Source organism: Gekko japonicus, unplaced genomic scaffold, assembly GCF_001447785.1.
Source record: "Gekko japonicus isolate JY-2015 unplaced genomic scaffold, Gekko_japonicus_V1.1 scaffold1145, whole genome shotgun sequence".
Taxonomy (NCBI): Eukaryota; Metazoa; Chordata; class Lepidosauria; order Squamata; family Gekkonidae; genus Gekko; species Gekko japonicus.
Genome location: NW_015165859.1, coordinates 187258 through 254277, shown reverse-complemented (window position 1 = coordinate 254277; position 67020 = coordinate 187258). Strand labels below are relative to the sequence as shown.

General features: G+C 47.6%; 1 protein-coding gene and 1 non-coding gene across 2 annotated transcripts; both read left to right on the top strand.

The window, feature by feature from the left end:
* The first annotated feature begins 11752 nt into the window (after positions 1-11752).
* TRNAG-UCC lies at positions 11753-11824 on the top strand. Its single transcript has one exon. It is a non-coding gene; the product is annotated as a tRNA-Gly (tRNA).
* Positions 11825-13532: 1708 nt separating this feature from the next.
* On the top strand, positions 13533-62187 carry AIM1L (absent in melanoma 1-like). Its single transcript, XM_015411214.1, has 19 exons — positions 13533-16359; positions 23536-23580; positions 23722-23840; positions 24894-25050; positions 26613-26752; positions 29053-29179; positions 30289-30324; positions 34053-34189; positions 42358-42484; positions 43412-43554; positions 45709-45835; positions 48016-48048; positions 48975-49087; positions 49715-49844; positions 52741-52880; positions 59299-59422; positions 60383-60541; positions 61306-61465; positions 61824-62187. The coding sequence occupies exons 1-19, from the start codon at positions 13555-13557 to the stop codon at positions 61910-61912; spliced, it is 4911 nt and encodes a 1636-aa protein (XP_015266700.1). The 5' UTR covers positions 13533-13554; the 3' UTR covers positions 61913-62187.
* Positions 62188-67020: the final 4833 nt, after the last annotated feature.

Below are 67020 nucleotides of genomic sequence, written 5' to 3'. Positions count from 1 at the left end.
TATATCTGGTTTAAGTTTGTTTATTTGGTGAAGTGTTCTATTTCTTTTGGGGGGGCTATTAAGTCCATTCACGTTGACTGAGAGTATCTTGAGTTTATTCATTGTCTCCATCTTTATTTACATATCTTCTTGTCTTTTCTCTGTATTGGTATCTTGTGAGTATTTGTGAGGGGGTGAAATTTGTTCTTTTTTCCCCTTTAGCCTGTCCTTTCTTTCTTTAGCTTCTTCTGGTTCCCCAGGAGGTCACTTGTTTCTTCCTCATTTTCACTCTCCTCGCCATCCTAAGCTTTCTCCAAACATTTCCAGAAATTCTTTTACTTTAAATATAGAATCAATTTTATGCCTTCTGCCTTGGTAGTTGAATAATATCTCTTCTGGAAATAACCATCTATATGAAATTCCATTTGACTGTAACAGATTGGTTAATACAGAGTAACTTTGCCTTTCCCCCCTAACCCTCCATGGCACATCCTTAAATTTTTTTAATCTCTTTATTTTGTATAATCACTTTAGTGTCATTTGAGACTTTCAGTATTTTATTTCTCATGTATCTTCTGTTAAATTTAATGTTGACCTCCCTAGGTATTTTATTCCTCCTTGCATAAGAGGTATTTTTCCTATAGATAGCTTCTAATTCATGTTCCAGCTCTTCATAGTTTCCTATATTCAGTTGTTGTGATAAGTTCTGTATTAAGTCCTCTTTCAGACTTTTCTCTAGAGTTTCAGGGATATTTTGGCACTTTAAGACCAAGGAGGCTTTGTCCATTTCCAAAGTCATCAGTGTCTCTGCCATTCTGTCCACTTTTTGTTTTACTTCTTGTATCTCTTGATCTACATCTTGTAGTTTGTCTTCAGTATTATTACATGCTAAAGCAATTTTTAATATCTCTTGCTTATTTTCAGTTATTTTCCTTCCCTCCTTCTTCCCTTCTTTCTTTCTCTTTCTTTCTTTCTTTCTTTCTTTCTTTCTTTCTTTCTTTCTTTCTTTCTCTTTCCTTCCTTCCTTCCTTCCTTCCTTTTCTCCCTATTTCCCTTTTTCTTCCCTTCTCTTTCTTCCCTTCTCGTTCCTTCCTTCCTTCCTTCTGCACAGATCTGCACATCCCCCCCATAGCTAGCAATCCAAGAGTCCTGTGGCACCTTTAAGATCAAGGTTTATTCAGGTACAAGCTCTGTGAGGGCAGTTCTTCACTGTCAGGGTGTGGCCTAATATGCTAATATGTTTCTGCTGTTGGGTATGGCCTATTATGCTAATGAGTTCCTGCTAGGCTTTTTCTACAAAACGAGCCCTGGTCTTAAAAGGAAAATAAGCTCCTTGGGTTTAAACAAGAGATCCACATACCTCTCACAAGATCTATACCCTGCTGGAGTGGATGTAGTGTGTGTTCAGAAACCAAGGCACAGCAAAGGTATTTCTCTGTGGAGGTGGAGAGTACCTGAGAAATCCACACAGAGACTGACAGTCTAGAACAGCACAGGGGTGAGATTAGAGAGAGCATGTTTTGTACTGTGGCATCTGAAGTGAATGGTTATAAATGAACTGACCTAAAGCTGAACTACACCATTTGAAACAATGTCTCCACAAGCATAAGCTTTTCTCATGTATACATATTCCCTGCCTGCTCTTGTAAATAAAATATTCAGTTTGTTTTATTGTTCCCAGTCGTCTGTGCCTCAGTGTCTGACAAAGTGAAGCACCTGACAAAGTTAAACCACAAGATTCATCTCAGAAAAAGGGCGGTGTTCATGAAAAGCCACAGAGATTATTATTTATAAAAAGGTCTCATCAATAAGTAGCTGGGTGTGTGACAGAAGGACGAAATGGGTGGGTTCCTGGTCAAACAGTGACAGTGAAAAATAAGACCGTTCCAATTTGTAAAAGAGTGAAGGAACAAATCACTACATACCCAGAAATAAGGGGTTTCGTCACAGGCCTGTTGTGGAAATAAATACAATGAGCTCTAGAAAGAGGATTTGAGAGACTGCCCCGTCCTTGAGCACTCAGCGCCAATTTGCTGTGGTGACCTCAGCAGGGTATAATGACACAGAGTCCACCATTTTCTCCAGAGGAACTGAAGAGCAGTTGTAATTTTGAGTGCTCTCCACCCCTCACCTGGACATTGGCAACAATGGTTCACCCAGGAGGAAATGGCTGGTTTGGAGGGTGGATTTTATGGCATTGTACCTGTTTGAGGTCCAACCCCTTCTCAAACCCCAGCCTCTCCAGGCTCCACACCTCAAATTTCCAGGCATTTCCCAACGTGGAGGTGGCAACCCTATCTCCTTCCCAGCCAACCACCAACCTACCTTTATCTGCCCCTCTGACTTCAGCTTTCCATCTCCTCCCCCCTCACTCCTAGAGAGCATTTGTAATTCTGAGTGATCTCCAGCCCCCTCCTGGAGATTGGCAACAATGATTCACCAGGAGGGAATGGCTAGTTTGGAGGGTGGAGTCTATGGCATTGTACCTGTCTGAGGTCCCACTCCTCCTCAAACCCTACCCTCTCCAGGCTCCACCCCTCAAGTCTCCAGGAATTTCCGGACCTAGAGTTGGCAACCCTATCTCCTTCCCAGCCAAGCATCACCCTGCCGTTATCTGCCCCTGACTCTTCAGCTTTCTGTCTCCCCCCCACGTGCAGCCTCTACTGTACTCTGAAGCCCTGACTGCTATGTCACATTGGCTGTCATAAGGAGGCCATCTCAGCACGGTATAAGGATGCAGAGGCCACCATTTTCTGCAGGGGAACTGATCTCTGCCATCTGGAGAGCAGTTGTAATTCTGAGTTATCTCCAGCCCTCACCTGGAGATTGGCAACAATGGTTCCCCAGGAGGAAACATAGTCTTTCTCCGCAATGGGGACCAAAGCAGCTTACATCATTCTCGTCTCCCCCTTTTGACTTGCACAACAACCCTGTTTTACTGACAGAACCAAGCTTGGTTGCCTAGCAATGTTCACAGTTTATTCTGACAGAAAAGGCCAAGCTGGCAGTGGGTGGGGGAGGGGTTACGCTGAAAGTCTGTGACTGGTCCTAAATCACAGCTTCCACAGCAAGAACCTGGGTCTGGCAGACCCTGTTCTGAAGCGCTAACTGCTATGCCTAGAGTAGGCGACCTCCAGGTGGAGCCTGAAGATCGCTGGGTATCACAACTGAACTCAAGACAACAGATCTCTTCCCCCCCTGGAGAAAATAACTGCTTTGGACAGTGGTCTCTATGGCATTCTGTTCAGCCAAGGCCTCTCCTCTCCCCTCCTCAAACTCTGGCTTCCTTACACTGGCTTCCTTAGACACAGAATATCCAGGAATTTCCCAACCTGAAGCTGGCAACCCTAGACAGGACTGGCCCCAATGAGTTCCTCACAACAGCCACTGAGGGAAAATTTAGTCCCACAGAGGAGCCAAGCAGAAGAAGTGTCTTTGTTGGGAGACACAGCCGTTTGCCAGTGCTTCTGACAGGGGATAGTGGCTGAAGGGGGAGTGGGCGAGGAAGAGGAGCAGACCCAGCACCTAGCCAATGGCATGCGAGTACTCTCGAGTGGCGGCTGATGGGCCAATGGCTGAGGGAGCACATTGCACAGCCAATGGGAGAGCTGGAAAGTGCCACCCCAGTTCACAATTATATATAAGGAGAGATTCGTCCAAAACTCTATGGTCACTTTTGGGTTTCTGCTGAAGTGATGTTCTGACATTTCCATGATGGCTGTTGCCCACGTTCCCTCCCCCACGCTACTAAGCAGCAGTGGACACACAAACTTCAGGAAGGTAGCTCTCCTGCTATAGCCACCCCACTGTCTCAGCCTAGTCTATCTCACAGGGTTGTTGTGTAGATAAAAAGGAGGAAGGGAGAATGATGTTGCAAGGCCCCTTTGGGGAGAAAAGCAGGATATAAATTTCTAAATAAATAAATGCATATTATATGTATGCACACAACATGTATGTTTGCCCTACCATTCTCTGTTTATTTCATTCATCATTAAATGTATGAGAAATGCTGGGTAAGGGTGAATGACTGGATCAGTTTTTTAAATCTGATGAAGTACGTTGCTACCTAGAAAGATCACATGTCCCTTCTTGACTTTTTTTATTTAATCTGTGTCTCAGAAGATAAGAGGCATTTTTATTTCCGTGGAGGGAGTGGTATTTTCCTGGATCCTCTGGCTTGTTTGGAATGCTGTTGGCGGCTTGGCAGAGCAAAACTGTAGGGCTGACTCACCCTGGAGATTAATAGTCTTTCAGAGTAAGTAGGTCAGGACACAATGCACTTCACAACCTTCTGATACTCTGCTCTAGGAAAAAAAGAAGGCTGTTGACACTGGTCAGCTGATTTTTTAAAACAAGCTTCAGTCAGCAATTCAGGTTGAGAAGCCAGCACCTGCCTTCCTTTTTTCTGGCAGGTCTCCCTTACCTTTAACAGCTGAATGAGATAAGCAGTCTTCTGTAGTGGTTCGAATATCAGGGTAGGGGCTGGGAGACCTGGCTTTGAATCCACTTTGCCATGGAAGCTCAGTGGATGACCTTGGGCCAGTTACTTTCTCAACCTAACCTACTTTGCAGGATGGTTGTCAGAAGGATAAAATGGAGCAGGAAAGAATGAGGTTGTAAGTGGCAGCCGAGCATCCTCATGGTAATTCCCCCCCATGCTTTCCTTGCTCCAGGAAGTGTGTTTGGGGGGGATGACAAGACAATTGGGCTTTTCTATTTACATGGGTGCCAACCTGGTTTTGCTGCTCTCTTTCCCAAAATGCTGCAGCAAAGCAGGTTTGGGAAAGGTCACAGGGAAGATGGGAAAGCCAAGGAGTTTTCATATTAAGAGCTGGAATGAGATGTAAGGCCATTTTTAAAAAAACAGGGGAGGGGGAAATCTGTTGGTAGATTCTCTTGTTAAAACATTTAACTTCCAGTAGTCAAAGATTGGTTAGATCAAGTCTGTGTAGCTTGCAGTTTCCCAAGTCCAACGTAGTAGTGTTGACAGTAATGTACTCTGACTAGCCTTACCATGTGCCTGGCTATGGCAGGCAAACCCCTGCCCCAACCCTTGCTCAGAAGAGCAGCAGGATAAAAATGTGGAAGGGGACATCGTGCAATATGATGATATCACTTCTGGATGATTGTCATGAAGTGATGTCACCACATCAAGCAATGCTCCAAAATTTATGGTCTTTACCATAGAAATTGGGGGAACTCCCACAGCATCGCTCAGTACAATGACATCACTTCTGGGTCTTCACTTGGAAATTAGGTCACCACATTGTGTACCCCTTCCCAATGCCCCACGCCCCAAAAGCTCTCAGGATTGCCATGTTTGCTTTGGCAAGTGACAGTGGCTGATGAGCTGTGTTTGGCTTGGGGGCTCACAAGACATGCAGGCCTGGCAGGGGTAGAGTGAGTTCTATTTTTAATTATTGTTGCTACTTTTCTTATTGTTATGGCTTTATTATTGTTGTTGCCAGGGGTCGTTTCGTAGAAAAAGAGCTAGGGGAACTCATTAGCATAACTCATTAGCATATGCCACACCCCCTGACATCACCGGAAGTGTGTCATAAGGTCACACCCCCTGACATCACCGGAAGTGTGTCATAAGGCCACACCCCCCGCCCCCAACGGTCCCGGCCGCCGCCGACCTTGCAGCTCCACTGCCGAGCCCCATGAGGGGCCCGGCGGTGGACCTGCAAGGCCGGCGGGAGTGCAAGGAAGCCCCGCGAAGGCCCTCCCTGGCCCCAGGCAGGCAGGGGTGGGGAGAGGCAGGGAGGAAGCAACTTACCCTCCCTTCCCCCCCCCCCCGGAAATGACCTCTGGTTGTTGCTGCTGAGTTGTGGGACACTGTCCCCAAGTTCCCTGCAACATCATATAAGTATAATATTATTATACTTTTTATTGGCCTTAAGAAATCTGAAACTATCAAGTGCCTATAAAGATAGGCCATCCATTTCCCTTACCCATCCTGGCCAGCTTACTAGAGCAGAGGAGCATCGGAAAAGGCTATTGGAACAGTGGAGTCAGCGGCAAGGGTCAGCATAGGGGAATTTGCTGAGGCCCACAGTCTGACACAGAGAGGCTTGGTTCATCTGCTCTCAGTAAAACTGGAATATCACCCCCAGAGGCCTCAACAATGTTTCAGGGAACTTTGGGGAAATCTCCTATTTAGGGGCTGCCTACCTCCACATCGTTCTTCCAAAATTACAACTGATTTCCAGACTACAGAGATCAGTGCCCCTGGAGAACACGGCAGCTTTGTAGGGTGGACTCTGTGCAATGTTCCCTCTAAGCTGTGGAGTCTTGTGAGCAAAAATTCTACTTTATGAGCTACTAGCATTAAAGTTGTGAGCGAGCAATTCAGCTATTGCATAAATTAGTTTGCTCTGGAGCCGTCCTTCCTGAGCTAACACAAAAATGTGTGAGCCGGAGGCTGAAAAACTGTGAGCTAGCTCACACTAACTCAGCTTAGAGGAAACACTGACTCTGTGGCATCACATCCCCACTGAGTTCCTGCCCCTTCCCAAATTCTGCCTTCCTCATGCACCACCCCTAAATCTCCAGGAGTTTCCCAAACTGGAGTTGGCATGCTGGCCAAGGTGCTTGGATAGAATGGGGCATAATTGTTTTATGGTTCTTTTAGCATTGTCAGCACCAATGGAGTGTAAAGGACCATGAAAGAGTCATGTTCTGCTCTCTTCTACAGAAGGGTACGTGTATATGATGGCGTGTTCTGCTTAGTTGAGGTGGGAGGAGAGTTCCCAACAAGCTGGAGAAAAAAACGTCCTGACCTTTTAAGGTAAAGTTTTTCCTTGCTCAAAAGCCATTTGAATCTTACTCCAGGGGGTGGTGCTCATCTCCGTTTCCAAGCTGAAGAGCCAGCATTGTCAGAAGACGTTTCCGTGGTCATGTGGCCAGCATGACTAAATGTCAAGGCACACAGAACGCTGTTACCTTCCCACCAAAGCCATATCCATTTATCTACTTGTAGGCTTGCCAAGTCCCCCCAGGGGGCGGGAAAAACCCCGCCCCAGAGGCCCGTTATCCGCCGGCAGTGGATCGGGCTCCAGGGGGAACCCCACCCCCAAAGCACGCGACATGCACATCACCCAGAGGTGACGCGATCGCGTCAGGCGCGTTGGGGGTGGGTCCACAGTCATCCGAGGGAAAACTCTATGTTTTCCCCTTGGATGGTCGTGGCCCCGCCCCCAGCGTGCCCAGCGTGGTTGCGTCACTTCCAGGTGATGTGGTTGCGGCGCATATGCGCAAAGCGCGCGCACACTCCCAGAACGGCGCTGGAATGTTCAGATAAGATTATTTATGTCCCTTTTCTCCCCCCCCCCTTATGGTTCTTTAAAGAGTTTTATATCCAGTACTTTTGCTACCTGATTACGTGCAGGAGAGGGGGATAGGAATTTCTCCTCCCCCTTCCTCGTTGTCGTGTATGCAAAGGGGGTTTGATCAAAGGGTCTTTTGCTTCTTTGATGTTGCTTTATAGTACTCATTGTTTCTTCATCAGTGCTGGAGATGAGGTATGGTGCTCTCTTAGCCGGCATTCACCACTAATCAGTCATGGCGGACCGTGACTGTGCTGATTTGCGCTCTTGCTTCAAGACGATCTGGCTCCTACCCGCTCGCTGCTGCTTGCGGGGGGCTCAGATCAAGTCTCCTGCTCCAGACCTCTCTCTTACCTGTGTGCCATGTGTTCAGGGACGGCCTGAGGTTTTTTTGTGCCCTAGGTAGGGCTACCTTCTGGCACCCCCCCCCGCACGCCCACCAATTACGGGGTTGACAACCTCTGGGGGGAGGCTGGAGAGAAGGAACGCACGCCACACCTTGGCTGCTTCCCTTTGGGGTGCGTGGGCCCCTTCTTCTCTCCCCCTTGAGCTGCAGGAGGGCATGGAGGTACTTGCCGATGGCTCTGGTACCAGGAGGTCATGGTCCAGGCAAGGCTGAGGGGCCTCCCTCCAGTCCCTGGAGGGGGTGAGGGAGGAGCCCAACTCTCAGGCAACATGGGGGGGGGGGTTGGCTGCTTCCCTGGTGCCTCTCACAGGAATGAGGCAAGGAGCGCCGGAGGGAGGGGGAGAAGACTACGGTCACCCCCCCATCCGAACCCCCCCTGTCCTTGTGGAAGAGCAGCTGGGCAGTGGGAGGCTCCCCTCCCCTCACCACCGTGCCTCATCTTCCTCACAAGCCCACCCCCCAGAGAGCTGGGCCCACTCAGCGAGCCAAGCCGCGGAAGAGCAGTCAGCGGCATGGCGAGCAGAGAAGCCAGCTTTCGCGCATGGCGACCCAAGCTAGTTTAAAGAGCCACACTTCTTCGTGACCGGGGAAGATTTTGGTGCTGGGCGCGGGGCAGTCTGGAGGGGCGACGGAAACTCCCTGGTCTCCCTGCACCCGGGGCACTCCTCTCCACCCAGCTAGCTGGCTCCTGGTTGCATCTCCTGCTGCCTCTGCGCCTCTGCCTGGCTTGCCTCCTGCCACCACGACCAGCAGCAGGGCGAATCAAAAGCGAGCGGCGAGGCAGCGGTGGGGCTAGTCGGATGGTGGAGAGCGGCGGCAGCTGCTGGAGGCAAGCCAAGCAGCCGGGCGCCCCTGGGCAGGTAGCGGCGGAGGCAACTTTGGCACGCTGGTTCCCCGCCTCGGTGCTCCCTCCGCACTTGGCCCTTCACTCCGCCTCACCCTGCACCTCCTCAGCCGCCGTGCCCTCCACCAGCTTGCCCAGCAGTGCTGGCAGTGGCACCAGCAGCCAGAGGAGCAGAGCAGCAATGGCACATGGGCTTTTGGCGCCTCCCCTGCGCAGTTCGGCACCCCATCCAGGTCCCACCGCCCCATCCAGCGGTCTGGACCCAGCGGTCTAGGCGAATGCCTAGTTCGCCTAGTCGGTGAGCCAGCCCTGCATGTGTTGCCTATTTCTACATACGAAGCCTCTGTTAAGCACCCCCCCACACGGTTAGGACCCATAAGTGGGGGTTATCTGGTCCAGCAGCCCCCTAGGTTCTGGGTCCAGCCATTGCAAACACCCTGAAGGATATGAAAGAAGAAAAGGAAGAAGACATAGATGGAAAAGGCGATATTTTGTCTTATAAATTTGATGGAGTTGGAAAGCCCTCCCCATTACACAAAATGCTAGCATATCACTAACCTGGAGAAGCTCTGAAGGAAAACAATGGACTTCTGGTATTGTAAGATGATCCTTTCATCTGCTAAAGCAACCCTACAAATCATAAGCAGGGAAATGCCCTCGATTCACAGTGAGGTGTATCACTAGCCATACTCTGGAACCTCCATGCCCCTCCCCTTACTGATTGGTAAACTCAGGGCTTACCATGACTATTCTTTAATGAGAAAGAGACTCTACGGAACAGAGTCAATCTTAACCTTCTTCTCTTTGATCTTAAATGCTACCCATTCTGGAAACTGCCATTTGTATCCAATTGAATTTGTTTGGAGGAAGAGCACAAGTTCTTTGTATTTCTTTCTCCATTGCCTTACTTCAAATAGAATATCCTTTAGCGTTCTGACCGCATTCTCCCCTACCTTCAGGGGTGTCACAGCCACTGCTTTCAGGATAGCATCCCTGATGTGCCTCTTCAAGAATCTTACTACCATTTCCCCAGGCAGATTATTTTTCTTTATATATCCTGAATATGACCTGTAGGCCACATCCATGTCGTTGAGTAACAATTCCGCCTTTATATCTGTTGCTGGGGCGAGTAGCTCACGCATCAGTTCTTTAAGATTCTCTCCTCTATTCTCTGGCACCCCTTGGAAGCACAGGACCATGTTGGCCTTATCCATTTGCACTTGCAGCATCTGATCTTCCAAAGAAACAGTTTTCTTTTCCAATTTTTGCACTTTCTTCCTCACTTTCTGCGTTGTCTCAGCCATTTCCTTTACTTTCTCCGCATCCTGCTTCATTACTTGGATCAAGTCCGTTATTTGCGTTTGTTGAGCAGTGATGCTTGTTGTTACAACTGCAAGCTGCTTTTACTGCACTGTTATATTCGCTGTTACCACCGACATCTGCTCTTTAAAGACATTGAGCTGTTCCAGTAGAGGGCACATGACCTCAGCCATCGCCTTGGTCTCCTCACTGGTCGTTTCCGGTCTCGGGGACTCTGGTTTCATTTTTAAAAGTTTCTCTTTGTCTCTGTCCCTCTTCCCCGCCATCTTTTCCCTGTTTGTTTACTTTCACGAAAATTTTTTAAAGCCTCTGAATATGCGCTTAACTGTATAGCTCGATTGGGTGAGTACTTCTGGGCAATCACACGTTTATTCTTCTGCTCCCACCTCCCTTTCGCTCAGTGATTTACGCATGGGAGGCATCCCTCCCCCGCTCGCTTCTGCCGTTCCACCGCATCGGGTAGGGAGCGTCTTTTCTTTTAAAAATCTTATCTCAGTTGACTCACGTTCATAGTTGGTCTTCCGACCCCGCTACATTCATCATTTCTGACGCCCCATCTCCTACGCTTGACCCGGCTAGCTTCACTTGTACCGTTTGGTCTCTCGGCTGGACGAACCACTGGAGCAAGGGGGAGCCTCAATTCTCTGGCATTCAGCCATCGAAGAGGCTACCCCCTCAAAGCTCCTTGGCCAGGGACCCTTCGCCAGGCCCCTGGGGGGGTTAACGAGCCTGCTCACCCCCTCCCTCCGCCAGAGCACGGAGACACCCCCGGGAGGTCCAAGAGGTGAGTCCGTGAGCATGCCGCCATCAACCGGAAGTCTCCTGATCTTTAGACTCTTAATGAGCTCTGGCTCAGACATTTATTTATTAAGGCATTTCTATACTGCTTCACATGATAAGTACATGAAGCTGCTGTATACTGAATCAGACCATAGGTCCATCTGAGTTAGTCTAGTCTACTCAGACAGGCAACAGCTCTACGGACTTTCAAGCAAAATCTTTCACCTGTCACCTAATCCTTAACTGCTGATGTCAGGGACTGAACCCTGGGACCTTCTGCATGCCAAGTAGATGCTCTCCCACTGGCTTCTCTCCTGAAATAACTAAAGAGGCTTACAATACAATACAGCTACAATATAATTTCAATAATCAAAATAAAAACAAATAATCCTGAGTTGTTGCCTGGTTGTCGTGGGCAAATTCTACTTACTGTCCAAAGCCCTCATTAGGTGTGAAAGAAGCCATCTAGTTAAAATGTAGCTTCTTTTTTTAAAAAAAATATAAAAACTGATGTTAAAAAAACAAACAGCAGTCATGTTGTGAATATATCTGCCATACCCCCCAGCATTTCACAGATGGAAACAGGGACCCTCTTGTGTACTTTCCAGACCTCTCTTCTCACAGCAAGAATAACTACACGGGCACCCCTGTCAAAATCACACTGCTGGAGGCTCTTTTCCACCGGCTGGATGCCATTCCAGTATGCCCTGCAACAGAGTGTCCTGTACTGATCTGAAAGCACAGGCAGTTTTCTCCTGGTTAAAAAAACCCGGGGGGGGGGGGGGGGGGGGGGGAGGGGATACCAATGTTGCCCTATATCATGTCTCTCAGCAACTGAAAATGAACCCGGCCTGGGAATCGACAGGTTCTACTCATGTACACGAGAAATGAGAGCTAAATCTCCTTTTACTCAGATATTGATTTCCTAGAAACCCTCGGGGGATAGGAATGAAGTCTGAAGAAATGCAACACCAGTGCCCAATGCTAATGAGATTTTGTTTAAAACACGTACTCCAGATCTCCAGCAAATGGGCCAAATAGGAGCAGTGATTCTAACATGGGCGTTACCACAAAAGTGGAGCTACCACAAAACAGGAAGCTGTGGCTTAGTGGTATAGCATCTGCTTTCCATGCAGAAGGTCCCGGGTTCAATCCCTGGCATCTCCACCGAAAGGCATCTGGCAGTAGGTGATGTGAAAGCCCTCTGCCTGAGATCATGGAGAGCCACTGCCAGTCTAATACTGACTGTGATGGGCCAAATGATCTGATTCAGTATGAGGGAGCTTTGTGTATATGTATGTACGATTGATAAACAAGGATAGTTAGAGTATAGTATATGCCAAGCTGTTTTTTGTCAAATCAGTACACATGAAGCTGCCTTATACTTAATCAGACCACTGATCTATCAAACGTTTTGACTCAGATAGGCAGCAGCTCTCCACAGTTTCAGGCAGAGGACTTTCATATCACCTACCACCTAATCCTTAACTGGAGATGCCATGGATTGAAGCTGGGACCTTCTGCATGCCAAGCAGATGCTCTAGCACTGAGCCATGGTTACCTACTTTAAATCTTCCACCCAAAAAATAAACCCTGACTGGGGATCAGCCCAAACCACCAGCTATCTAGCAAGCTGTTAAGAAGAATTCCTTGGCCAATTTGCAATTGCTGGGCTAGAATGATCTTTTTGAGTTACATTTCCAGGCCTGGATTAATGCCTCGATTTTTTAAAAAGAGTGAACCTGTAGAGTCAGTGCGCCCCTTTTAAGGCACAGAAGTTTGTCTAACTGTTCATCGATAAAAATTGGAGAACATCACAACGGGGTGGGGGGGGAGGCAAATAATCATGAAAACACAAAGGGCTGTAAATGCAGACAGTACCAGTAATTTGCTGTTCTCCTAACCCCTCCAGTCCTAACAGTTTTTTTCTTGTCCCCCCCCCCTCTTTCCTCTTCTCCAGCTTCTCTGAACTGCATCAAGTCCCTCCAGCAGCATACAGCCAGGAGATCCGACCTAACAAACTGTGTAGCATCAGAAGAGATCGGTTTTCCAGACAACACAGCATGGAGAAAGTTACAGGTGGCTCACGCTGCCTGCAGGGCAGGGCAGGAGGGTCCACCACAAGCTCCTCATTTAGTTGGAAGAAAGCAGCCCCTGATCTGCCCAGAGAAGAAGTCAAATCTCCCCTAGGCAAGGTCTCTGCAATAACACAGATGATAGAGAAAGGAGCCCCCAGGGCCAGCAGTCCCTCCAGAGTGTCTGTTCTGCTTGAGGCCTGGGAGAAGGGGCTAGTTGGAATGGAACCTGCTCCACAACCTTCCTCTGCAGCTACCCGGCGCTCCCGTTCCCCAGTACACACCAGACATCACCTTTCGTCCAAAGAAACTTCCCGGTCTCTTTCACCTTCAAATACCAAAAGTTCCTTTTCTCTTGCAGATTCCAGGCGATCCCTTTCTCCAGCAGATATAAGACAGTCTCCTTCACAAGCGGATAGCAAACAATCCTTTTCTCCAGCAGATACGAAGCAGTGTCGTTCTCCAGCCGGTCCAAGGCAGTCTCCTTCACAAACCGATACCAAGCAACCCTTTTCTTCAGCAAATTCAAAGCCGTCCCATTCGCCAACAGGTACGAGGCAATCCCCTTCACCAGCAGACGCCAAGCGATTCTTTTCTCTTGGAGAGACCAAGCAATCCCTTTTGCCAGCAGATACAAGACAGTCTCCTTCGCCAGCAGATGCCAAGCGATTCTTTTCTCTTGCAGATGCCAAGCGATGCCTTTCTCCAACAGATGCGAAGCAATTGCCTTCACCTGTGAATACCAAGCGATCCTTTTCTCCAGCAGATACCAGGGAGTCCTATACTTCAGCTGACATGAGGCAATCTCCTTCACCAGTAGAAATGAGACAATCTCTTTCTCCATTAGATACCAGACGGTCCCATTCTCCATCTGGAAACAGGCAGTTACATCCTGCAGCAGATACCAGGGAGTCCTATACTTCAGCTGATATGAGGCAATCTCCTTCACCAGTAGAAATGAGACAATCTCTTTCTCCATTAGATACCAGACGGTCTCATTCTCCATCTGGAACCAGGCAGTCACATTCTGCAGCAGATACCAGGCGGTCCTGTTCCCCTACAGACTCCAGGCATTCTGTTTCTCCAGCAGAAACCAGGCAGTCATGTTTTGTGCCATATACCAGAAGCCCATCTCCCTCAGCAAGTGCCCAGCACTCCTCTTCTCCAGTAGATAAACAGTGTTCATCTTCCCCAGCAGATAAACAATTTTCTTCTTTACCAGATATCAGGCAGGCAGTTTCCTCATCGGGTGCCAGGCACTCATCTTCTGTGAAGGAAATCAAGCAGCGATTTTGCCCAACAGACTCCAGGCAGCCATCTTCCCCAGTTGATGTTAGGTCTTCTTCTTCTTCCCCAGAGTCAAGAAGCTTCTCTCCCACATCAGATGGGAGGCGTTCACGCTCTCTCAGTCCACGCAGAGAGTTTACAGCTCACGGGCCTGTGTTCTCACAAGTATATTTCCCAGGTTCAAAGCCAAATAACCTAGAAGAAACAGAGGTGCAAGACACTAGTAGCACTAGAATAGTCAGATCCCAAGGAGATAACCACTCTTGTGATGCTGCTAATGTCACTACAGCTGCTGGATTTCCAAAAGAAAACCACACATCAAACACAATTGGATCCCAGAAAGACAATCTCCCCACTTCTGTCAGTGCCAGAGTGGCCCAATTCCAGAATGAAAGTTGTGGGCCAAACACGCCTACTTCCAGTTCAGTCAATGGATCCCCAAAGGGAAGCCACATGACCCGTACTACCATAGTTAAATCGCAAACAGAAAGCTACCTGTCAAGAGCTGCTAACGCTACTCTGTGCACCAAACCTTCCGGTGGATCCCCTGTGATGAATTCCGTGTCCCGCTTTCTTGGCTCCAGTAGTGTATCCGAATCCCAAACCCAGTGGTACAACTCAAAAGGTGGTAGCACGGTTGTCTTTAGATCTGAACGGCAAGTCATCGTGCCCAAAGGTGAAAGTGGAACTATGTACAGAGCAGGTCAAGAAGTTATTGTGTCCAGTTCTGGGCCAGGGAGGGTAAGTAAATCCCAGCAACAGAAGGGCCTTATGCCAAACACTGCTGACAACGTGGCACCAAAAGAAAACCATCACCAGCCACAGGATGACCTCACCGATGCCAGGTCCCCTAAAATAAGCCTCACATCCATCGCTGGTGTTTGCAACAGCTCCCCAGCAGAGCCACAACCACAAAGTTGCATGACTCAACCCAGATGTACCGGTGTGAACGCTGCCCAAAGGCAAAGGTGTATGCTTGAACCGAGCCCTGCAATCTCATCAAACAGTGATGCTACCACATGTGAGGAGGGAGCAGTTCATTTTAGCACACCCCAAAGTGACTGCAGCATACACAACAAAGCTGTATTTCAAAAGCACAGCAGCTTAGATGCAGCAAGCAAATCCGAGAAGGTAGGAAGTATGCCTGATTCAGGGGGCCCTAAAGCAAGAGGATCAAATAAGGAGAGTCATCTGTCAAGAGGAGAGAAGGTTACTGCTTCTGGATTCAAAATAACTTGGCGCACATCTGGTGTTGGAGGAACTGCAGGAGAAAGCAGCATGCCAGTAGCCTTACTAGGATCTCAGGAAACTGCTCCAGAGGATCAGAAAGTCACCACCCAGACTGAGCTGAAGAAAGAATGGAGTGATCCATCCAAGGAGGCCCTTGTCTTTGCAGAAGAAAATCTTATGGAGACAGACTCTTCCCATGACCCCCTGAACCAGGAAACAGGAAGGAACGACACAAGAACAGAAGAGGAACCCGAGGAATCTGTTGACATGGAACTTTTTGTGGACACTCTACGCAACATGGAGCCTCTTGAACTCTGCAAGCCATTGAAGATTCACCTGAGGCCACCACGGCCTTCCACACTCGCCAAGCAGGCTGCCTTGCCACCGATCCATGAGTACCGTGTCACTCCCAAGTCCAAAGTTCCTCTCCCAGCTGCTCTTGGCGAGCTCTTTGCCCTCACTGAAGAGAGGAACTCAGAGATAGAGAAGGAATCCAAGAAGTTAGACAATGGATTTGCAGAAGAGATTGAGGAGGTAGAGAATCCATATCTTACTGAGGATGAGAAGTCACAGGCCAAGAAAGCCTACCCATGGGAAAACAAGCCATACAAGACTGAGGAAGAGATAGGCGCATTCTTGGGAAAGCTGCAGCAAGCCTCTGTGGAGTACAAAGTCATAGCTCCTAAAGCAACGGTGAATCAGACCAATCTGATCAGGGCCAACATTCTCAAAGGGGCCTCACTTTTGTGTGGTTTTGTGGACAAGAAGGCTATGGAAGATAAGCCTTATTCCCGCTTGGACAACAGCTTCCTTTACAGCAAGTTCATCACCCCTGAGAAGTCCCAATTCAAAGCCCCGGAGAACGGGAAGGATGGGACCAGCTCACCTATGCTGCCGATGGTTCTAAAGGTCAACCGGGAATGCCAGACGCCTCCAAATGGGCCACAAGTTGGCACAAATGAACATCTGAGCTCTGAGTCATCACTGGCTGGGTTCCAAGTTCACTCTTCCTCCAGGACTCCATCTGCAAAGATTGGTTCCAGTCAGATTCGTCTCCTTTCCAAGGAGGGACATTTTCTTCCCCAGACACCATCCTGCTTGGAAATTCAGGTGAGTAAATCCATTACAAATGAAAGTATAAAAGCTTTGGGGGAAATAGACAAGTGAGGTTCTCCACTATTATCTTTCACTGCTGACAGTTGCAGTCATTTTCCCACTAGTGAAAGACCTTCTCTGGATTGCTCAGGCCCATTTGGGCTACTTGAGGCTAATTCCAGGAGGGTAGCCAGACAAGTGTTGTTGTTGTTGTTGTTGTTCAGTTGCACAGTCGAGTCCGACTCTTCGCAACCCCATGGACCAGATCACGCGAGGCAGGGCTCTTTTTGTAGAAAAAGCCCAGCAGGAACTCATTAGCATAATAGGCCACACCCAACAGCAGGAACTCATTAGCATATTGGGCCACATCCCTGACAGCACAGCTCATTAGCACATTAGGCTGCACCCACATGTTACCAGAAGTGTGGTTATCCAGCCACACCCACCTTTTGCTTGTTATTCTGTTTACCTTGTTTGTTGTCAAAACCCAGGGCCTTTTTTTGTAGCAGGAACTCCTTTGCATGTTAGGCCACACACCCCTAATGTAGCCAATCCTAATGAGTTTCTGCTCTTGGGTATGGCCTATTATGCTAATGAATTCCTGCTGGGCGTGGCCAACTTGGGAGCCAGCCAGAACTCCGTTCCTGTGCGTTCCTGCCCAAAAATAGCCCTGACGCCAGGTATCATAGTACGCTTTCAGCCTGCGGGAGAACTGGTGATACAGCATCATATTGGCACTAATAGAACTGACGAAATCTTCGGGGCAACTGGTTGGCCACTGTGTGGGGCAGGATGCTTGACTAGATGGATCATTAGTCTGATCCAACAGGGCTCTTCTTATGTTCTTATGTTCAATTCAAGAGGATTGGGATTACAGGATCCAAACCACTGAGGTCTTTACTCAGGTGTATAGATCCTCCTTGAAGTCACAGAGTGTTGCACCCAAGCAAAGGGTGCAGGAACTTAAACGTCATTATTCTGTTATTGTTTATCTTCTTTACTGGTTGCTACTGAGTCAGTGATGCTCATTAAAGAAGCTGAGCCAGGGGATGATGGGAAACCAAGAAGTGTTGTAAGGACAGGAATATCTGAAGAAAGCCCACATATAGACTGACTGATCAGTTGCTCCATGACACACATAAATCATGATGCTTTCAAATGTGGGTACCTACCTGTGTCACCAGTGTGCTACTCTCATTTAATGTTTTATTGTAGATGGGCAATGTAAATTAAAACAGAAAAGGCCATTCCTAGATCTGTTTATGCTGAAAAGTACCTGCCACTACTGTGTTTTTTTTTAAAAAAATACCAGACCTTTGTAACATTACCAACCTGCATCAACTCAAAATCAGTCTTATCAGTAATATTTTCAAGGCAATGCTATAATAATACTTTGCTTTAGTATCTGAATTGCTGTATTATAGAAGACTGGCTTCAAGCTTACAAAGTAATAGATATTGAAAGAAAAGGACCTTGTTTGTAATGTGTTGGAATAACAAATACTAGGGTAATGGTCAGCCCTATGTTATTATTGCAATGGCTGTGGTTCCACTAGAATAACACAGTGCAAGCCTGGGCTTGATCCATTGGCTGCTCACAGCTCACCAGCTGGAAGACCAATGCAAATTAATTTTATTCATGCATTGATTTGTTTCATGTATACTCACCTTTCTCCCAATGGGAGCCCAACGTGGCTTGCATTGTTCTCCTCTACTCCATTTTATCCACATGACAACACTTTGAGATAGGTTAGGCTAAGAGCATTTCACTGGCTAAAGTCATCCAGCAAGCTCTCACAGGTCCCTGCCACACGGCAGGGAAAAGGATGGCTGAACTGCGGCTAATCAGAGCCGCACCAAAGTTGAGACGCCGCGGCGGGATCCCACGGATCCCCTGAACCGCGGCGCATCGCTCCCAGGCACGATCAGATGCCGGGGAGGAAGAGTCGGATGGGAGGAGGAGGCTGCCGAACTGCGCATGCGCAGTACGGCCGGGGGCCGGGATGTGCCGGCACAAGGCCGGCCGGCCGATCCCATGTCCCGGCTTGAGGCGCTGTACTGGATACAACCACCTAGGTAGGTGGTTCTTTTTTAGTGCGCGTTATCGGCGGTTGGGACGGAACAGGAACGGGCAGGCAACGATTCCCAGATGTTGCCGTGGGATCGCACCCGTTTGCTCTGCCCCCGTTCCGTCCCCCTCCCGGCCCAAACCGCCTCGTATGAACAGGGCCACAGCAGAGTGGGGATTTGAACCTCTGTCTCTCAGATCCTAGCCCGACACTTTAACTATTATATTATTTATTTATTTGTTGGATTTCTATACCGCCCTCCCAAAGGCTCAGGGCGGTTCACAGGCGGCAAAGCCGGAATCTAAAATACAATAAAACATACAATAAAATACAGTATTTAACCCCAAAAACCATCCTATAACACAGTGCTATATCATTCAACCAAGATGGGACTAACCATCCAGCTTTGGTGGCCAGCTATCTCAGTAGCGTCCCGCTATGCTGTCTATGACTTCTGCCTGGGCATACCTGCCCCACGTTCGTAGGGCAGCCGATGACATACTACCTCGGTACTATGCAACACTCGGTACTATGCAACGACTCATAACTCGGTACTATGCAACTACTATGCATAGTACACTCGGTACTATGCAACTACTATGCAACACTCATAACTTTTTGTTTCATTTTGTTCAGTGGGGCTTACTCCTAGGAAAATGTTCTTAAGGTTGCATCCTATGGCTCTTGGGTCTTCAGTGGTGAAACTTTTGATCACCAAATGCCTCTGATATGAAAAATTGTATGTCTGATCCCATCTTAGGACCAAACCACATATTGCGCTGGGAAGTATTATATTTCTGTTTTTCTCCTCAGTGGGTCCCAAAGCGGCTTTCATCATTCTCCTCTCTTCCATTGCATCCTCACAACAACCATCTTGTGAGATAGATTAGGCTGAGGGTGTGTGCCTGGCCCAAGGCCATCCAGTGAGTTTCCATTACATAAGAACATAAGAGATGCCAATGTTGGATCAGGCCAAAGGCCCATCCAGTCCAACACTCTGTATCCCACAGTGGCCAGAAATACCAGTGCCATCAGGAGGTCCACCAGTGGGGCCAGGACATTTGAAGCCCTCCCACTGTTGACCCCCCCCCCCAAGCACCAAGATGACAGAGCATCACTTGCCCCAGAGTCCCTATCTATACCTTGTGGCTAATAGCCACTGATGGACCTCTGCTCCATATGCTTATCTAATTCCCTTTTGAAGCCTTCCATGCTTGTAGCTGCCACCACTTCCTGTGGCAGTGAATTCCAAGTGTTAATCACTCTTTGGGTGAAGAAGTACTTCCGTTTATTCGTTCTAACACGACCGCTCAGCAATTTCATGGAGTGCCCACGAGTTCTTGTATTGTGAGAAAGGGAGAAAAGTACCTCTTTCTCTACCTGCTCTTTCCCATGCATAATCTTATAAACCTCAATCATGTCACCCCTCAGTCGTCCCTTTTTAAAGATGGGAGTGACATTAGCTACCTTCCAGTCCTCAGGAATGGAGGCTGATTTTAAGGAGAGATTACATATTTTTGTCAGGAGATCCACAAGTTCACAATTGAGTTCTTTCAGAACTCTTGGATGTATGCCATCTGGGCCTGGTGATTTATCAGTTTTTAAGTTGTTTATCAGTTTTAGGACCTCCTCTCTCGTCACCTCAATCTGACTCAGGTCTTTCAACACCCCTCCCGAACTCAGCGGCTCTGGAGTGGGCAAGCACCTCTCATCTTCCACAGTGAAGACGGAGGCAAAAAATGCATTTAGCTTCTCAGCCATTTCCCTATCATCCTTCAGTACTCCTTTTACCCCTTGGTCATCCAAGGGCCCCACTGCCTCCCTGGCTGGTTTCCTGTTTCTAATGTATTTGAAGAAAGTTTTATTGTTGGTCTTTACATTTTTTGCTATATGCTCCTCATATTCCCTTTTTGCATGCCTGACCACAGACTTGCATTTTATTTGCCATAGCCTGTGTTCTGTTTTATCAGCCTCACTGTGACTAGCTTTCCACCGCTTAAAGGAATCCTTTTTACCTTTTACAGCTTCCATTACTTTGTTTGTTAACCATGTAGGCTTTTTCTTATACCTGTTTGTGCCTTTCCTAACCTGCGGAATATATTTTATTTGAGCTTCTAGAATTGTAGTTTTAAACAGTTTCCAAGCTTCCCCAATGGTTTTGACCCTTTCTACTTTTCCCTTCAGTTTCCTCCCCACATGTCCCCTCATATCAGAAAAATTACCCCTTTTAAAGTTAAAAGTGGTTGTGTGAGTCTTTTTGGCCAATTCCCTATTTGTACAAATGTTGAACTCAACAACATTATGATCACTGTTCCCAAGCGGTGCAATCACTTTTACATCTCTCACCAGGTCTTGAGTGTTACTTAGGACCAAATCAAGGATCGCCTCTCCCCTGGTAGGTTCCATGACCATCTGCTCCATAGCACAGTCATTTAGAGTGTCTAGAAACTCAATCTCTTTCTCTCGACTAGAACACATATTGACCCAATCAATGTGTGGGTAGTTAAAATCACCTATTACGACACAGTGTTTTTGTCTAGCTGCTATCTTTAATTCATTCATCATTTTATAATCCTCCTCTATCTTTTGATCCGGTGGGCGATAACAAACTCCCAGTGTTAAGTTTCCTTTTGGCCCCCCTATTTCAACCCACAGAACTTCAAGAAGCGAATCCAATTCTCTTAGCCTCTCAATCTTTCTGGACTTTATACCCTCTCTGACATACAGAGCCACCCCACCTCCAACCCTTCCCCCCCTATCCTTCCGATATAATATATAACCGGGAATCACCGTATCCCACTGATTTTCCTCATCCCACCAAGTTTCTGAAATACCCACAATGTCTATTTTTCCCTCTGACACCAAGCACTCCAACTCCCCGATTTTACCTCGGACACTTCGAGCATTTGTATAGAAACAGCTGTAATTTCCCATACTAGTTAAGCCTGCCACCTTCCTCTTGCTATCTCGAGACCTTGTCAGGCAGTCCATGTCACTAGCCATGGTCTCAGTGGACAATTTCAATCCACCTCCCTGTAGAAAAGCAACAGGTACCCCCTCATCTCTCTGAGATGAGCCAACCCGAACCAGAGACTTTTCATCTCCTGTCGGCTTTCCCCCAATATTCAGTTTAAAAACTGCTCTGCCACCTTTTTGATTTTAAGTGCCAGCAGCCTGGTTCCTTCTCGGGACAAGTGGAGACCGTCTCGCCTGTACAGCTCCCTCTTGTTCCAAAAAGAATCCCAGTGCCTAACAAACCTGAACCCTTCTCCCCTACACCATCGTCTCATCCACGCATTGGAGAATAGAGATTAAAACCTGGGTCACCCATATTCAAGTTCAGCCCACTAACCACCACACCACACTTGCTATCTATGTTAAATCAATGGGGTACAGCTGCTTCTGGTTGTCAGTTCTGAGCTGTTGTCAAGGGAGGGGAGAGTTTTCCTAATCCCTCTGCCCATGGCATTTTCCAATCAAAATCCCATCCCACACAAATTGGAAAAGCTACTAGGGCCCTGATCACACGATCGAGATAATCGGGGGGGGGGGGGAGGCTTTTTGCCCGGAGCAAAATGAAGTGCGGTAGCTCGATCAGATGTTCCTCTGAGGCTCTGTGCTCAGGCTGTCAGCCGCCGATCACACGTTGATGGTGAAGTATGGCAAAGAAAGGGGGGAAGAAAGAAGTTGCATGGTGCGATCACACATGCAGCGATCGCAAGCTGCCACTTCCCAATCGTACAGGCGGGTTTTTTTTCAAACTGGAGTTCCCGCATGTGCATGACCACGGAAGCAAATTTGACACCCTTGCCAAATGAGCATTCCCAAGACTCCTTGGGGGCAGCCATTAGGGTGGTCTGCTTGTGGCAGGTAACCGGTGGGAATTCAGTGAGGACAGGGACTTACCTTTTTGGTATCACTCGACATGATGTTATCACTTTCAACATGACCTGGAACTGATATCATCATGTCAGGGCAATGCTCTAGCATTTGCCCCAAGGTCTATGGTGATTCCCCACTCAGTTTCCTGGGTCACCATGTTCCCCACATACCCTACTTTGAGCTCCTTGGAGGAAGATTAGAATAGAAAAGTACCCAAAACAAAAATCAGATGTAGTTTAACTATACCCACAGACAGGGCTCTTTTTGTAGAAAAAGTTGGCAGGAACCTATTAGCATAATAGGCCACACCCAACAGCAGGAACTCATTAGCATATTGGGCCACACCCCTGACAGCACAGCTCATTAGCACATTAGGCCGCACCCACATGTTACCAGAAGTGTGGTTATCCAGCCACACCCACCTTTTGCTTGTTATTCTGTTTACCTTGTTTGTTGTCAAAACCCGGGGCCTTTTTTGTAGCAGGAACTCCTTTGCATGTTAGGCCAGACACCCCTAATGTAGCCAATCCTAATGAGTTTCTACTGTTGGGTGTGGCCTATTATGCTAATGAGTTCCTGCTGGGCGTGGCCAACTTGGGAGCCAGCCGGAACTCAGTTCCTGTGCGTTCCTGCCCAAAAATAGCCCTGCCCACAGAGACCAGGTGACATCCATATAATTTTCTTCAAGGATTAGATTACCCATCCCTTCCTTGTGCCCGCAACAGAATGAGATGGTCACTAGGGGGCAAAGGGCTGAAGTGGTAGAATGGACTGCTCTACTTCATATTGCAGGGGAGGGTTTCCATGTAATAAGTCCCTGTAAGTGGAACACCAGCACAGCATGCAAAGACTAAGATGGAACTTTATGCCCTTTGTTGTTGTTGTTGTTCAGGGAGTTTTTACATGGAGGAGTGTTAAGACTATGCCCCTTTCCCCTGTAGTTTGACGTGGTACAGCCCATGCTACCACCCCAGAATTCCTTTGCCTCATTTTGCTGGCAGGAAAAGAAAGAAGGAGAATAGTGCAATGCATCTTCTTTCTCCTTTTTCTCCTGCTTCTGCTGCAATAGGAAAAGGAGCAGGAAAACTCAGCTGCATCTGACAGTCAAATGTTTTGTAGGTGGCTGAGGACCAGGGATGAATCCTATGGGAAGAGGAGCACGTGGGGGTGAGGCATTTCTCACTAGGAACTCAAACAGTTCTGGTGATCTCACATGGTTTTAATTTATTTTTAAATTATAGCCAAAGGAGGACAGAGTTCTGAAGATTAACGTGCGACCTGGGAAGGTATGTTTGCAAAGAGCAAGGTTGGTGTGTGTGCGTGTGTGTGTGGGGGGGGTCCTGTAAAGATGTACATTTGTGGAAAAGGGAGGGGTGACACTGCCTTGTTTGATAATTATTCTCCCCACCATTTCTTTTCCACTCTAGATCATCCTGTACTCTCAGGCAGACTTTGGGGGAGAGAAGAGAGAAATCTGGGGTGATATTATAGATGCTACAGCCTGGGACCTTTCCCACACCATCTCTGTCCAAGTTATCCGAGGAGGGTAAGTGAACCAAGGGTGTTGAGTCCAAGAGGAGAGGGCTGAGCACTGTCTAGATGGGAAGAGAGTTATGGGGAAATGCTGTGGCTCAGGGGAAGAGCACGTATTTGGCATGTGAAAGGCCCCAGGATAAAGGATCACAGAAAAGGCCATTCTGTACACGAGACCTTGGAGTGCAGCTGACAATCCGGCTCGATTCACACATTACAAAGTCCTTGTGGCTGCCTTAAGGCATTTCTATCAGACATACACCTGGGGTTCCTTTCTGGGAACTTAATTCCCAGGTATGCACCGGCCCAATTTAGATCAGGACCATGGTGCGCAAGAAGAAGGGGTTTAAACCTTCCCTTCTGTGCCATTTTCCCAATCTCCGTTGGCCAGAGAGCTCCCGTTTGCAGCAGTGAGCAGTTCCCCCAGGACATTTCAAGTTAGAAAATGGGCAAGGAGGAAAGCTTTAAGCCCCTTCTCCCTGTGCATCATGGTTCCAGTCTGAATCAGGCCTGCACATGCCTGGGCACTGAATTCCTAGCATGGAACTCCAGGCGTACATGTGATAGCAAGTCCTTCTGGTAGCCCCAAGAACTTTATAAAGTGTGAATTATAACTGTCTAAGTTCTCAGGCACAGAAAAACCCTCCAAAATACCCATGATCCTTTAATTGCCCTTGACTGGGACCTTCTTCATATCAAGTATGTGCTCTTCCTGCTGGGCCACAGCTTCACCCCATAACCAGGTTTGGGTACCCTTTGACTCCTCTGGAATCCAGGCTCCACAGCTGTGTCAGCTGGTTTTACTGGAGATAAGCAGAATCTGGACAAAGATTGAAAATGAGAACGCAGGGAACAGGAGTCAGAAAGGAGGACTGTACTCTGACAGCCTCCAAAAAGAGGACATCTAGGCAAAATACTGCACATATCTCGAAGCCACAGGTATAAGGACCCTCCCAGGCCATTCACCCTGTCATAATTCCTATGCAGCTAACCTGGCCACAGAATATTAATTATGCTCATGATTCTCTGTGGGGTTAATCAAATGTCAACTTCCTGGATCCTCCAGCTGGGTGATGTATGAGAAACCTCGGTTCCACGGGCGCAAGTGTGTGCTGGCAGAAGGCGATGTAGAGATCACCAACCCTTGGAAAATGTACCATAAAGAAGAAGAAGTAGTTGAGAATACGTCGTTCCGTATTGGTTCCCTCAAGAGGGTTGTACAGGTAAGCAGGCCATAAAGTAAGGTCTCTCTCCTCCTGTTAGCCAGTCAGTTAGTGATCCAGGCTGCACATATAGAAAACTGTTCTTCTGTACATTGGTACTTGGGCTGTCACTTGATTAAAGAATGCAGACCATGTTATTGACAACCTATTGCATTCCATTGTTCTCCTTCTCATCCTTCGATCTTCTTTCAGACCTGAGTTGTGGTGATTTTAAAAAAATATAAAGTGTAATTAACCACTATGGATAACTGAGTTTTCACAGGGCTATTGTGTCCTGAAAATTTTCTCCTTCCTTTCTACTTCTAATTTCAAAAAAAATTTCATTATCACTTCTTGGGTTAGGTTTTGCAGCCAATGCCAGTGGTGTTATTTTAAATACTTTTATCCTTATTATGAAATTATGACAATAAAAATATTTTTAAAGAGCACTCTAACTGCAAAATGAAAAGCGGTACTTGAGCGCCCTCCCCCATGATAATTAAACATTGATTCAGGAATACTGCAGCCCCAGGAAGTAATTAATTAGTCTATAAGGAAAATTGCATGGAGAAGCAGAACTTCTGCTGAATGGGAATTACTTCTAGGTAAACATAGAGTACAGCCTTGCTCATGGGGACAGACGTGGCTGGATTGTTATGAGGAAAAGAGTGCTATATTAACTACCATGTGAAACTCCAGTGTAATTTCTGCTTGCAGCCAATTGCAGAAAAAGAATGACTGAGAAGCAAAAAAGTGTTCATGTCAACACAGCAATATATAAATTACTTGGCTGTTCAAAGATACAAGTGGGAGCCTGTGAGACTCAAGGGGGGGAATCCCATCTCTCTCCTCCCACACACACACACACTCTTGTGCTGAGTCCACCATGGCCACTGGCTCCAGCGTGGAGCCCTGGGCAGTCTGGCAGCCGCCGCCAGGACCAGTGCAGCCCCCAGGCTCTCCCTGGGCTGCTCCACTGCCAGGCAGGCCCAGTGCAAAGTTGCAGGCTGTGGGTCTACTGCCACCAGCTCTGGCACAGCCCCTGGGCTCTCCCTGGGCTGCGCTACTGCTGCCAGACCCAGCACAGGTCCCAGGCTGCATCACCAATGGCAACATGCCCAGTACGGCTTCTGGGCATCAGCGGTGGCATGCCCAGAGCACGGGCTCCCGGGCTGCACAGCCACTGCCACCAGACCCATCACGGAGGTCTGGGCTGCTCAGTACCACCACTGTTGACCACTGGAGATAAGTGCATTCTCTGTGCACTTTGGGAGGGATTTAAATTCTTCCTGTGTATTTTTTTTAAAGTTTGAGATTTTTCTGCAACCCTGGTGAGTGCCCCAAGTTTGCTGGAAAATCTGTTTAGCCTCCATGTGGCCCCAATCTGCGGATTTAGCTATCTGCAGATGAGGCCACAGGTGACCTTGGGCCAGTCACTCTCTCTCAACCGGACCTACCTCACAGGGTTGTTAGGATAAAATGAGGAGAGAGAAGAACAATGTTTTATTCTGCTTTGGGCCCCTGTGTGTTTGTGTGTGGGGGGGAGAGTGTAAATAAATAAATATTATGTATTCTGTTCACAGGACTACAGGATTCCTGAGATCAGTTTGTTTATGGAAGAAAATGGGGAAGGCCCAAAACAGAGGTTCACTGATTCCTCAGAGGACTTGCGGACTCACGGCCAGCCTTTGAAGACAGCCTCTATCATTGTACACTCTGGCCTGTAAGAGACACATTTAAAGTGCTTTGGGAATTCATGGTATGAAGAGACCTAGAACTTGGCTAGATTGTAGAGTGTGAAGCGGACCCGAGCCAGGGCCAGCACACGACGTGTTGGTCCTTGAGGTGGAAAACTCCAAAAAGGATCACCCTTTTCAAATAACGACTTGAGGCATTCTCTAGGGGACTTGAGGCATTCTCCTGCACAGCTTCCACTGAGATAAATCAGGAGCTGTTGTAAGGGTTTGGCAGTGTAAAAGCTGAGCAGCACCCTTATGGGAGGGTGTCAAGAGGTGATGACAGACCTGCTGGGGCCACAGCTGCAGCATCATACACAGACATAGAGCTACCAAGTGGGAAGTACAAGCTGGCATAGGTGCAGGGTGATGACATCACTTGCTGGGGCCTGGTTCCACTAGCCACTGGGCAGCTGCAAGCTCTGGTGACCCTGGTAAGCCTTGGCCCTGGCAAGTCCATTGTCCCCCTTCCCTTTCAGGTGCTGAGCTGGGGTATTCCCTGCAGCCCACCCCATGAGTTACCACTGCTCTTCACCCACTTTCCTTTTCTACTTGCCATAACTGACTGTTTATGGTTGTTTTGTGTATGATTTTAACTGTATTTATATATGCATTTTTTAATGTAAGCCACCCTGAGCCTGCCTTGGCGGGGAGGGCGGGGTATAAATCGAACTAATAAATAAATAATACATAAATAAGGCAAAAGTAGAATCTCGCTTACTACAACAAAGGAGAATGATTAGTGGGCAACAGGACCACTAGAGGAAGGGCCTAGGCGCTACAATGTCTGCATTCTTTCTAGCAGCCTTTCTGTAGGCACAAAATGATCTGGAGCCCTGACCCACTCTGATTGCTCTTACTGCTCCTCCCCATCTTAGCTGTAACTGGATTTTTTGTTTGTCCTGAGTTTAGTTTCCCTTTTTTTCTGATGGTACAGACAGAAGGTCGAGACCCGGGTGCCGCATGATGGAGTGGGCTCCCGTCTCTAGTTCCAGTTCCTGCCAAACTAGCAGTTCGAAAGCGAGAAATTGCAAGTAGATAAATAGGTACCACTTTGGTGGGAAGGTAACAGCGTTCTGTGCGCCTTGGTGTTTAGTCATGCCGACCACATGACCGCGGAAACGTCTTCGGACAGCGCTGGCTCTTCGGGTTTGAAACGGAGATGAGCACCGCAACCCTAGAGTCGGATTCGACTGACTTTCGAGCAAGGGAACCTTTACCTTTACCTTTTTACAGACAGAAGGTGCTGGGGGCTTGCAGGAGCAGCACTGTGCTTTCTGCAATGCAGTGGGGGTTTGTGGGAGTTTTGTGCAAAGTGTGGAGTGTGATTAGGGCAAACTTTACCTGATTGGGCAGGAAGGCGTTTTGAGGCCAGGTTTTGAGATTCTCAAGTGGAGCCAAAAAAATGAAACAGATTCAAACATGTGGTGGTGGAGTCACTGTTCAAGTCTGAGAATGGATCCAGCGGTCTTGCATAAAAACCCAGATGTGCTGGGGGGGAAATAACAAGAAAGGCAGTGGATGGTTGTTTTATTTTATGTATTTATGTAAAACATTTTAGGCTGCTTTTACCCACATACTCAAGGTGGCTTGGATCAAACCGTAAAGCCCGACTCAAACCAAGGCAAATAAAACATTAAAACACAAATTCACAGAGCATGCCAGAGGATCATGTCAGAGTAAACACATAGAGACACTGTGGAGCTCCCAGATGTTCACTGTATGGCCCCATAGGCTATGGCAGGGCACTAGGCCTGGAGTGGGTCTTCTCCAGTCCAGGGTGAATGAAACATTGCTAGCCTGATGTGGAAGCTTCAAGTTGGGAGTTCATCTGGCAAGAAGTTCTAAACAGGTCCGGCTCCAGCTTATTTTGCACCCTAGGCGAGGATCCCTTCTGGAGGCCCCCCCTGCGCCCACCAATTTTCAAAAATAAATGCATTTTAGGAAGAATGAAAAACACCAATAATCAAGAAACTCCCAGAGTACGGGGCCGGGTGCAGTTTGATGCCCCTAAGGGCCGTCCTGCTCTAGGCGATCGCCTAGTTCGCCGAGTGAGTGAGCCGGCCCTGGTTCTAAAGTGCTAAATTGAAGGCCAGGCTCCTATTGTTTATATCAGGGCTGGCCAATCCAGAGGCCTCGTATCACCTGCCAATTGCAGAGCCTGGAGATGCACACCTCTGTTCCCTCCTGGGACAACTGTGTGAATGTGCTTTCCAGTTCAGTGACTACATATTAGCACCAACGTTCACCAGCCGTTCATTGGTTCTCTCTGTAATTTGCACTGCAGGTGGCTTGTTTATTTGAAACCATTCTTTGATGATGACCCGTACATCTTGGAGCCAGGTGGATATCCCAATTTGCAAGCCTGGGGGGCAAAGGACCCCTCCATCTGCTCCATGCATCCAATTAAGCTAGTAAGTATTTTTATGGCCGCATCTGGTGAAATGTTAACTATGTGTATATGTAGGAAGGGGTGGTTCCCAGTAACCCGTTTGCTCACTGTTTCTGTCAGGTAAAAGTTTGCATGGTATAGTGGCTCACATGGTAGGTTAGGAGAGAGAAGACCCAAGTTCAGATCTCATCTCAGATTTGAAACTTGCTGGACTAAAGAAGCTGATGTCCCTTACCCTAGGGAGCCAGTTTGGTGTAGTGGTTAAGTGCGCGGACTCTAATCTGGGAGAACCAGGTTTGATTCCCCACTCCTCCACTTGCACCTGCTGGATGACCTTGGGCAAGCAGTAGTTCTGGCACAGCTGTTCTTGAAAAAGAGCAGTTTCTGTCAGAGTTCTCTCAGCCCCACCTACCTCACAGGGTGTCCGTTGTGGGGAGAGAAAGGGAAAGGAGTCTGTAAGCCACTCTGAGACTCCTTTGGGCTGTGAAGGGTGGGGTATAAATCCAATCTCTTCTTCTTCTAGGCTAAAATCTATTTTTATTTATACCTTGCCTTTCTTCCCAATGGAGACCCAAAGCACCTGAAATCATTCTCCTTTCTTCCATTTTATCCCCACAACAACCCTGTAAGGTAGGGTAGGCCAAGATGTTTTTTTTTAAACTGGCCCAAGGTGACCCAGCAAGCTTCCATGGCAGAATGGGGATTTGAATCTGGGTCTCCCAGATACTAGTCTGATACTATAACTACTACACCTGGCTCTCACACTGGCTAATTTGTGCAAGGTGACCTGCAAGGTGACCAAGTCTCATTAGGTCTTGGAAGCTAAGCAGGGTTGCCCCGGTTAGTACTTAGATGGGGGACCACCAAGGAAGTCCAGGGTTGCTCTACAGAGGCAGACAACAGCAAACTACCTCTGATAGTCCCTTACCTTGAAAATTCCACGGGGCCACCGTATGCTGGCTGCAAATTGAGGCCACTTTCCATCGCCATCCCAAGGTAAAATGTCCCCCCCCCCCTTCTCAGCAGAAATTCCGGAACATTTACAGATCCAGCTCAGCAGAGAACTGAAAATGGAGACACAGTGTGCAGATCCCCTCACAGAGCTCTCACTTTGGTTTATTCTAATTTCAGGGTTGTCCTGTCGTAGAGAAACCCAGGGAGCCCAAGGTAAGAGACAAAGCAAACTGTTCCTACTTTTAAGCATAGGATGAAAATATTTCCCAGCAGTAAAGGGCAGTTGAGAACCTAGAGCCGAACTAGACGGGGTGGCATCTTCATGGCCACCACATAAGGCTGCCAATCTCCAGGTGGGGCCTGAAGATCTCCTGGAATTATACCTGCTCTCCAGCAGTCAGTTTAATTGGAGAAAATGGCTGCATCGGAGGGTGAACTCTATGGCATTACAGTCTGCTGAGGTCCCTCCCTTCCTCAGACTCCACACTTCCCAGTCTCTACCCTGAAATCTCCAGTAATTTCCCAACCCAGGGTTGACAACCCTACTGCCACAAGGATACTGTTGCCATTTAGGATGTGCGTTCAGCTAAATCCAAGCTGAAAAAAATACCTGAAAAATACCTTATCGGTATTTTCGGGGTATTGATTCAGCCAGATAGTGATCTCGGATATTGTTCATCTACCCGAAATGGCCAAGCCCTGAAAATTCTGAATATATTCAGGATTTTCGGGACTACTGGATAGACAAACAAAGGGCATTTAAAGAGATAGTGGTCCCTTTAAATGCCTTCTTCAAGCCACGTGACTCCATGTCTTGGAGAACTCTGAAGGTGTTTAAAAGGAATACGAGCTTTTTAAATGCCTTCGGAGTTCTCCAAGCTGTTGAGTTGTGTGGCCTGGAGAAAGCATTTAAAGTGACTGTGATCCCATTAAATGCCTTTTCCCCTCCTTCATTGAAATCAATGGATGAAGGGGTCATCTTATTTAGGGGCCCATAGAATTGGACCCCCTGGTCTAATCTTTTTTAAACTTGGGGAGTTTTTTTGAGGAGAGGCACAAGCAGCAATGCTGCAAATTTGGTACCTCTACCTCAAAAAATCCCCCCAAAAAACAGCCCCCTTGGGCACCAGATACCCCCGGATCAATTCTCCATTATACCCTATGGGGACCATTGATTAGAAAAGTTCCCATAGGGTATAATGGAGCAAAAAAAATGGATTTCCTGAATATTTCCCAGAGCCGAATACCATACCTGTATTGGAATTCAGGAATATCGGGAAATACCAGTATTTTGGGGTTCAATATACCCAAACCCAAAAAAAGGGTTGGGGTTGTTTTTTTGTTGCACACCTCCAGTTGCCATTTAAAGTAATTTAAAATTGCTGTATCGGCTCTTAGTGTGGCACTCTTGTGCCACCCTCCGCATGCTTTTTCAAGTGGGCAGGGGGTGTAGCTATTTTGACACTTGACATGGCGCGAGAAGAGAAAAAAAGCATTTTGGTGTGCTGCAGAGGTCTTCACAGCATTTCTAAATTACTTTAAAATGGCAGCAGCATCCTCATGGAAGCCACAAGAATACGGTCACATCTAGTTTGGCCTGTAGAAGCCTGTTGCTGCAAGATCAGCCTTTTTTTTTTTTTTTGCAAGAGGCAGCCACTGAGCTTGTTCAGCTTTTGAAGCAAGGTTTTTTTTGCCAAGAATGTGTTTTGCAAACATGCAGATTTTGCATAGGAGTGTCATTTGCACGCTTGTTAGAACCATCATGGGGCAAGGGGAGATTGCAGAATTTGTGTGTGTGTTTTAAAGAACTATCAATGCAGTGGCTATGGGTAGATGTGGGTCAGCCTTTTCCACATACTGTGCATTGTCAAACACCTCTCTGCATCCATGAAAACTAGGCACTTGCTTTATTGTTATAACCTGGAAGCCAGGATTCTCAAGAATCGAATTTCTGTGCAAAATCCCAAGAGACTATTAGCTGGTGAAGCTTTCACAGTGGCTCCAATGGCAGAAAGTCAAACAAGACATTGTTTGGGGTAGTGCTGTCAGCATCTTTAGACTATTCTAGCCGCAGGGTCAGGGGTGGACTGGCCATTATGGCCACTGGGACTTTTCTCAATGGGCCAATGGCTGGGGTTACCAATCTCCAGGTCGTAGCTAGGGTTTCCCTGCTATTACAGCTGCTCTCCAGGTAACAGTTCATCTGGAGAAAATGGCTGCTTTGGAAGACATTATGTTATTAAGTCCCTCCCCTCCCCAAACTTTGCTTTCCTCAGGCTCCAGCCCCAAAACCTCCGGGTATTTCCCAACCCAGAGCTGGCAACCCAACTGGTGGCCTCCCTCCAACCTGGGCTGGATTAGCCTAGTGGAAGCAGGCTGGGAAGGCGACAGGACTGCTGGGGAGTGGAAACTTACCAACATTCCCAGAGACTGCTTGGCAATGGGGACCTGGAGCATATGAGCAGACAGGGACTATTGCTTTGGAAAGATCCCACCAGTTTAATGCCTTCCCAAAAGGCATCTGTTTGCACTGAGGAATTAAGTGGGCACAGCTATGTCTGGCAAAATGCTGCAGCGCAGCAGGCAAACTGGGAGACGATACTGTAGGCAGAAACTAGACTGGTTCTCCATATGCAGCAGAATGAGCTGGCAGAGTCCTGTGGTGGTAGAGGGGGCTATACCACTTCAAGTAGCAGGTAAGAGTGGAGGCTGAAGGGTTACAAACCCTCTTCTCATCCTTAAAGTTAGGGGAGCGGTGGCACAGAGGATTTTTCCTCTGGTTAGTAACATCTGAGCTGAACAGTACAGCTGTCAGTTCTAGCCCTGTGTTGGTGTGAGCTACCAGCCTTGTCCCTAGCTCGCCGTCCACCCAGCGGTTCGAAAGCTTCGGCGAGTAGATAAAATGGGTACCACTCCTTAGAGAAGGTGGGCACACCAAAGACACCCCCCCCCCAGTGGGGGAGGTGTTAGCCGACGACCGGAATGCTCAGCTCGCAAGATTGAAAGCCTAAAGGAAAAAAAAAATCTCTTCGACTCCGAGAAGCCTGTAATGGGCCGTTCCGGCCAGGCGGTGACAGTGCGGCACTGCAAGACCTGGAGAAGCCGACGTCATCTAGCCGAGCCGAAGTCAATATGCCGACGGGATACGTCTGACCCTGCAGCTGAGCAAACCCTCGCCGACTGTGGATGTGTGTGATTTAAAAGATATATGTTGTCCTCCCTTACCCCCATAAATCATTGTTAGTCCCGCGTGAATGAGTAACTGTAAATCACTCAGAGCCAGCAAGCTCTGCAGGATTGAGCGATTAATAAATTGAAAGATTATTATTATTATTATATTTTTAACTCTTCATCCTCCACTCTGATATGCCAGACTTTTCACTTTGTTATTAAAAGTAAAAGACATATTTTAAAGGATGAATAATCTTTTCCCTTAATTATACCAATAGGAAACAGGAGAAGCTATTGAAATGGAGTGGAGGTTGAAAGGTTAAACACCCTTTCCTTTTCCTGCTTGACCCTGAGGCTTCACAAGTTTGCATTTATAAATGCAGGCAGAGATGCTTGATCTTCCTTATGCCTTTTTGAGGCTGGTGAACCATGGCACTATCCCCACCACCACATGCACACATCTAGCTTTTATAGCTACAGAGATAAGAGAGATGCTCTGAAGAGTATAGATAGGCTGGAGAAAAAAAATGTCCTGTCCCTTTAATAAAGGCTTAAAGTGCAGAAATGGGCAGTTGAATCTTTTTCGGAATATGCAGGTAAATTGGTTACCTGGTAAATAACTCTCCATTAAGCCTCCTTTAAAGGGACAGGACATTTTTTTCTCTGCGTTGTTGGCTACCCAATAGGCCATGCTTGATGAAGGAGCTCTTCCCTCCACCTCTGATCTGTTTTCTCACTCTTTGTTCTCCATATTTCTTGTCTCTCTACAGGCTATGATTTATGAGAAGCCACATTTCCAGGGCTTTTGCTGGGAAGTGAGTCGTGATATTTATGATTTAAAGAAGCTGGAAAACAATGAAGACTTCCAGATGGCCACTGTGGGGTCTCTGAAAATTGTGGGGGGCTGGTGAGTGTCTGGCTGCTGCAGGCATCAAGAAGGGCCTTTTAATGGAACATATCAAGTCACCTGTACCAGGGCTAGCACCAGGTTGGTGCACAACAACCCCTCCCCCCAGTTCAGTAGGGAGAAAAAGTGAGAAGTCTGGAATGAGCATTGTAAATGAACAATGTAAAAATCCCTCCACTTTCCATCATAGCTGCTGTAGAAGACCAGAATAAACAGATACAGAGATCCTAGAAGCCAGGCGTCCTTTCAAGCCAGTAGAGAAGGTTCCTGCTACCTTTTTGGTGCACCTCAAAATCTGACACCCTAGGTAATTGTCTAGGTCTGTATAGCAGTTGGGCCGGTCCTGGTCAGAACAGATAATTTGGGTCTCTCTAACCCAATGTTGCCTATTGGCAGTGGTTCTCCAAGGCCTGAAACAGAAGTCTTCCTTCATGGCCTTTTAACTGGAGATGCAAAGCAGTACTGAAACAGAATTCCTTCTGTCATCAGATTGGCCTGCATTGACCTCCATCAGCTAGCAGAGCAATATGAGACAGAAATAAATAGTCAGTAGCTCCAGTGTAATGTATTAATCCCAGACCACGTGGTCGTCCAAAGCCGTCGAGCTTCTGAGCTTCACTTCCAAGGTCAATGGACCCTGCGGATCCTAGACCGCACCAATAGGGGGGCTAGGCTCCCGGCCAAGAGCCTATGGAATTCGCGGCCACTGTAAATAGCCAATACAGGGAGTGGGGGGGGGTGTTTAAGGTGTGGGTTTCCTTGCACATATAAGCCAGCCTGCGAGCCAAGCAAATTGTCTTGTTCTACACTAATAAAAGTACGTGAGTTGAAATCACTCGTCCGTCTCCATACTTTTCACTGGCGAAGAAGGTGGGATTCATCCTCCCCTGAACAGAGACCACGAACCAAGCATCGCATCGAGTCTCTGCGCCAAGATCACCGCACGCCGCTTCGCCTCATGCTGCATCTCCGGTTGCCACTCATCGCACCATTCCCAGCACCGAGCATCGCACTGCTGACCCCGAGAGCAGCATCGCACCGCTCCTCACCACCAATCGCTGCCACCGTTCCCGAGCATCTCTCCCACATGGAATCGTAAGATGGCTGCCGCATCCGAGAGCCTCCCTGCTTTCGACATCTCCCAACCATCACAATGGGAAACCTGACTGGAGACCCTCGAGAGCCACTTCACCATCCACGATGTCACCGATCCGGGTAAGAAGAAGGCGTACCTCCTCCGGCACTGTGGTATGGAGGCTCATCTTCTCCTGAAGGACCTGATAGCACCCCGGCTGACCAAAGATGAGTCATACACCACTTTGGTCAAGGCGCTTTCAGACCACCTGGCTCCCAAACCAATGAAATTTGTGGAGCGGAAGGACTTTTTTGCAAAGGTCCAGGGCCCTGATGAGACCGCCTCTGATTTTCTCACAGCTCTGCGACGGGCCGCCACAAGGTGTTCGTTCCCAGATCTGGCTGACATGCTCCTTAATCAGTTCCTCTTGGGGCTACGGGAGCACAAGCTCCAGAGGAAGCTGGTCAGCCAAGATGACCTGGATCTTGACAAAGCGATCCTGGAGGCCACCGCTTACGAGAAGGCCCACCAAGACTGCCACGCCAAGGCGGTCCACCAAACACAAGCGTCTGTAGGCTCCGACGGCTCTGAGGATGAGGAGATCCTTATGGTCCACCGCAGGCCGTCCCAGCACCCTCATCGCCCAACAGGATCCACCTCGGCGAAAGCTGCGCCGTCCTCCACGTCCTGCACCAGCTGTGGCAATGCACATGAATGCCGGTCTTGAAGATTCCAGGACACCGTCTGCCGATCCTGCTACAAGGCCGGCCACATAGCCAAGGTTTGCCACTCCAAAGGACAACGACAGCGGACCATGGCACAGCTAGAATCGATGGATCTGCACTCCATTTTGGCGATACAGCATCAACTGGTATGTAACTTGCCCCCCAATGGCCCGGACAAGGTGTATGTGACTGTCCTTATTGAGGGGTCCTCCTGCCAAATGGAAATCGACACAAGCTCATCCTTTTCCATCATTTCAGCTGAGATGTTGCACAAGCCAGAGGGTCTCAAGTTGCGGGACTTTAATAAGAACCCTGTGGCGGTCCGGGGCTGGGGCAAGTTCCGAATACAATTTAAAGACTTTTCTGGGTTGTTGGACCTGTTGGTAGTAGAAGGGCACCTCTCTAGTTTGCTGGGCCTTTCCTGGTTCGGGCCCCTGGGACTTGCGATTACTGGGGTAAACCAGATCCGGCCGCCGGACTTCATGGCTGTGTGCGCGGAGTTCCCTCGGGTATTCGATGGGACTCTGGGGAGGTACACCGCGGGCCCCATTCCGCTGGATCTTGACCACAACGTCCAGCCTATCCGTATAAAAGCCTGTCTTCCCCCCATCACTATGAAGCCTAAAACTGAGGCGGAGCTCGATCGCCTGGTCGAGCAGGGGATGCTGGAACCGGTCGCATCCACGCGATGGGAGACCCCCATCTTCACGCCGGTAAAACTGAATGGGGATGTGCTTATATGTGCAGATTATAAATGCACGATAAACAAAGCCTTACAGGACCATCCTTACCCGGTTCCGGTGGTAAGCCACGTCCTGGCCACGCTGGTGGGGGTGCAAATTTTCGGCAAGCTGGATTTGGCACAGGCCTACCAGCAGCTACTGGTCGATGTGGCCTCTGCGGAGGCGCAGACTATCTCTACGCACAGGGGGGCTTTTAAAGTCAATGAACTACAGTTTGGTGTGTGTGTGGCCTCAGGGATCTTTCACTCTTTTATGGATTCCCTGCTCAAAGGCATCCCAGGAGTCCAGTCGTTTTTAGATGATGTGATCATCGTGGCACCGGATCCCGCCACCTTCGCTGATCGGCTCTGGGCAGTGCTTCAGAGGTTCGACTCCACTGGCCTCAAGGTAAAGAAAGAAAAATGCCTCCTCGGGGTGCCCCGCATCGAGTTTCTGGGGTTCGCCGTGGATGCCCAAAGGATCCACCCCGCGGACGATAAGGTTAAGGTGATTACACAGCCCCCCCCTTCTTCCAAGTCAGAACTGCAGGCTTTCTTGGGCCTGCTCAATTTTTATCACGTTTTTCTGCCCATGAAAGCCGCAGTGGTGGAATCCCTCCACCGCCTCCTGGACAAGGATGCTCTGTGGGCCTGGACGTCCGTGCACGCTATGGCTTTTTGGGGAGTCAAAGACTTGCTGACCTCAAATTTCGTGTTACACCACTTCGAGGAGGAGCTCCCGGTGGTCCTCGCCTGCAACACTTTTCCATACGGGGTGGGGCAGTCCTGGGCCACAGGTTGCAGGACGGCCGGGAGGTCCTGGTTGCCTTTTATTCTCTGACCTTGTCCTCGGCAGAGCGCAATTACGCGCAAGTGGACAAGAAGGCGCTGGCGATAGTGGCGGGAGTAAAAAAATTCCACCACTATCTCTATGGCCGGCCCTTTACAGTGGTGATGGACCATAAGCCCCTCCTGGGTCTCCTAGCCCCCGACCGTCAAACGGCCCAGATGGTTTCGCCCTGGGTCCTGCACTGGTCCATTTTCATGGCGGGCTACACATACGCACTTGTCCATCAGCCTAGGAAAGCTATGGGACACACGGACGCTCTGAGCCGCCTTCCTCTGCCCACCGTGGACCCGGCCCCGGCCCACATGGTCGCCCTCTTGGAAGCTCTTCCCAAGCGCCCAGTTCATGTGTGGGAGGTCGCCCACCTCACGGCCCAACACGAGGTTATCTGTCGGGTATTGGACTGGGTGGGGAGGGGGTAGCCTACGGCCAAGGAGGGCCCAAAATTTACGCCATTCATCACACGGAAGGACGAGTTGTCGGTGTAGGGTTGCTTGATGTGGGGAGGTCGGGTGGTGATACCGGCACCTCTCCAGCAACGCGTCATAGCGGCTCTGCACAAACACCACCCCAGGGTCGTGAGGATGAAGGCGCTCGCAAGGAGCTGCGTCTGGTGGCTGGGGCTTGACTAGGACATAGAGGAGAAGGTAAAAAGATGTCAGCCAAGCCAAGCATCTCGCTCAGAACCGCCTAGAGCCCCGGAGAGGGCCTGGGAGTCCTCTCATCGCCCCTGGTCGCGGCTCCATCTGGACTTTGCGGGGCCATTCCAGGGGCAGCTGTTTTTCATTCTGGTCGATGCATATAGCAAGTGGCTGGAGGTCATCCCGGTACCGTCAACCTCTTCGAGGTCCGCCATCAGAGCCATGTTGCGGATCTTCAGTGCCCAGGGCATCCTAGACACCCTGGTAACGGACAACAGGACCGCCTTCACATCCGGGGAGTTCCAGGAATTCACCAGCTATTATGGGATCCGCCACGTCCGCTCGGACCCATTCCATCCCGCCAGCAACGGCCAAGCGGAACGCATGATGAGGACCACCAAAGACGCGCTCCGCCGGCTAGAGACCAAGGACTGGGATTACAAGTTGGCCTCGTTCCTCTTTGGGCAGAGAACCACCCCGCACACCACCACGGGGCACAGCCCAGCCGAGCTACTCCAAGGCAGACGTCTCACGACGAGATTGGACCAACTTCACCTGGACCGGGCCCCGGAACAAGAACCCAACATAAAGACGTAGGAAGCGGCACAGGGTTTCTTCCCGGAGGACCCTGTGTATGCGTGGAACTTCGCCTGGATCCCTGTGAGGGTGGTGAGAGTTAAAGGGCCCCGTTCCTACGAGGTCTCCAGCGAGGACGGGCTAATTCTCCACCGCCACATCGACCAGCTGCGTTGGCGCGCGCTGCCTCTGGAGCCGGAGGACCTGGAGGACCCGGTCGCCCCTGAAACGGAGGAACCTTTACCTCCAGGTGGTACCCTGGACCCCACAGACCCTGCGCCCATTCAATCACCAGCCCAGCAGCCCACAACACCCTGCGAGACTTCCATGTCAACTCCTCTGTCGCCGGCCAGCACTCTGCCAAGTGCATCGGCATCGGCCCCGGCTCAGCCGATCCCAGGACTCCGCCGCTCCACACGGGAACGGAAGGCATATCTCAAGGACTCCCCAGCATATCTCAAGGATTTTGTGTGTGGGTGTCTTTCAGACCAAGGGGGAAGGGGTGTGATGTACTCATCCCAGACCGTGTGCACTAATAAAAGTTCAAATCACTCGTCCGTCTCCGTACTTTTCACCAGGGTGCAGGAGAGAGGTCTCTTGGGACTGTTGGATGATGCCAAGAGGGCAAACGTTTTGTTTCTTTTAGACTGCCTCCTGGTATAATGTGCACTGCCTGCTTACCACAAGCTGTGAAAAGAGAGTCTATGCCCATAGGAGCTCCACTATGACTGGAGACTGTAAATGAAGACCTGCTTCAATTTCAGCCCCACCTTGTGGCGTTCAGGAGGGCTGCCACACTCCTGTCATTCCATAAACATTGTAAAGTGGAGTTGTTCAGGAGAGCTTATCTATCAAGGTAATAGGGCTATGCTATAACAGAATAGTTTATTAAGGCATTTTATAAAGGGGATGGGACCAGTGTTCCCTCTAAGCTGAGTTAGTGTGAGCTAGCTCACAGTTTTTTAGCCCCCAGCTCGCACATTTTTGACTTAGCTCAGGAAGGATGGCTCCAGAGCAAACTAATTGATGCAGCGGCCAAATTGCTCGCTCACAACTTCAATGCCAGGGGCTCACAAAGTAGAATTTTTGCTCACAAGACTCCGCAGCTTAGAGGGAGCATTGGATGGGACTGTGGATTTTACCACCGTGTATCGGTATTCTCAGACTGCTGCACATATTACCCTGTTGTCGTTTCATTGGTAATCTTAGTCCATTGCTCATTCGAGGTCTCCTCATACTAACTGCACTGTGTAATCCACTTTGAATCTCAGTGAGAAGGTACAGTACAATAAATAAATACATAAATGCTATAAATAAATAACATTGGTCTCTGCTTGTAACAGGACTTTTTGATTGACGGCCTCAATCGTGGAATGCCCTTCCATTTAAGTGAACATATCAGGCCACTCCTAACAGACAGTTCAGGTCTCTCTAGCCCAGAACTGTCTGCTGGTGGTACCTCTCCATGGCTGTTGATAAAATATACAAACCCTAACTTTTTTGATGTTGAGTCACAGTCCACTGTATAATAAAATAAGGAGAGGGAATGGGCTTGGGTGGCAGATGGGGGGGGGGAACAGCCACGAAGAAGAAGAAGAATTGGCTTTATACCCCGCTTTTCTCTACCCAAAGGAGTCTCAAAGTGACTTACGATTGCCTTCCCTTCCTCTCTCCACGACAGAGTTCTGTGACTGGCCAAAGGTCACCCAGCCGGCTTCATGTGGAAGAATGGGGAACCAAACCTGGTTCTCCGGATTACCGTCTGCCGCTCTTAACCAATACACTACACTGGCTCTCACTCACTGTTTTCACTGTAGAGCCAGTTTGGTGTAGTGGTTAGAAACACAGGCTCTAATCTGGGAGAAGCAGGTTTGATTCCCCACTCCTCCACATGCAGCCGCTGGTGTGACCTTGGGTCAGTTACAAGTTCTTTCAGAGCTGTTCTCTCTTGAGCAGTTATCAAAAGAGCTCTCTCAGTCCCACCTACCTCACAGGGTGTCTGTTGTGGAGAGGGGAAGGGAAAGGAGATTGTAAGCTGCTTTGAGACTTCTTCGGGTAGTGAAGGGCAGGGAATAAATCCAATCTCCTCCTCCTCCTCCTCCTCCTTTCCCCCCCCCCCCCCCCCCCCCCCCCCCCCCCCCCCCCCCCCCCCCCCCCCCCCCCCCCCCCCCCCCCCCCCCCCCCCCCCCCCCCCCCCCCCCGTAGCCAAAGCAGCTCCTTCCCTCTTCATTCTGCAGGCATCTTTAACAACAGCATGGGAAGCCATGCATTTTCGATAGGGCTTCCTGAACACCTGTGAGATGCGAGAGTTTAGAAAGCCTCACTGCACATGTACAGGTTGGGGAACAAGAGGAGAACCTGCTTTAGCTATTTTACTTCCTAGTGATGAGAGGCAAGTAAGTAGTGGCAGTGAGGGATGGGGATGGTGGCAGTGGCCCCAGGTGGCATCCGTTATGTAGCCACTACTGTTCAAGGTTGTCTTTTACCTTCTGTCTTTTTGGGTCTTGCTTACATTTTCAATAATATTTTGAGAGCCACTGTGGTGTAGTAGTTAGAGAGTCAGGCTGTAGTTAGAGTGGTGCAGTAGTTAGAGAGTCTGTGAGACTGAGATCCAAATCCCCATTTTGCCATGGAAGCTTGTGCCAGTCACACACACTCAGTCTAGTTTACCTTGCAGAGTTGTTGTTGCGAGGATAAAATGGAGAAGGGGAGAATTTGTAAGCCACTTTGGGTTCCTGTTGGGAAGAATGGTAAAGGTAAAGGTTTCCCTTGCTCGAAAGCCAGTGGAATCCAACTCTAGGGTTGTGGTGCTCATCTCCGTTTCAAAGCCGAAGAGCCAGCGCTGTCAGAAGACGTTTCCGTGGTCATGTGGCCAGCATGACTAAACACCAAGGCGCACGGAACGCTGTTACCTTCCCACCGAAGTGGTACCTATTTATCTACTTGCAATTTCTTGCTTTCAAACTGCTAGGTTGGCAGGAGCTGGAACCAGAGACGGGAGCTCATCATGCAGCACTTGGGAAGTAGGGTATAAATAAGTGAATTAAGAAAAGTAAGCAAGACAAGTAAATACAGTATTTATTTATTTGTAAAATGTTTATGCTTCTTTCGCAGAGAACCTGCCCAAGGAATAATAAAAAACATAAAACATAACGTTATTGAAATCCACCATTCAAACAAAGCAGAGGATAAAACAGCATAAAACACAAAGCAGCTTAAAACGGGTCTTAAACATTTCTCAGGCTAAAAACAGACCATAAAATGAGGTTACAAAGATCAACCCCTTAATTAAAGTGTGGGTAAACAGAAACATTTTGGCCTGGTGCCTACAAGAAGGTAGTGTACTTGTGAGGCAGATCTTAACTGAGAGACTGGACAATATGGGGAAAGGTGGTCCTTCGAGAACCCTGGCCCCAAGCCATTTAGGGCTTCAAAGGTATGACTTGTGCTTGGAAACAAATGTTACAGAAAAATACGAAAGTAAATGCGATAAATAAATTGGAAGTGATTGTATAGCTGAATAGGAAGGGAGAATTAACTTGTTTCCCCCTTCCTCTTTCCTGCCCGCTCCTCTGCCACTCAGCTGGGTTGGTTATGAGAAGGAAGGTTTCCGTGGCCATCAGTACTTGCTGGAGGAGGGAGAGTACCTTGACTGGTCCCAGTGGGGAGGCTACAATAAACAACTGGTGTCCCTTCGGCTGATCCGGACGGTGAGCATACTTGCCTGCTTGTAGGGCTGGGGGAGGGGCATCGTGCCGTTGGAGGAGAAAGTGTCCCTTGCCTTTATAGCCAAGGCTGAATTTCCAAAATGAAGTTCCATGGCTCCCCTGGAAGTTGCAGCTATACCTTAAGAATAGATGTGTGTGTGTGTGTGGGGGGGTAGTTTCTAAAGTTCTGGAGCTGTCTCCTAGCAAACCCTGTGGGTAAGGTTGACACCTGGCCGGGGGGGGGGGGGGGAAGCCCTCTGCCTTTAACTGAGGTTTAATACACAAGATCAGCAGTAGAAGCTTGCCATGGCATGAAGATAAATTACATTGCCTGATAACTGCTGCGGAACAAACTGATATTAAAGGGACAGCTCCAGGGACCAGTATGAAAACCAGCAATCCTATATGTGGTTGCAATCTGAGCTCTTCATACTTTATAATGAACTGTTTTTTCCAAAAAACTATCGGGGGGGGGGAATTAAGGCAGGTGCAGTCAACAACAAAACGTATCTTATTGCTGCATGGAATTTGGATCTACCTCCTTCTGCTTCCATTAAATGCAGTGTTCATCCACCTTTCCAAAAGCAGGATCCAGCTTCCAGTGTGAACTGGCAGCAGGGCCGTACTGAACAGCTAACTTGTGATATCAGAGGTTACAGCATAGTCATGTGAGAGGAAGAAGCACTGAAGTCTCTGAACCTGCCTGTGGTAGAAAGGAATCTTCTCTGGATTCTGGGAGTGACCACTGAGTGCTGTGTAAAGTTGCCAAACCTCCAGGTGGTGCCTGAAATCTCTCAGAGTTATAACTCATCTCCAGACTACAGAGACTACGGAGATCAGTTCCCCTAGAGAAAATGGTGGCTTTGGAGGGTGGACTCTATAGCATTGTACCCCACTGCATTCTAAGTCAATTTTTTTTCCCTGGAGCAGGATTTTTTGGACCCGACACTTATCCTGTTTGAGGCCGTGGACTTCAAAGACGGCCCCAGTGTTGAGCTCTGTGAAGCCATGCCAGATGTTAAGCTGGCTGGTTATGGGACCACAACACAGTCCATCCATGTACTGAGTGGCGTGTGAGTACCTCAGGGTAGGACAGTCAAGTGGGCAAGGAGGGAGAAGGATGTTGCCTCTTTGGGAAGGTGATCCCACAGAAAACTGGCATTGACTGGGGCTGATTTCGCACTAGAGCTGCCTCGATGTTGCGCCGCCGTTTGCCCCGATACTATTGGTCAATTTCACACCCGAAGCCATGGGGCTGCATTTTGACCCGCGGCTTTGCCCGATTTCCTCCGCAGTTTCGTGATCCTCAAAAAACAGGATCACGAAACTGCTGGGGAAATCAGGTAAAGCCGCGAGTCAAAATGCAGCCCCGCAGCTTCGGGTGTGAAATTGACCAATAGTATCGGGGCAAACGGCGGTGCAACATCGAGGCAGCTCTACTGCGAAATCAGCCAGAGAGTCATGAGGAGACGGGGCTTCAGCCTTCACTCCCATGCTGTTTTCTCAAGGGACCCAGAGACCCACTCTTTGCCCCATCTGCAGAAACTTATGTGTAGCCATCAGTTTCCCCAGTGAGGCAAATACTGGCTCCTCAAGACCATTTCAGATTGGGAAAATGGCAGGAAGGTGAATGCTGAAGCCCCCTCTCCCCAAGTGCCACGATTCTGATACAAATAAAGTTAACTTCCAGTCCATGTCTATAAGCTGACCCTGTGGATTTTTGTGTGTGCATGGAGTGTCTAACATGCTAATCGATCCTTTGTGGACTGGAGTTGGTTTATGCCATACAAGGCAGGATTCTAAACTAGAAATCGATGTTCACTCTCTGGATCATTTTTTGGAGAAACAAACTCTTAATTCGCCAACATGCTTGCATTTAGATATCTTGGCCAATTGGGGCTTGGATCAAACTGAGAAATCCCTATATCAAGATCCCTTTTTCTAGAGGAGCTCAGCAACAAACTCTGTGTGTTCTATTAGAGTTTAATTGTAGTTTATCTGTCTGAACACAGCCAGTGTCTTGAGTAGAGTTTGGAGACTGGGACACTTCATATGGGAGCAGTCACTTCCTCAAGTACCTAGATCTGAAACCATTGGGAAGCCTTTAAAGGCCAGACCTTGAAATCTTCCCAGGAACAAATAGGTAGCTGGAAAGTTGATGAAGCACAAGAACGTTGTTCTTTGTTTTAATAACAAATGGGCAGCATTTTTGTTTTGTTTTGTTTGGATTTACTAAAGTTTCTGGACAGTCTCTGAGGATGAAAAGTTCAAACCTGAATTTGGCGCTCTGATCAAGATAGCCTAGGCAAGCCCAAACTCGTCAGATTTTGGAAGCTAAGCAGGGCCAACCCTGGCAAGTATTTGGATGGGAGACTTCCAGAGAACTTCTGGGCCTGGAGGCCAGAGGCAGGCTATCAAGCCACTTCTCTGAATGTCCCCTGTGTCCCAGTAAAAGTTACCAGAGGACACCATGACGTCCGGGCATGGGTGCACGCAAGCACACGCACACACGCAAAAATACCCCCTCCAAAAAAACCTGAAGTTGTTGTTTACAGTGGACAAACATCTCAGGTTGCACAAAGTCATCAAGGGCAAAGAGATCACATGAAACTGCCTTATACTGAATCAGACCCTTGGTCCATCAAGGTCAGTATTGTCTACTCAGACTGGCGGAGGCTCTCCAGAGTCTCAGGCAGAGGTCTTTCACATCATCTGCTGCCAGATCTTTTAACTGGAGATGCCGGGGATTGAACCTGGCACCTCCTGCATTTCAAGCAGATGCTTTACCACTGAGCCACAGCCATTCCCTGACTATATTCATGCACTTTTAAGAATAGGTATAGATTTCACATGTCAAGGCAGCTTGGGCCCCAAGGCTGGGAAGTAAAGGTTTTCCAGTGCAAAACACAATCAATGAGAGTAGGGAATTTTGAGATCTGGACTGAGTTGTAGAGAGCTGAGCTAATCCTTATAGAGAAACAGTTTAGTGTAGTGGTTAAGGTGTCAGACTAGGAGACCCAGGTTCAAATCCCCTTTCTGCCTTGGAAGCTTGCTGGGTGACCTTGGGTCTGTCACACTTTCAGCCTAACCTACCTTAAAGGTTTGTTGTGAGGATACAATGGAGGAGAGGAGAATGATGCAAACTGTTTTGGGGGGCCTCATGGGGGGAGGAAGGCAGGGTACAAAAGGAGTAACTAAATAAATAAATCTTCCATTTCCATGTCCAGGTGGGTGGCCTATGAAGACAGGAATTTCTCAGGGGAGCAGTACATCCTAGAAAAGGGTGTGTACCGCAGCTGTGAAGACTGGGGAGCTGGCAGCTGCAAGATCTCCTCCATACAGCCCATCCTTCAGGTGAGAATCCCATGTTTCTGCATTCATCCCTCCCCAGAAGAAATCAAATCCTCCCACTCACCTGAAGCAAGAGCCTCCTGTCTCTTTCAGTCTTGTGGAGAGCCACTGTGGTATAGTGGGGAGAGTGCTGGACACTTAGCTTCTGGGACACTTGGGCCAGTCTGCAGTGCCTACTTTGCCGTGGAAGCTCTTTGAGTGACTCTGGGCCAGTCAAACACTGGTGGGGCTAATTCATACATTACAAAGTCCTTGATGGATGTGTTCCGGGAATTCTCGATTGGGAATTATTAACTTATTTGGGGAATTAATTTAATTATTGGGAATGTATTAACTCCCAGGCTCATATGGGCCCAATTTGGATTAGAGGGAAGGGTGGTTTATGACTTTCCTCCCGCAATGTTTTCACTAGCTGAAATGGCCCCAGGGGATCTGCTGGAAAACTTATGTGTCGCCATCAGTACATACACGTTTACCCCCATGGTCAAATAGGGGCTGCACAGAGTTATTTCAGGTCAGAAAAATGCCATGGTGTGGAAGGCTTTTCCTTTTCCCCCTGCATGCCATGATTTCAATCTGAAAAAAACCCAAGATATACTTTCCAGAGACACTGGGGGTGATTTCTCACTAGAGCTGCCTCGCAGCACAGCGCCGTTTGCCCCAACACAAACATGTCAATTTCACACCCAAGGCTGCGGGGCTGCATTTGACTTGGGGCTTCGCCCGATTTCCTCCACAGTTTAACTGCAGAGGAAATCGGGCGAAGCCCCGAGTCAAAATGCAGCCCCGGAGCTTCGGGTATGAAATTGACATGTTTGTGTCGAGGCAAATGGCGCTGGGCTGCGAGGCAGCTCTAGTGAGAAATCGCTTTAAGTCAAATATCAACAATGCAAGTAAATATTCAGTGTAATAGAAAAAACTAGAGCCCCAAGCCTTCTTGTGTTGCGGATTACTTTAGAGGTTACTGGGCTCCGTTTTCAAATTTTCCCTGAAATTGGTTGTTGCACCTTAGAATGATTGCTTCTATGGAGGAAGATACCTCTTGATAAAAGGTATTCTCTGAAACGGTTTGAATCACCGATCGAATTACCGTTGAGAAAAGAGAAGACATGAGTGACCTTTTTGTCACTTCATTGAGCCTCCTTTGATATTAATGGAGATTCGGTAGCGTCCTAATCATTTATGTCAGCATTAGATTGATATGAAGATTGTATTTTGTTAGAATATATTCAATTATGATTACATTTTTGATGTTGATTCATAATATCGATTTGGAATTTTGTGTATATTTTCTATATTGTTTATGTTATTGGAACACTATTTTTCTGTTACACTGAATATTTATTTGCATTGTTGATATTTGACTTAGTGTCTCCGGGTAGTATATTTTTGGGGTTTTTGGTTACTGCCTTCCCGTCCCTGTTTTTTTCATGATTTCTATCTGAGGCAAGGGAGCAAGGAAGGAATGCCAAAACTGACCTTGATAGAGTCCAGTGGTCTGATTCAGTAGAAGGCAGCTTCATGTGTGGATAAAATGCCTTGTGATTGGAGCATTCTTGAAAGCTCTATACTCTAAATGACACATAAGAATGGGAGATTTTGGAGACTCTGAGACTTTCAGTCTAGAAAAAAAGTGGCTAAGGGGAGCCATGATAGACATTTATAAAATAATGCATGGGGATACAGAAAGTGAATACAGAGAACTTTTTCTCCTTCAGGGGCACCCAATGAGAAACAAGTTCAGGATGAACAAAAGGAAATACTTTTTTAACTCAACCAGTCATTAAACGGTGGAACTCATTGACAGTGGATGGCCATGAGCATAGATGCTTAAAACAGGATTAGACAGATACATGGAGCAGAGGTCTATCAATAGCCAGTAGCCATGGTGACATATGGGAGTCTCCACATACAGAGGTAACTAACCTTTAAAGACCAGAGCTGGGCAGCAGCAGCAGGGGTAGCCTCAACCTCTGTGTCCTGTTTGTTTAGCCCTCAGGGCAACTGGTTGACTCCTGTGTTAACAGTAGGCTAGCTGGACTAGATGGACCACTGGTCAGATTCATGGTCTTATGAGATAGATATCTCTTTAGGGCACCTACCTTTGGAAACATCAAGACACCAGCATCCATTTCTCTACTTTTGGCCAAAAGTTGTATCATGGACCTTCTCCTTTTTTCCAGGTTGGAGAACACAGTCTACAATACATTTCTGTGGTGAGTAGTATATAAGGTAGGATGATGGTTCTAATGGCCCCCATATAACTAAAAGAAATGAATATCTGTGAATATACATATGTGGCAGGCAGCCTGCCTGAAGGCAGGCAGCCTGCCTGAAACTTGTAGGATGTGGGTTCATTGATATGTAAGTCTTTCATTCAAATTGAAAAGCTTGGGTGGCTGGAATCAGGCTCAGACTGTAGATGAAGAACCTGCTGTTGTTTTTCTTTTATATTACATTTGTTTTTACTTTTACATAGGTATATTTTATATTGTTGTGGCTTTCCACCAAAGAATCCTGGGAACTGTAGTCTGAGGCAGGTACAAAATATTATCTGAGACTCCCAAACTCTATCACAGAATTACAATTCCCAGGTTTCCTTGGGGAGAGGGAATGACTATTAAATCAATTAATGTCTATAAGCAGGGGTCATTTCGTAGAAAAAGAGGTGCAGGAGCTCATTAGCATAACTCATTAGCATAACTTATTTGGATATGTCACACACCCTGACATCACCGGAAGTGTGTCAGAAGGCAACACCCACCACTCAGGTTCCACTGAACTCTTGGACTGCTAGCTATGGGGGGGGGGGATGCGCAGATCTGCCCTCACAGAGGAGGGAGAGCTTGTAGCTGAATAAACCTTGGCCTTAAAGGTGCCACTGGGCTCTTTTGGATTGCAAGCTATTTACCTGGCTGCTTCTTGCTCCTTGTGGCCCGGGGCTGCTGGGAGCAGGGGGCGGGGCTTGTTGCATGTGCCTGCCCCCTGGGCTCTTTACTGCCGGAGCTCCACTCCTGTGCGCTCCTGCAGGAAATGACCCCCGTCTATAAGAATGCAGATATTCTTCTTTGCCCAAGTTCTACATTCTGTATCTGTATTATAAGCTCCATGTGGTCTCATATCTGACCTTTTGGCTCTCCAGATCCAACTTTTCTCGGGCCCAGAATTCTCAGGGGCTGAGATGTCATTCAATGAAGACCAGTCTTCTTTGCCAGACCTTTTCATTCCTCGCTCCTGCAGGGTCTATGGAGGCAGGTAATGATGTTTCACTGCTAGGACAGCTGAATGTGTCTGAAGGCTGTGATGAGGAAAACTTACACTAGTTCCAGGGGTTAGGATCTCTGTATGTACTGGTGTACCATGGGTGATTTTTAAAATATTACATATGTCTTTTTATATAGTACATCTCTCTTTATATTTCTGTATGCCTATTAGCTTTTTCACAGTGTGGCTTCCCCCAAAGAATCTTGGAAATTATGTGGTTTGATGAAGATGCTGAGGTGCATACAGTTCCCAGGGCTCTTTGGGGAAGGCAAAATGACCATCATACCAGTTTATGTCTGCGATATTGTAGATATTCTCCAGTGTGGTATGATTTGAAGTTTTCTGGGGAGGGAATTGTAGAGATTGGGACCACCATACACACCCTGTTCTGATTGCTAGTGGGGCATTTGGGACTGGACTTTAAAAGATGATATCAAAATTAGAAGGGTCATACAGGAGCAGGCAGTTTGTCAGTCCCAAGGCATTTAGGGCTTGTAACGTCAAAAATGGCACTTTGACTTGTTTTTGAAAGCAAACTATTTTGAACCAGAGTTCCTATAGAGACCATGACTTGCTGTCCCTTATGTGACCATAGTTAAGTGTGTCTCTCCTTTACAGCTGGATTCTCTATGACAGCCACCATTTTGAGGGTGAGCAGCATGTGATCTCCGAAGGCGAGTATCCAACGCTGACGTCCATGGGCTGCCTCTCTGCCACAGCGATCTGCTCCCTGAAGAAAGTCCCCCTTGTAAGTTACACACCCTGCAAGCTGCCTTTTAAATAGAGTTCTTCATCCAGTACAATACTAAACAGTGGTAAATTCAGTAATTTTTGCATGCAACACATAATAGTTGATTTGTGGAACTCGCAACCAAAAATATGTAGCAATTGAAAGGCTGTACCAAGCACAGTGAATGGGATTTCCCAGTGGCAACACTACTGAAATTCTGTACTCAGCCTGAATGGAATTTCTGACCTATCTTGTAGGAAAGCTCTTGTGTTTTTATATGACAAATTCTGGATTTGGGAGAGTGTCACTAGCATAAGGGGCCAACATCTTCCAAGACCTAAAACCCAGCAGACATAGGTGCCCCATCAGCTCCCACAAGGAAATGTGAAATTGTCACATAGGACCCGGATTCCCATGATGTTGCAAGGCACATGGGTTTCTGGGGCAGTCTCCCATTTCCTGGTAATCAAATTGTGCCATTCACTGCCAGTGGACGTAGTGGGGTGGATCCAACCATCCTCCAAGGAGCCTTCCTCCAACTTAAGTGGCTCTTCCTCCAGTGGAAGTCTCTTTAGGCTGGAGGAAGGCTTCAAATTTTGCTCAGTGGAATGGGAAGACGGGTCCATCCCACGGATGACCAAGAGCACAGATGGTTTTGAAATGGGATAAAACAGAATCATGGAGAAAATGGCTGCTAGCCATGAGGCCTAAAGGGAGCCTCTGTGTCCAGTCAGTCAAATGCCACAGGGAAGCCCACAGCCAGGATCTGCATTCAACAGCCCTCACCTGCTGATTGCATCTGACAGTGGAAGGTATCCTGCCTCAGAATCCATAGGTCTCATTTGGCTATCGTTGCTCATTGCCAGTGACAGAACTGCTCTCCTTAATAGGGATGAGCACAAAACAGGAAACTGTGGTCTGTGATGGTTCATGCTTCCTGGCATGCCCAGTTCGCAAACTACAAACTGTCATGAACTTTTAGGGGCTAAATGAACCGGTTGGGTTTGTGAGGTTTGTGATGTGGTAGAACTGCCCCCTGGTGTGCTAGAGACACCAGACTCACAGGGGGTCTCCAGCTGATTCTCCTCTACCTGCCTTCCAAGTTTGGTGAGGATTAACTTTATGGGGTCCAAGTTATGCCCTCTCCCCAAAGAAGGTACCCCCATCCTCCATAGTTTCCAGTGGAGGAGGAAAAAACTGCAAAAAAAGCAAGGGCAACAGAAACCCAGCAGAACAGAATCAAAGTCCCAGAGAATCTCTACAGCAGAAACTGAAGGTTGGGGGCATTTTTACAAGACCAGCAGAGCCAGTACCACTGTGGCAGTCCAAACCCAACAGAACTAAGGTCAAACCAGAGAATCTCTGCAATAGAAACTGAAGGGGGGGCATTTATGCAAGCCCAGCAGAAACAGTGCAATGTACTAGTGCCCAGCAGAACCCAGTGCTATTGTGGCAATGCTAGCTCAATAGGACTGATTCAGTAGGCACAGAATCACACTCCAAGCAGTGAGGGGTTGCAAGCTCAGCAGAACCGGTGCAATGCTCAGAAGAACCCAGTGCCAATGTAGGAATGCCAGTTCAATCATAATCCAAGCAAGAGGGGGCATTTTTGCAAGCCCAGCAGAACCCGTACAATGTGCCCAGTGGTACCAGTGAAATCAGAGTGCCCAGCAGAACCCAGTACCACTGGCATTGCAAGCTTCAAGGGATTGATCTCAAAACACAGAGTCACCAATCCAAGCAAGGGGGGTGGGATTTTGCAAGCTCTATGCAGGAAAATGGGAATTGAACACAATGCAATTGGGGCAAAGGAGGGGGGATACTCTTGAAACTGACATGACTAGTTTGAAACACAACATTTCTAAGGCTGGAGAATTAAAAAAACCCTTTGCTTTGATGTTTGGTAAACGTTTTGTTTGAGCAGAGACAGTCTGCCTGGAAATGTATCCATTCACAAACCCACATGAACCTCCACAAACTGCTTGAAAGTTCGTGGAAAGTTCATACTGAGTGACCTGCTACGAACTTCAATTTGCAAACCACAAACTGACCAAAATTCATAACAAACTTCAGTGAGCTGGTTTGTGCCCATCCCTACTCCTTAAGTCTGTCCATCCCTCTTTTAACTCCAACTAAGCCAGTGGCCGTGTGGGGCTCCTCCTGTCCCTGGCCCACTGCTTGGTCCTCTACTGCAACTCCTATACCAGTAGAGGGCCTACTAGGCCTCAGTGAGAAGAGGGAGGTGGTTGCAACACCAGGGTTGTCCTCCTAGCAGGATCAGCTACATCAGCCTTGGCCTGCTTTTGGGCCCTCTTTAGATAACCAGTGGGATGACAGGCCCTTGTGGACATTCCCACTCCATGAGACCTGGAAGAACTAGGAACTGGAGGAAAGCTCTCATTGGCCCTGGGCAAGTTCCTCCCACCCCATCCATCTGACATTACGCCAAATGCCGGTCCTCACCACCTGTCTGCAGGACTACCTCTTGCTTCAGAGGCCAGCCCCACCTGCTGCTTACAGCCCCACCCCCACCAGAGGCCTTCTAGGTTGCCTCTTTCCTCAGGAGCCATCCCTGCAGCCTGCCGCTTCTGCATCCCCCACAAGCCCACTCTGGTTGCACTGTGGCTCAGGTGGGTGGTACCAGGGCCGCCCCCCCCCCAACCAACCAAGCAAGGACAGGCTGTTGCCATTGTAACAGCACAGCCTGGCTGGTGATACAAGAGGGTTGTCCTGGCTGTCTGCTGTAATCACAGAGGAGAAAGGAAATTATTTGCAATGCTGCAGCTGGTAAAGTCAGGTGGGGTCCTGCTGCCCGAAAGGCCATCAATGCATCGGGGAATAGAGTTCCACAAGTCAATGACTCATTGTGAAATGTAGCACTTTGGCCTGTCATCCCTGTGTCCCTTTTTCACAGTTCTTTTCTGAGCCCTCCATCTACCTGCATGGGCTGGAATGTTTTGAATGGAAAGAGATTGAACTGAACAGCGAAGTGCGCAGCCTGCAGGCTGAGGGATTCAACAACCATGTGCTCTCTGTGCGGGTAAAGGGAGGCATGTAAGTACACAGTCACCCATTCTTGGTTGTGCCAGCTACCCTTTGGGGGCTGCCAAATGTGAAGCCTGAGGGGCCTTATCCAGCCCTTTGAGATTCTGCAGGAGGCCTTCAAGTCAGGCCAGTGGTCAGCAATCTTTTGTAATCAAAGAGCCGAACAACATCAAAATTCAAAGCAAGAGATCAACAAAGAGCCAGTATAAGAAACACCATTTGCATTATTGAAAATATTAGCAGTAAAGCCCATTGTGAAAGCAATACAACGAGCTCTAAAAAGATGTGATGTGTAACAAATGCATAGGCTGGAAGAAGGTAAAGTACATAGTTGTTGTTCAGTCGCACAGTCGGGTCCGACTCTTCTGGACCAGCTCCCGCCAGGCTCTCCTGTCTTCCGCCGTCCTCCGAAGTTGGCTCAATTTCATGTTCGTTGCATCGCTGACACTGTCTAACCATCTCATCCTTTGCCGTCCCCGTCTTCTTTGACCTTCAATCTTTCCCAGCATCAGGGTCTTTTCCAGTGAGTGCTCCCTTCTCATTTGGTGGCCAAAGTATTTGAGCTTCAGTTTCATTATCTGGCCTTCCAGGGAACAGTCAGGGTTGATTTCTTTGAGGATTGACTGATTTGTTCTTCTTGCAGTCCAAGGGACTCTCAAGAGTCTTCTCCAGCACCATAGTTCAAAAGAATCTATTCTTCGGCGCTCGGCCTTCCTTATAGTCCAACTCTCGCAGCCATACATGACTACTGGGAATACCATTGCTTTGACCATGCGGACTTTTGTTGGCAGGGTGATGTCTCTACTTTTTATCATGCTGTTTAGGTTCGCCATCGCTTTCCTCCCAAGGAGCAGGCGTCTTTTAATTTCATGGCTGCAGTCACAGTCTGTGGTGATCTGGGATCCCAGGAACGTGAAGTCTGTCACTACTTCCACGACTTCCCCTTCTATTTGCCAAGGAGTGATGGGGCCGGATGCCATGATCTTAGTTTTTTTGATGTTGAGCTTCAAGCCCACTTTTGCGCTCTCCTCTTTTACTCTGAGCAAGAGGCTCTTTAGATCCTTTTCACTTTCAGCCATTAGAGTGGTATCATCTGCATATCTGAGGTTGTTGATCTTTTCCCCAGCAATCTTAATTCCCGCTTGTGATTCATCCAGGCCAGCATTTCGCATGATGTACTCTGCATATATATTAAATAAGCAAGGTGACAGTATACATCCTTGTCGTACTCCTTTTCCTATGCTGAACCAATCAGTTGTTCCGTATCCGGTTCTAACTGTCGCTTCTTGGCCCTTATACAGGTTTCTCAAGAGACATGTGAGGTGGTCTGGTACTCCCATCTCTTTAAGGACCTGCCATAGTTTGTTGTGATCCACACAGTCAAAGGCTTTAGCATAGTCAATGAAGCAGAAGTAGATATTTTTCTGGTACTCTCTTGCTTTCTCCATAATCCAGCGAATGTTGGCAATATGATCTCTCGTTCCTCTACCTCTTCGAAACCCAGCTTGTACTTCTGGTAGTTCTCTATCCACGTACTGTTGAAGCCTAGCTTGTAGGATCTTGAGCATGACCTTGCTAGCGTGTGATATGAGTGCAATTGTGCGATAGTTTGAACATTCCTTGGCATTGCCCTTCTTTGGGATTGGAATGTATACTGATCTTTTCCAATCCTGTGGCCACTGTTGCGTTTTCCAAATTTGCTGGCAAATGGAGTGCAGAACTTTAACAGCATCATCTTCTAAGACTTTGAATAGCTCAGCTGGAATACCATCACCTCCACTAGCTTTGTTGTTAGTAATGCTTTCTAAGGCCCATTTAACTTCACATTCCAGGATGTCTGGCTCAAGGTCAGTGATTATACCGTCGTGTTTGTCAAGGACATTGAGGTCTTTCTTGTATAGTTCTTCTGTGTATTCTTGCCATCTTTTCCTAATCTCTTCTGCTTCTGTTAGGTCCCTACCGTTTTTGTCCTTTATCATGGCCAGCTTTGCATGGAACGCTCCCTTGATTTCTCCAATTTTCTTGAAGAGATCTCTAGTCCTTCCCATTCTATTGTTTTCTTCTATTACTTTGCACTGTTCATTCAGGAAGGCCTCCTTATCTCTCCTTGCTGTTCTCTGGAAATCTGCGTTCAGTTGGGTAAATCTTTCCTTTTCGCCTTTGCCTTTCGCTTTCCTTCTTTCCTCTGCTATTTGTAAAGCCTCATCAGAAAGCCATTTTGCTTTCTTGCATTTCTTTTTCTTTGGTATGGTGGTGATTGCTGCCTCCTGTACGATGTCACGAACCTCTGTCCATAGTTCTTCAGGCACTCTATCTATCAAATCCAGACCCTTGAATCTATTCTTCACCTCTACTGTATATTCATCAGGGATGCGATCTAGGTCAAACCTGAATGGCCTCGTGGTTTTCCCAATTTTCTTCAGTTTAAGTCTGAATTTTGCAATGAGTAGCTCATGATCTGAACCACAGTCAGCTCCAGGTCTTGTTTTTACTGACTGGATAGAGCTTCTCCATCTTTGACTGCAAATTATATAGTCAATCTGATTTCGGTGTTGCCCATCTGGTGATGTCCATGTGTAGAGTCGCCTCTTAGGTTGTTGGAAAAGGGTGTTCGCTATGACCAGTGTGTTCTCTTGACAAAACTCTGTTAACCTTTGCCCTGCTTCATTTTGCTTTCCAAGGCCAAACTTGTCTGTTATTCCAGTTACCTTTTCACTTCCTACTTTAGCATTCCAGTCCCCTATGATGATGAGGACATCATTTTTTGGTGTTAGTTCTAGGAGGTGTTGTAGGTCTTCATAGAACCGGTCCACTTCAGCCTCTTCTGCATCAGTGGTTGGGGCATAGACTTGGATTACTGTGATGTTGAATGGTTTGCCTTGGAATCGGACAGAAATCATTCTGTCATTTTTGAGATTGTATCCCAGTACTGCCTTTTGCACTCTCTTGTTGACTATAAAGGCCACACCATTTTTTCTACGAGATTCCTGGCCACAGTAGTAGATATAATGGTCTTCTGAGTTAAATTCGCCCATTCCTGTCCACTTTAGTTCACTGATTCCTAGGATATCGATGTTCAGTCTTGCCATCTCATTTTTGACCACGTCAAGCTTACCTTGATTCATAGATCTTACATTCCAGGTTCCTATGTAGTATTGTTCTTTGCAGCATCGAACTTTCCTTTCACCATCAGACACATCCACAACTGAGGGTCCTTTCGGCTTTGGCCCAGCCGCTTCACTCTTTCTGGGGTTACTTGTACTTGCCCTCTGCTCTTCCTCAGTAGCATATTGGACACCTTCCGACCTGAGGGGCTCATCTTCCGGCGTCATATCTTTTAGCCTTTTGATACTGTCCATGGGGTTTTCTTGGCAAAAATACTGGAGTGGGTTGCCATTTCCTTCTCCAGGTGGATCACGCTTGGTCTGAGTTCTCTGCTGTGGCCTGTCCGTCTTGGGTGGCCCTTCACGGCATAGCCCACAGCTTCATTGAACTGCGCAAGCCCCCTCGCCACGACAAGGCAGTGTGTAATAGAAAGGTACAAATGTGGAAGTGAAGTCTCACATACCTGGTCAACAATGCCTTCTCTGGAGGGAGCTGCTTAAAGCCAATGCATTCATTACCCATCACATCTTTCTGGAGCTCGTTGTATTCCATTTACAATGAGCTTTACTGCTAGTTATAGATAAGGCGAGATGTTATATGTTTTATAATAGAAAAGATCAGAAGGCTGTCTGTCAAATGACCTTTCAGGCCCCATTGGGGTTTTCCCCACACAATGAGACACAATGACAGCAGGTGAAGGGAGTGGTGGCCGTGGCTGTGCCTCTTCCACTGAGGGAAGGCCAGGCAAGCGAGTCCTTCTTGGCCCTGTGGCCTGAGCAAGCCACCGCTGCCTCCGCCTCCTGGCCCAGCCTTACCTGCTGAGTGAGGAAGTCTGTGAGGAAGGGGACTGAGGCGGCTTCCTCCTCTCAGGCTTGGTGGGAAAGATCTGTGGGCTACTTCCCTTGGAGGCCCAAGGCTGCTGTCAGCAACATTTATTTCAGTGTGAGATTTCCTGGGTCACAGCTGATTTCCTCAGACTTCCAAGGAAGTCAGCTGTGGCACATGAAAGCCCACATTTAATTATTTCAATGTTGTTAGTCTTTAAGGTGCCATGGACTTTTGTTTGACAGCATAAATCTTGGCTTCAAACTCTCCCACCATTCTCTTTTAAATTAGTCATGCTGGTATCAAGAAATCTCGAAAATGCACTCTGACAGGCCCGGGGCAGTGGCAGGTGCAGCTGGCCAGTGGAGAAGGCAGCTGAGTTTAGGAAGGCAGGATTGGCAGAAGGAGCTGTTTTGACAGGTGATACGATTATGAAGAAGGCTGTGCTTGCAAAACACAGTTTAATATTTGACCACAGGGAATCTCCAGTCATCAGACTAGGGCACCCGGGTCTCGAACTGCTGAACTACTGACCTTCCACGGCCTGCAGTTCAGCGTCTTAACCACTTGAGCCACCGCAACTCCTTTAAATGATGTAAAGTCCTGTTAATCAGGAAAATACAGGATATATACACAAATACAGTAGATAGACAGACAGACAAAATGACTACCCTGGAAACAATACTCTATTAAAAGAGGAAAACGAGGGGCAAAGTGACAACTTGGATGGGAGAATGACAAACTAAATGAGAGGGGTGCAGACTAGTAAAAAAAAAGTGTAACTTACAGATCTCCAGAGACTTTTAAGAACTTTTCCTTTTAATATAAATATGTCTCATTGGGCTGAGAAAATGGCGTCCAGGGCGAAACCTTCTTCAGGAACTACCACTTCAACGACTCCAGTCTCTAGACCGAAAGTAACCACAGACTTCCCTAAGATGATTGCTGCAGCACTGCGCCCTCTACTGGATCAGATGACTAACCTCAACAATAACTTTGAGGCTCTCCAAAAGGAACTGAAAGAAACTAATATAAAAACAGAGAAGACAGCAAAAAAAGCTGAAAAAGTTGATGATAAGACAAACACATTAAACCAAAGACTTGAGGCAGTGGAAAAAGAAAAGACCTCCGAGAAACTGTAACAATTACTACAATTGCAGATAGAAAAATCATCATATGTTTTGAGATTTCAAGGGATTCCGGGGGGAAAGGTGAAAACCTGAAAGAGATCTTAAGCGAAGCATTAGCACCAGTGGTAGATTGTAAAGCAGAACTATTAAAAAATGACATGGATATGGTATATCGTACCTACTCAGAATTTATTAAGAAAAACAAGCTGCCCGGTCAAGTGTTTGTGAAATTTTCTAAAAGATCAACGAGAGATATGATATTGAAAGCAACTAACGGGATAACCCTGAAAATCCAAGAAGAAGAAGTGAAAGTTTTAAAAGATGTGCCATTTGAGGTGAGAAAGAGGAGGAAGCAATATAGAAACCTGACTTTATTTTTACAGAAAAATTCCACTCCCTACAAATGGATTGTCCCAGAAGGACTTATCTTCAACTTTAAAGAGAAAAAAGACAAGATTGACTCTGTTGCCAAAGCAAAAGCATTTTTGGAACAGCACCAAAGTACAGCGACCATTGATCGGGAAGTTCTGACAGCTCAACGAGTAGCTCTTCAGAAGGAACTCAACTCTGAATTAGAATTAGGAGTAACCGCTCATAACCCACTCAAAGTTAAGTTAGCCTTTGATAAAAACAAACGTAGAGGAAAGAAAACCGGCAAATAACTGAACTCTGAATTTATGATCTCTCTGTCATTTTATATCAAAACTAAGACTTCGATTAACCATGCTTGTATTTGTTTGAGTTAGTATTATTAGTAGTTAACTTTTTTCCTTTAATGAAAAATTTACTTCATAAGGAAGCACCAAGAATCTGATGTATAACCGTTACATGATCCTTGCTAACTCTGTATTTTAGTTTAGAAGATTCCTTACCCCTATTTCCTGTAGTGTGTAGAGATAAAAGCAATTAAAAATGTTTTTAAAAACGAGGACTGTCTGTTTCAACTCTCTACTCAGGGCAGGAATCCCAGATCTTGAGCATTCCCAGTGGATGGCTGTTCAGCCTCTAGTTCAAAGGCCTCCAACAAGCGAGACTCCCAGTACTTTGGTTTTATTGTTGAACAACTCTCATCCACCAAAACTCACCCTCTGGTACCTTAAACCCATTCAGTCTAGTCTTGCCCACTAGAGAAACAGGGAATAAGTCGTTGGCTTCTTCCTTGGTACAGCTTGTGGAATATATCAAGAGGATGATTGAGTCTCTCTTCAAGGTTCTCCTTTCCAGTTCTGGTTATGCCATCCGCACCACACTTGCTGTTGTGATTGTCCTTTGTGTCTGCAAACAACAGATGGGGTTCTGTGCGCCTCAAAACCTGGGCTAATTATCTTTCTCTCCCACTCTGCTACCCCACTGATTTCCCTGTGCAGATGGGTGCTGTGTGAACACAGCGACTTCCGAGGCCGCCAGTGGTTGCTGGACTGCGTGGAGATCACCAACTGGCTGACATACAGTGGGCTTCAGCACATTGGATCCCTTTATCCCATCAGGCAGGTAGGTGTCCAGTTCCCTGGTCCACAGAGTTTGGGAAGGGAATATTCTGTATCTTCCTTGGTGGGGGAATTAACTGAAGCAATGTCATCGGGTATATCTCTATGTCCTATCAAGCTGATACTGTGCAGGAGGGCAGCTGTTGTTCTGAAAAGGTGACAGAGCTGATAGCTCTGGGGTGCCTTAGGACTGATTCCCACTTTTGATACACAGGTGGATGCATGGATTCTGCTTATGTTAAGGTCCTGTGGGATAGCCTGACTTGGTGACCTTGGGCCAGTGGCTCTCACAGAGTAGTTGTGAAGATAATACAGGGAAGGGAGAACAATGGACACTATTCTGAGTTCCTTGGAGGAAAGTCAGGATAAAATGCAATAGAGAAATAGATGCTTAGATACACAGCTAGCCCTGGCAGCGTGCACTGTGGAGAGGTTGCTCTGCTTAATAAGGTACTTGTAAGCAGGGGTCATTTCGTAGAAAAAGAGCTAGGGGAACTCATTAGCATAACTCATTAGCATATGCCACACCCCCTGACATCACCGGAAGTGTGTCATAAGGCCACACACCCCGCCCACAACGGTCCCGGCCATCGCTGCCGGCCTTGCGGCTCCACTGCCGAGCCCCATGAGGGGCCCGGCGGTGAACCTGCAAGGCCGGTGGGAGTGCAAGGAAGCCCCGCGAAGGCCCTCCCTGGCCCCAGGCAGGCAGGGGTGGGGAGAGGCAGGGAGGAAGCAACTTACCCTCCCTCTTCTCCTGCCTCCTCCTGGCTGAATGAGGGCCGGAAGCGGGGCGGCCGGAAGCAGGGGGCGGGGCTTCGTCATGTGCCCCGCTCCCCCGTACCTCACCCGGGGGAACTGTGTTCCCCCGCGTTCCCCCCCGAAATGACCTCTGCTTGTAAGACAAATAACTTGGGCAAGCACGTGAAAGATCCCTTTCTGTTCCTCCCATCACCACTTCTCACAGAGGCGGGTTTTCTTCCGAATGAAGAACACAGAGCTGAAGTCCTTCTTGTCTGTCCCGGATGATGTGGAAGACATGAAAGCAGGACGTGTGCTGGTCTCAGAGCTCAACGACCGGAACAGCTCTATTTGGTACTACGAGGAGGGACTTCTGAAGAACCAGGTGAGGGTTCCCCACTCCCTTTATATGGCTCACAGAAGACACAGAGACAGAACATGGGACAATCAACTGTGATGTAAGAAGAGGTCAGCCCATGGCCCATGAGCATACAGCTGCCCTGTAGTGGTCAGACTGTTGGACTGAGAAAACATGGATTCAAATCCCCACTTGGCCAAGTCACTCTGGTCTCTCCCCACCTAATAGGGTTGTTGTGAAAATGAAACAGAAGCAGGGAGAATCATGTAGGCTACCCGGAGCTCCTTGCAGAAGGGGTATGATAAAAATGTAATCAGTAATCTCAGATTGAAATGGGTTGGGTCTCTCTGACATCCACTTAGCACGCTGATAAACAAGGCAGAATGAATATCAAAATGAGTAACTAGGAGAATAACACTGAATTGATTGATGAGCTGTATAGATTAATCGGTATGTCTTCTGGTCTGGGTCTTATGTTTTGTGTTTTCTGTCTAAGGTTCTCTTGTTTGTTACTCATAGTCTTTCACTTTGACCTTGGTAAAGTCAATACTCTTCCTGTCATATGACATTGCATAGCTGTCACATGCTTGCAGTCAGTGGGTCTCATGCTGCTACCTGGGGGTTAAAGATGGATCTGGGAAGGCTGAAAACCACTGGGGTAGACTAATATTTGTGCACCTCTGTCATGTGTGGCATCATCTGAAGCAGATGCAAACCCTTCTGAGTCCCCCCAGGGAAGGGAAGGACCTTTCTCACATGTCTTGTTTTCCTCGCTCTTTCTTCCTGTTTAGATTGCTCCTGGCATGAGTCTGCAAGTGATTGGTCCAGGCAAGATAGGTACCAAGGTGGTATTATGGTCCGAGACCCGAATGCCCCGGCAGACATGGCGAATTGATTCTTTTGGGAGGATCTGCAGCCAGATGTTTGATAACATGATTGTAGATGTGAAAGGTAAGAGCTTGTTTTCCGGGGGATCCAAAGTTAAGTGTCAGGAGGGGTTTCCTGAGGACAAAGGAAAAGAGCCTGGTCAGCATGTGTCTCTACCATTGTTTCTGCTTGGGGGCAGTTCCCACATTTTGGTCTCATTGCTGCTGTGAATACAAAGGCACTTATGGTGGCAATCGAGCTTCTGCACAGGACAATCCCTGACCCTTCCAGGTCTGATCTGAATCCTTTCAGCACAATGTACCTTCTAAAGACAGATGAAGATCCGTCAGCTTTGGCCCTCAGAAGGGATGGAGAGGAGCTGAGTGCGAGAGAAACTGAGAGAAATATATTTCCCTTGTCACATTCTCTTTGCTTTCCACAGGCGGACAAGCTTATGACCGGGATCACGCCATCCTCTGGGATCCACTCGATGAAAGACCCACACAGATCTGGGATGTTCAGATGCTCTGAAGAAAGCAGAGACGGGAGGGCATGTGTCACACACAGAACTGGATTTTACTGGGGGTGATACAGATGCTTGTCCTTGCGTGACCAATGTTTATGAGCAAAATGGAGGTTTGTGTGGTTTGCAGCCTCAAATCAGCAAAGGCAATCCTTTCCCCACAGATCACAGCCCGGAAAGGCATGATGCTTCTATATGTGGACCCAGAAGGGACTTCTCTCTAGAGTTTCTTCATTCTTCCTTGGATGGGCCTGTGTTGGGGAAAAGAGGGGTTGTCCCCCCCCCCCCCGAACTAAGTTGTTCAAGGTGGAGAGCATTTGAGAGTTCCAAGATGTGAATTATTCATGGAAAGGCATGTGGCATCCGAGTAAGCCATAGGGAAGGAGCCAATGAATGGGAATAGTCTCTATGGCCCCAACCTGGATGGCTTAACTTTCTAAGGCAAAATCTGAAATGGATGCTCATTTGCACACAAATAAACTTGCTCTTGTCTCTCTTCTTTATAAAGGGATGGCTTCCCAGAACTCTATTTATGTACTTGTGTATAATAGGATGCCTTTTATAAAGCTGTTTTTCTGCCTCATTGTTTTATTGTGTTATTTACTACAAGAGCATACATGCATGTCATCAGTTACCAAAGGGCTGCTCTATGCCCAAAAAGTGTCAGTGTGGACCTGACCAGAGTGGCTTGGGTTCAAGTACCCACTCAGCTGAGATATGTCCTGAGGGACTTGGAAGAAGGGCAGGACCCCTCCTCTCTGTGCACCCCTCCTCTGCGCTTGGAGAAAACTGTCCTGTCCCTTTAATGGAGGCTTGATGTGTGGAAATAGGCAGTTGAAGCTTTTTATGACATGGAAGTAAATAAATGGACAGGACATTTTTTCTCCAGGCCTGTTGGCAATAGGAGCTCCAGCTCTGATGGCATAGGAGCCTACCAAAATCTGAATACATGAGAAATATATTCAGATTTCAGTAAGGTCCTATGTAGATGCTAACTAGCTGTATTCCCACATCATTGGATATTGTACAATCAAGGCAACATAGCGGTCATGCACAAGTGATACATTCAGGTGGGCCGCCGTGTTGGTCTGAAGCAACAGAACCAAGCTTGAGTCCAGTGGCACCTTTAAGACCAACAAAGCTTAATTCTGGGTCTAAGCTTTCGTGTGCACGCTTATACCTAGAATAAAACTTATTTGTCTTAAAGCCCTAAATGGTCAGGGACCAACATACCTGCAGGACCACTAGGGCTGCCAAATCCCCCCGGGGGGCGGAAACCCCCCCACCCCAGAGGCCCGTTCCCCGACGCTGGGGAATCGGGCCCCGGGGGGAACCCCGCCCCAGCGTGCACGTCACAGGAAAGTGACGTTATGACGCCAGGCACGCTGGGGGCGGGGCCACGGCCATACAAGGGAAAACCATAGAGTTTTCCCTTGTATGGTCGTGGCCCCGCCCCCAGCGTGCCCGGTGTCATTACGTCACTTCCCTGTGACGTGCATGCGGCGCGCACAGGAGTCCCCCGCCGGCAAGGTAGGTAACATTTGGCAACCCTAGGGACCATCTCTCCTGGTATGTCCCCTGGAGAGCATTACACCTAAGCGACCAACATGTACGGGAAGTCTCTGGCCCAAAGAGCCTCCAGCTGTCCTTTTCGGCCCTGGCTCCAACTTAGTGGAACTCTCTGTCTACTAACATCAGGGCCCTGCGGGATCTATTCCAATTCCGCAGGGCCTGCAAGGCAGAAATGTTCTGCCAAGCGTATGGTTGAGGACAGCGATGGTTTTTAATGGTTTTAATGGCTAACTATCTGCCTTGCAAACTCCTTCCACTCCCCTCCCCCCATTGTTAACTGTTAATTACAAATTGGCTGGCTAGAACTGTATTATGGCGCTATGTCAGGATTAAGCTTAATTAGATCTGTATTTTCGTCAGTTTATTTTGATTTATGTTTTTATAGTTGTGTTGTGAACTGCCCTCCCTGCTTGTGGGGAGTGCGGTATAAAAGTCAAATAAATAAATAAAAGGTGCCACTGAACTCATACTATGCACAACTCCGTTTTCTCCTGTATAGACCAAGACAGTCCATTTGCAGATCATTGCTGTAACACAATGACCAGCAATGTGTGGACGCAGCTTATAATATTTCCTAGTGTTGAGATCAGCCAGTATGTTTCCCTACTATTGATTGCTATGCTTCATCCCTGTGATAGATCTCAGGACCTTTGACCCTTCTTGCATAGTTGGGAAGACAGAGTTGATGGCTCTTACCCCTTTTGCTCAGCAGAGGCTGCTGTTTGTTTCAAAACAGCCCCACAGCACATGTTGTCTGCAGGCTGCTTCAGGTGGATGTTTTAAGAGATGGGGTGGCAGGAAGTAACTTACATTTCTCACCCATGCTCTTGGGGGCTGAGAGCAGAAGATGGGACTTACCACTTCCTTTCTTGCCAGTACACAGTACTGGCGTGTACTGGTTTACTTTCCCCCAGATGCCTATGCATGTTTATTTCCCAGCAGGGGCATTGCAAAGGCAAACCTTGCAGAGCCAGGGCCAGTTTGCTCCTGAATCCCTGTGGCAATTTGTGAAGTAAATAAAGAGATACATTTTCTTAACTTGTGTACAGAGTTTACTGTGAGTACATGATCATCATCATCATAACTTGTGCTGAAAGGGTTAATAGAGCCAACCATGTAGGATATATTTTCACTATATAGGAGAACTGGAGTCATTACTACTGGGCAATAAATTCTTACAGATTGGGCCAGGCCTTTTACTGAAGGCACGGAAGAAGCCTAGCCAGTTTGTGGATTTCTTTCAAACCATTTTAGTGGGCACTGACACACACATTGTTCTCTGTGTGGTTTCTCCATGAGCTTGGTACAAGTTGTTCGGTTTTCTGAGAGAATTAAAACCAAAGAGTCTGAGGTGAAAGAGTAGTTCCCTTCCGTATTACCAAATGGAGGAAGAAAGCACCAGTCTTCAATGTAACCTTCTGGCAGAAGGTTGGAGCCAGTGTGGTGAGTCATAAGAGCAGTGTTACTTACACTATGGCTCACAATACCCATAAACCAAAAGAGCCACATGCCTACTGTATGCCGAATGTAACTGTAAACTTTTAAATAACCAATGTCCCTCTGAGCATGAAGGTTGTCTATCCCCACCACAGATTAAATTTAGCCACACCTTGTGAATCCAGATTGAGAGGATGGGCCTGTAAACCACATTTAGGACACAAAACAGTGTGGAAGCTTTTCAGGTTAATCTGAAAACCACCCAGGTACCGGAATGAGAATGCAGAGGCTGCAGAGAAAGGTGGAAGATGCCTGGTATGAGGGAGGCTTGTGGCTTACCCACCGTCCAGTCCCTTCAGTGGGAGTTGTGTTAAAGTGGGAACCGTCTGCTAACCACAAACCCGCCTAGGGAATGGCCTTGCCCACTTTCGTGGAATACGGAACAGATGCCACCTTGGGGAACAATGCTAAGAAGAGCCTTAGGTGGCAAGTCAAACAGTGAGTCACTGTATATCATTAAATTAGAGTGTCAGACTATGATCTGGGACACCACGATTCAAATCTCCACTCAGCCACGGAAGCTCAATGGGTGCGCCCTTGGATCAGTCACACACTCTCAACTTAAAGTACTTCAAAGGGTTGTTGTGAGGGTAAAATGGAGGAGAGGAGAATGATGTAGGCTGCTTTGGTTCCCCATTGGAGACAATGGCAGGGAATAAATGAAGTAAAGTAAATAAGGAAATAAACTTGAACCAGGCCTCACTTTGATTCCTAGCTCCTCATATCCATGACAGGATTCAATTAAAAAAGCTATCAAATATGGATGTATTGAAGTCAGCCCCTTGTACAGGTTCTGCTTAGGAAGGAGGGATACTTTACTCAAGAAGAAGCCATAATCCAGATTAGAACAGTGTGCCACAAGCACAGAACGAGAAATAGAAATGTGTGCATAGTCAGTTGTACTGTACTCTGTTTAATGTGTGTGTGTGTGTGTAAAATGTTTTGATTAAAAGAAACCTACCATCCCCCAATTAATTTTCTAAATATTTCTGTTGTTTTCTGTTAAACATAATAAAATATTAAAAGAGACTTAACGATTAACTAGATAGCTTGGGCCCACCATTTAAAAGAACGAGGTAAGGTTCCCCCCATTTCACTCCTGGCCCCACTAGAATTCTAACCAGACTGCAGCTTCTAAGAGTAGGATTCTGGTGTAGGATTTCAGAGCAGGTGCAACAGAAAGACCACCTTCTCTGATTAAATTCTGCAGCATATGGAAATGGCCAGGCCATGTGTGTCAATGAGCAAGCGTCTGGGTTGAATTTTCCCCCCTCCAAATTTCTGGCCTTTTCTCAGACCTGCTATAAGAAGCTTGTGTTTAAATGCTGTTATTTCTGACAGGAATGTTTCCGAGTCTGACTTTTTTTTAAAAAACCCCAAGAGGGTAATTTTATTATTTTTTCATAAGACTACATAACTACAACAGAAAATAAAGGGAAGGACTACAACTAGGGATAAAGAAAAGATACCCACACTAACTAAAAACCCAAGAGTAGGAGATCGTATCCATGTTAAACTATATGTAAGTAATAAACATGTTAGTATAACAATATACTTGTAAGTTCTTTTTTACTACTGCTTCAATGTTAGTGAGTTAGTTATTTTGAGAACACTTCCTGAGCATCTTCTTTACTTCAAAGGGCCATTTCCAGAGTCCTTCTGCCCTACTTCGGTTTTCTCTCACTAAAATCATACACAGTTTTACTTGCTCCCGCTTCACCCACAGAGTCCCCATCCGTTCCAGAGGTGGCAGAGTCACTTGATTTTGTTTCTTAGTCTTTAAGTTTTTCACCTGACCCCATCTGCCATCTCAGGAATTCCTTTGCTTTAAAAGTGGAGTCAATCTTTTCTCTTTTATAGTTGATTTTAAAGATGACACATTCAGGGATCACCCACCGATGCTAAATTCCATTTGTTTGAAGAAATTAGATTAGGTCCTTGTAGCTCTTCCTCTTTTGACGAATTTCAAATGGGATTATCTTTTAAAGTCTTAACAATTATATTCCCAAATTTCAGAGGATTTGCCGAAGTGGCTTTTAATATAGCA

What these genes read in the sequence shown, in the direction of transcription:
- AIM1L (XM_015411214.1), top strand. Translation starts at nt 13,555, where the DNA reads ATGAGACAATCTCTTTCTCCATTAGATACCAGACGGTCCCATTCTCCA. An exon ending in CCATACAGCCCATCCTTCAG is followed by an intron (nt 45,836 to 48,015) that starts GTGAGAATCCCA and finishes CCTTTTTTCCAG; the next exon opens with GTTGGAGAACACAGTCTACA. An exon ending in CATGATTGTAGATGTGAAAG is followed by an intron (nt 61,466 to 61,823) that starts GTAAGAGCTTGT and finishes TGCTTTCCACAG; the next exon opens with GCGGACAAGCTTATGACCGG.